Source organism: Phaseolus vulgaris, chromosome 7 (assembly GCF_051622355.1).
Source record: "Phaseolus vulgaris cultivar YP4 chromosome 7, ASM5162235v1, whole genome shotgun sequence".
In the NCBI taxonomy this organism is placed as follows: Eukaryota; Viridiplantae; Streptophyta; class Magnoliopsida; order Fabales; family Fabaceae; genus Phaseolus; species Phaseolus vulgaris.
In genome coordinates, this window is record NC_143504.1 from 22,060,432 (window position 1) to 22,132,520 (window position 72,089).

General features: G+C 46.4%; 1 protein-coding gene and 1 long non-coding RNA gene across 2 annotated transcripts; one reads left to right on the forward strand and one right to left on the reverse strand.

Annotated features, from left to right (window-relative positions):
- The first annotated feature begins 7,924 nt into the window (after window positions 1-7,924).
- LOC137828495 (uncharacterized) lies at window positions 7,925-9,386 on the forward strand. The gene is made up of 3 exons (XR_016514467.1): window positions 7,925-8,346; window positions 8,390-8,451; window positions 9,327-9,386. It is a non-coding gene; the product is annotated as an uncharacterized LOC137828495 (long non-coding RNA).
- A 25,655-nt stretch (window positions 9,387-35,041) lies between these two features.
- Window positions 35,042-35,437, reverse strand: LOC150025831 (uncharacterized). The gene has a single exon (XM_090304763.1). It carries the CDS (start codon window positions 35,435-35,437, stop codon window positions 35,042-35,044), a length of 396 nt encoding a protein of 131 aa, XP_090160889.1.
- Between the last annotated feature and the right edge of the window lie 36,652 nt (window positions 35,438-72,089).

Consider the following 72,089-nt stretch of genomic DNA (forward strand, 5'->3'; position numbering starts at 1 on the left):
TTTACTGTACCTGTTTTCAAATGCAAGTGGGTTGACAATAAGACTGGTGTCAAAGTTGATGAATCAGGAATGACTTTCGTTGACTTTCGAAAGATAGGTTATCATGACGAACCATTCATAATGGCACATTAAACTTCCCAAGTTTTCTATATCCAAGATCCTACGTCTGACCACTAGTTTGTTGTGCTACATGGAAAAAAACAACATAATGACCCAGAAGATACAAACAACGACATTTGGGATATTGAATCACTTACAAGAACGACCATAAATAAAGAGTACGAGGATGTTGCTGATGTTGTACATGCAACTCGAAATGATCATGACGAATGAGAATATATTTGTAGGTGCATGTTATTCATGTTTAGTTTTACAATATATAATTTTAATTATATTTCATATTCTTGATGCTTATCATATTCTTGATAACAGGAACATGGCAGATGATAAAGTTTCTCGTTCAAAAACTGGTAGAAGACCTACCAGATTAAAGAATATGTTTAAAAAGATAAATAAAGATGACAAAATATCTTTGTCTATTGATATCCACACTGGTGTGGCCACTGGGCAACATGCAAAGAAATATAGGAGTTATCTCAGAGTTACTGTCTCGTGAAAGGATCTCTATCTTAACTGAGTCCTGGGATCACGTGACTGACCACGAGAAAAACATGATTTGGCAAGATATTTTGGTATGTAATTGTTTTTACTTTGTTCAATCTAAAGTTCTTTTATATTTTGTTCTTGTTTATGAACTAATTCTTTCAAATAATGTAGACGCATTACAAGATCTCGAATGTGGAAACCTTGAAAGCAAAGGTTTTTTCTGATGTGGGTGTCAAATTTTGTCAGTTCAAATCAAAATTGACAACATATTATATATATGGTAAAAGGAATGAAGAAAATCCTTGTACAAAATATGCATCCCTTGATGAAGAAACTTGGCAGCATTTTGTGAAGATTCGGCAAACTGAAAAATGGCAAGTTAATATCACTTTTATATTTGAATATAGTTTATATTAACGTATTATTAAATTTTGAATGTTATGATAGGAGGTTCGGAACAAAGCAAAAGTCAGTCAGGCACATAATGATACCCCACACTTATTGTCCCGTGGTGGTTATAAGTTGTTAGAGCAAAAGATGCTTGAAGAAAATATTAAAGCACGTTCTACTTCCATTGAGGAAATGAATAGTGTAGATTCTTTGAGGCCTCCATCCCCACCACCCCGACATGAGATGTGGAAGGGTGCCCGTATAAACCCATTAGGGACATGGAGTTCTAAGTCTACAGAAGAAACAATTGAACGAATTGTAAGAAATATGTTTTCTATGTGTTATTTTAAATTCAATGTGTTGAAGTTTGACAATTTATTTTCATTTGTTTTAGGATTCTCTTGTTGAGCAATCAACACAGGGGACTTTTAATCAATGTGGTCGCAATGATATTCTTAATGTTGCTCTCGGGCGACCTGAGCACCCTGGACGTGTTCGTTTAGCTGGATATGGGGTTGGGATTCGCTCATACTTTGGACCTTCATCACATAGCAAGGAACAATCGTCCAATCAACCTAGCCAAGAGTATTTACTACAATTACGTGAGCAGTTAAAGGCTGAGGTAACTTAAGAGCTTAAAGAAAGCTTCATGGAGGAGTTTAATGTGCGAATGGAAATGGAGTTCAAAAAGCGGTGGGAGGGTTTAGGACTCTCTCAGCAACCACCTACTATGGTAGAAGATGAATCAGCCTCGCCTCCTATTAAGAAAGTCAGCACTAAAGGGAGTTGTTCGGCGGTTGATCTATCGGGGGATGACTTTGGCTCAACTAGCCAATGCGAGTTATATATTGAGTGTAATTCTTTGACCCGATTCGTTGCCTTGGGTAAGTGTTATGAAGGGGTGATTACACAATGTATCTCTTCCTTCTAATTTCATGAAGGTCACAGTGGAGAAGGTCCTTTATGGTGATCTTTCAGTTCCTGTGCTGACATTAGAGGTCACAATTGTAGCAGAGGCATTACATACTTTCGTTGCCTGGCCTAGACATCTCGTCAGACCTATAGACTCTATGGTATATCTTTGCACTAATACTAATAGAATTATATATTAGATATATTACATTCTAACTAATTTAAGTATTTGTTTGTTTGTAGATGAGTAGCAGGAACCTAAGACAAAATTGACTCTGCGAAAGAAGAAAATATTCTCCATTGATGATCCTTTGGCGGCTTTGGTGGAAGTTGCTACAGAATTAGATACAACTGTCTTAGAGGTTCCATAGGATGCCAATGTTTTTGGAAGGCATAGTAATCTACCATTGTATGTTCACATGTCTGATTTGTTGGACCTTGCAGCCAGAGATCAAGAGATTAACGTAACAATTCTGCAATTATGGATGATGTAAGTTCAAATATTAAAATCTTTATACTTTTGATTCATTAAATATATTAGTACTAACTTATTGAAATTTAGGTATCTTTTTGGATTATGCTTTGATGAGGGGAAACACAATATATATTTTTAGACCCTCAAATCACTCAATCAATTGGAAACTAGAAGTCGGAAACACAAACATACATCACCACTGCCTTAAAGAATGGTGGAAAACACATTTATTTTGCTCCGTACATCCATTAGTAAGTTCTTATTTATTAAATAAGTTTTAATAAATTATTGAAATAAGAGAAACTAATTAACTGATTTGTTATACAGGCGTCATTGGCAACTATTGATCATATCTGTTCAAGATCATACCGCTACATGATTTTGCTCCTTGCATAAAAAACCTCCTACCTATTTTAAAAACATTATAGATAGGTACGACAGTTTCATTTAACATTTATTATTACTTATATATTATATAATGTTATGTATTCTAACATGAAATCATATTATTTTAGTGCTTACTCTGGATATAATATGTTGTGTGGGAGGAGAACTTCAAACGCACAAAAACTCACTTGGATGTACCTTAAGGTATTTAAAGTATATTTGTTCACTTAATTTAATGTGTTTCACTCATTCATTTAATACATTTATTTTCACATGCAGTCCAACAGGCAACCTGGAAATTATGAGTGCGGTTATTATGTTATGCAGTGGATGTTGACTATTTTGCAAGCTGAAATTAAGAAAGGTTGGGATAAGGTAATATCTCAATACAATAAACACTTTAAAATTTGAGATTTATTATTCATGCACTAATTCAAAAAATTCCAAATGTCACAATTCTTCAACGACCAACACCCGCTAGATTTAGAAGCATTGGTGATGGATTTCCTATGAGCTCTTCTTGGATGTTTGTTGAAGATGGTGCGAAAGCTTAATGGAGGAGATGGACAAGGTCCTCCTAAGAGGTGTGGTGAACTTCAAGGTGCATGAAGAGTGTGAAAATAGGGAGGTTCGACCAGCCCCTTTGAAGGTGGTGAAATGAAGATTAAAACCTAGAAGCTAGGCAAGGAGTAATGTATGGCACTAAATTGGCAGCATAACAATACTCTATTCAATCTTCAAAATACAAGGTGTAGGCTCCTCCTTTTATAGACTAAGGAGGAGCATAATGCAACCCTAATGCTAATCAAAATGAAATGCAAATTACATCATATGGAGCACATCGCCATGTGGAGAATCCTTCTAGAAAGTGACCAAATCTTTAGGAAATATAGGTCAAGTCTCATGGAATCAAGTTTATGCTATTTCCTCCACAACTAATACTAAACTATCCTTAATGGGCCTTCATGTAGCATATACAAGTTGCTTCTTCTCCCATCCATAGCTTGGTCCAAGTCTCACATCCGTAGCTTGGTCATGGACCTAGTAATAGGTCTTAGACGGTCTACCCTTCCTTCTAGACGCTCTCCCTTTAGACGCTCTCCACCTTGTGCTAGACGCTCTTCACTTTGGCCTAGACGCTCTTGGTTTGGCTTTGGATGCTCACGTCTTGGCTCTTGTCTTTTTATATGAGGTTGTGCTTGGCCCTCTTCCATCATCCCCTCCCTCTTGAAAAGGATCTATCCTCAAATCCAACGCTTTTTTCTTCAACTAGGGGAATGAATGTGGCTGGATGGTGTCCATCATCTCCTCCTTCTTGAGAAGATCTATCCTCAGATTTACGGACTTGATCTCGAATAGCAGCCTCTTGTTTCGCCAAAGCTTGTCCTCCTGGATCAAACATCCATCTATAGAAATCATCAAATAAAGCATAGGTGTTAGTTTGAAAATCAATTTTACTATGTTGCCATTTTTGTTTTTCTTTTGGTTTTGGCAACTTTAGACAATGTTTCTCTTTTGATTGTTGTATGTGTTCTCTAATCATCTTATGCATTTTGAAATGTTAATTTGTGGTTACTTTCTCTTTAGACATAAATCCTATAAGATATGGTAACAACTTAAAAGGAGAAAGATGATTTAGCCCACATATAACCTCAAAAGTAGAAATACAAGTAGTTTTGTGAACTACTTTATGGTGTGTATGCTCATCTCTAGAGTTGTGTTTGTCCTTTATGATTATTCTAGGCATAGAAGAAAGAGCTAGATTTTCAAATGTATTTTGACCATGCCTTTGAGGATGATAAGAATTTAAAGTGTACAATTTAGTTGCAAGTTTTCCAAAGAGAATCTTCAAATCATGGTTTGCGAAATTTGGAGCTCTATCGAACACTATGCTTGAGGATAAACCATGAAGATGTAGCACTTCTCTAGAGAAGAGTTTATCCATGAAAATCGAATCAAAACCTTTTGTTGTCCTAGGAAGCTCTAATATGAAATTTGTGTCTTCCCAAGGATCATTTGCAAAAGGTGAAGGAGCATAGAGTTCTTGAGACATTGCCTTAGCTGTAGTTTGAAAACAAGAATTGTACCTAAGGTAATGTCTTTGAACCTCTTTTCTCATGGGGGACAAAAGTTTTCCTTTTAAAAGCTCTAGAGTTTTATCAACTCTAATTTGGCCCATGAGTTCTCCTTCATGAAGACTTTTTCTCCTATGTGTAAAGATAGTCTCGTTGTTACAACCATTGTTTATGAGAATTTGTACACTTTGCAATGGTTGTCTCAATAAGACATGACAAGTTACTCTAGGCATTACTTCACATAAAAATTTGTTTTTGTAGATGCTTATAGATAACTTACATTCACTTGGTGATATCCTAGCACATATGAGAAATAATCTACTTCATCTTTATCTATGCAAGCTTCTTTTAAAGACTCTTCTTTTTTGCTTATGCTTGCAAGTGTTCCTTTACAAGAGGTAAGGCTAGGTTGTTCAACAAGAAGCATATTTTCAAAGGTATTTTTAATTTGCTTGTCTTGTTGAATGACCTTGTGGGAAGGAACACTCTTCTCCTACGCCTTTTGTTTCCCAAAGGTTTTCTCTTGCTTTTCTATTTTTAATATGCTTGTAAGGGGTGTTATAAGATATTCCTCATTCTTTCTAGATTCACACCACCCCTCACTTGGCTTTTCTTTTTCTTTCTCTTTAGCTTCCCTTTCGTCTTCCTCTGTTTTCTTTTGTATCTTTCTTTGCTTCTTTTCTTTATGGGAAGCAAACAATTTTTCTACCCTCATTTTCCAATCTAAGCAAGCTTCTACATTTTCTTTTCCATGGAAATGGGATAGGTCTACCCTAGCCTCTCTTGGGCTTTCTTGTTCTCTTCTATCTCTTCTATATCTTCTAGGGGGTGCTTGATAATAATCTTTTATTCTAAGGCTTCCTTCCCCAAAAGAATCATGATCTTTAGAGATAGATGCATGAGAAGGTAATTTTTTTGAAATTTGAGACTTCTCATCCTTTGCTTTAGTCAATTCATTAGTTTTGGTCTCATTCTCCAATTATTTAGATGAAATTGATTGAATATCCTTGGAAAGTTGTTTTAAAAGGGATTTGATGGATTTCACATCACTTTCCATAGACTTTGAAGAATGAGAAGACATGACTAGAGTTTTGTGTCTAGAAATGTTTTACCTTGAGAAAAATGAGGGAAGTTAAAGAAGGTAGTTTAACAGGTAAGAGAGGTGAGTCACAATAGACTACTTAAATACCAAGTCTTGCCTTACACTACAAAAAATTATGTATAAAGTGACAATTTTAATGTGGCGGTTATTAATAACCGCCACAAATTTCTGCTTAATACGACATTTTAGTAACCGCCAAAATTATCCTGCAGAATGTGTCATTTTAAAGTGTCACAAATCTCCTTTGAAATATACACTCTCCGTGTTTTTCTTCCCTTTGTACCTTTTTCTCATTCTCAATTTATTTTTTGGAAACCTCATCAATTTTACTCTTAGGAATCCTCTTCACTCACAAACCCTAATCCTCTTCCTCTCCAAAAACCTCAAACCTTCACTCTTCATTCACGACACCCTCAAACTCTTCACTCTTCTCTGTAAACCCTTCCCTTCACTCTTTACTCTTTTCGTGAAACCCTTCACTCTCACCGCAAACACTCTCGCTCACTTTCACAGTCACTATTCTCGCCAAAGCCTCTCTCATGCCCTCTCACTCTCACGCAAACACTCGGTCTCCGCAAACCCTCTCACCGCAAAACCTAACACTCCTTCACAGAAAACCATTGTCGCCGTTTGTTCTGTCCGCCATCGCCGTTGGCAACCAAGTAGAGGATGCTCAAGCCCATGAAGCCCAAGCTCAACAAGGGGCCCAAGCCCAACAAGGGGCCCAAGCCCAACGAATCACTAGGAGCATGGCAAGAGCTTTGGAACAAGAGTATCAAAAGATGGCTCTTCTTATTTCTTTTGTAGAGTAGGGGTGCGGATGTAATAAATAGGTGTGTAAGTAGTAAGGGATGTTAGGGGGAGTGTAGATAGGAGTTAGGAGGTGCCAAACTAGGAAGGAAAGTCACACTTCCTTCATGCACTAGTTGGCGCCGAATTTGAGTCTCATTTGAGGCACATTTGGCTTTGCATTTCAGCACCTTATAGGCTATAAATAAAGGTGCTGCCCTTGTACAATTCAGATTTGGAATTTAGAAGTAGAGAGACTATACTCAAATTTAGAGAGAAATTGTGAGTCTTGAGTCTTCTTCTTCCTTTGCCTTATCTTGTGTGCAATGGTGAGCTTCAAGTGGCGGCAATCCTTCACTTATCTTGGAACAAGGCTCCAAGTGGCGTGAATTGCTTCTCCAAATCTCAACATCCAGCAAGTTTAACTCCATAAGTGTTTCTTCTTTCATTCCTTTCCATTCCATTCGGTAGTTTATCATTTCTTAGTGTTTCCTTTCATTTGCACCGATTAAAATTGTGTTTCCAGCTTTGTTTCCATTGTTCTGTTCGGTACAGTAGCTTAGTATTACTTTTCTGTCCAGCTTTCATTTCTTGTTCCTCATTCCTTGTTGTTTGATTCCATTTGACAATATATGGACTTCCATATGAGCTTTGGTTTGGTGCCAAGTTTTGGTGAGTTCTTGAATTAGAACATTGATCCAATTCTAAGTAAAGTGCCATTTCATGACCAACTCAAGTTGCTCTTAAGAATGTCAAACAATCATGTATTCTTGTTATTGCATTCACATCACTATTCTCGCCAAAGCCTCTCTCATGCCCTCTCACTCTCACGCAAAAACTCGGTCTCCGCAAACCCTCTCACCGCAAAACCTAACACTCCTTCACAGAAAACCATTGTCGCCGTTTGTTCTGTCCGCCATCACCGCCGGCTTGAAGGACGCCCTCCGCGCAACGATTTCAAAAGTTCATCATCGCAACAACTACGATTTTGATGATTCTTGGTTTGGTTTCTAAATTGGATTCCCAATTCGTTTATAATTTGATTGTCGTGCACTCTTCCTCCTTTACTGAAATGGTTTGCGGGACATTTGATATTCTCGTATCATTCATTTTTGTGCCAATGATGAAGTCAATAGGCTTGAGGTAGTTAGAGAGGGCGATGATGTTTTTGGTTAACAGAGTTGCAGATCTAACAATTATACTAAATATTTTCAGAACAGTAGGTACAAAATGAAGTCTCAAAGGGTGTATTGACTCGTGAGCAGGGGAGGGAGTCCTCTTTGTGAGCTTGATCTATGGTCTTATCAATTTTAGAGGTTGTGCGATTACGAACGAAGATGGGAAGCAACCTCATGTGGAGACAAATTCTTCAGCAAGAGACAAAGAGCACCTAAAGCTCCTCTTCGACAACCCTAGGTTTGAGCCCATTTTCCACAATAGCTTAAAGATTAAATGAAATCTTAGATTAAAATTATGATTGTAACATGTTTGACAGAATGTCCATCGATACAATTGTGGAGGTTGGTTGTATCACGTTAATACTCTTGAGAATTTCTCATACGAAGAGAAAAAATTGAACAAATAGAAGTGGGACACATGGTTGATTAAAGGTGCAAATCCATTTTACCTGCTTGTATTTCTAACTTGTTACAGGTCACTCAACTTTATCCTTTTATCCTTAAGTCTAACATATTAAGAAGGCTTATTATGTCAAGGTAATAAATAATGAAATGAATGTCGTTCACTTTTTCTGATTTGTACAACCAAAAACATATATTCGAAATGTTCTTGTACTGTTACCTAATCTGATGGAATGTTGAATTTGATTATACTATGTGTTTGTGTTATAGAATCGATTAGGTGGTTATATAAACATGGCTTTGGTTTTTTTGTTGTTTAATTTTGAATAAACCATCAATTTGTATTTGAAGTATCACCCCTCATCTAAATGGTCCTTAAACTAATGAAATTATATAAGTTGTCTCTATAGAGTATTGAATATCCATCAATATTTGATATATTTTACAGAAATTGAGGAACTGGTTTGAAGATTTTTTCAACACATGAGGGACTATGTAGCATGATTTGTAATACTTTAGTGGCTACATGTATGCTTTCATTAGTTTAAGGACAATTTAGCAGAGAGGGTGAGGCTTCATGGACTGAATTGATGGTTTAATTTTAATTTTTTATCCATTCTAAGACTAGTGCTATACAACAACTTCATATAACTAGACTGCCTTGGTTAATTTGGCATTTTCTATTTTGAATTGTGTCTGAAAGTTGGAGTTGAATAAGCCCAAAGGTTAAAGTTGTTTATTGATCTTGTTCTGCCTTGGTAGCTGTTAATTTCAAATGTGCTCTCCAGAAAACTCTTAATTAGTGACACAAAAAATATAGGGTGAATTTTGGGAGAGAGTAGAAGAAATGATGGCTCTCTTCTAGTTACTTTTACATTAAATTTTTAGAAAACTTCATTCATGCTTGTGTTTTACCTTTTTATATTGTTTTCTAACTAAATCTTAAACTTGACAATTCCTCCTTTTTTTCCAATTTAATAGATGTTAATCTCTCTCTCTTCCCTTTTCAGGCAAGAATTATTCACCCTGATAAAAATCCTGGGGATCCTAAGGCTGTAGAAAATTTTCAGGTAAGCAATAAGAAGCTTTGTTTTCTGTTTTGTCGGATTCTCAAAACGAAGATATATTTAATAGAGACCATTATTAACAAAGTTATGCCATCCTTCTTAGTTCTTACTGTTAGACGTTTTACAGTATAAAATATAGAAGTATTTATACATTTTGAATCTCTCCCTCTATTCAGTTTGGTTTATTTTCTCAATATACTTTTCTAAGTCTGGTATCTTTGTATATTTACCAGAAACTTGGTGAGGCTTACTAGGTTTTAAGTGACCCCAGGAAGGGTGAAGCATATGATAAAAATGGAAAGGAGGGATTACCGCAGTAAGTTTATATTATCTTCCATTACTCACAAGTAATTAGCTAATAATTGCTTGCAATTAATTAATGCTCCATCAAATAGTGAACTGTTGTTTTTGCAATTCAAAGATAACTTGTGAAGGTTTTTATCAAAAAGAAGTTTCTGGTATAATTGTCTGTATTCATTGAATTTTCCTTTTCTTGTTACTATATCCAGCTGTTGTCAAATTTAAATCGGAACCGAACATATGTAACTAAATATACTCTACGTGCATGTTGCTGAATCTCTTTAAATATTAATGTGATTCAAGTCTAGACAATGATTTAGAGTTACTGTAAAATGAAGTAAAAGAAACAAGTGAAAAGATAGAGATACAATAGGCACTTAAAGGGGCTTGCTTCCTCACTGTTGAAAACCACATAAATCTTTTTGTGCCCCTTTTACCTCCCCTCCTTCTCTCATGTACTCAACTTATCAGAATTTCACTCTCCAATATTCACAGACCTACCTTTTATGTCCTCTGATATATCATTCCCGCATGATTGAGCACTGAAAGGTGCCTAACATGGTGTTTGTTATGTCACTAACAGTATTTGCCATTGTTGACAACCTCATAGGTTATTTTTCTTTTTGTTGCAAGTTAGAAAGCAAGTCTAACCAAACTTAATGAAACTCATTGAAGATATTTTGTTGTATTTGCTCAAATGTACAAGAAAGGTTTTGAAAAAATATTCTCAATTAATCGAGTGTTGTTTATAGAAAATCTATAATTTGATCAAGTGTTGTTTATAGAAAATCTATAATTTGATCAAGTGTGCTAGTTCTGTGAGTATTTTCCACTACATGTTGAGGTATCAAAATTATAGTGGAGACCTATTATCTTTTTATTTGAAGGATGAGAGAATGAACTTCTCTGTTTTGTATTGCACTAGAATGACAATTATTTAAGAGTACAGTATCTTTATCTCACGATTTCAAGACTAAAATGTGATACCATAAAATCTAGATCGATTCTATATTATCTAAAAGGAAAGACAAACAATTCTAGCTAATTTGCAATAATACCAAACAGTAAAATAAAGTCCTAAAATTAGTTTATAACGTAACTCCCAAAATTAGTATTAATCTATATCAACCAATTAAGGCTTGTTTATTTATGAGGAATCCACTAAAATAATTATTTTAAATGTTTCAAGATGAATCTAATGTAACAAAATGTTTTCATGGATTGAGAAACCTGCTAAATACACTGATATTTTTTCAGAGATTCCATGATGGACCCTACAGTTGTATTTGGAATGATTTTTGGAAGTGAAGTTTTTGAAGAATATATTGGACAACTTGCATGGCTTCTTTAACATCTATAGAGATTGATGAAGACATATAGGATCCTGAAGTTCAGAGGCAAAAAATTCAAGAAAAGATGAAGGTATTTTTTTTTTCTAGTTCTTTATGATGGTTTTCCCAAATCCTTTGTACTGCTGCTGCTCCTCATATTTTAGTAGCTGAAATTGTTTCTTTGTTGTAACCATAGGCATGGCAAAAGAAAAGGGAGCAGAAGCTTTTAGCAATTCTGAAAGACCGGCTTCAACTGTTTGTTGTTGGTCAAGAAGAAGAATTCACTGCATGGGCAAAGTCAGAAGCTCGCAGGCTCTCTAAAGCTAGTAAATTCCTCTGTTTATGGTGTAATTTTAGTAATGTATTATTCAATAATTGAAACATTTTCATTTTCAAGAGTGTTAATTTATTGTTTATGCCACGTGCATTCTACACTTCTCTTTCAATTGGGACCTATCTTTAGCACTATTTGAGGTTGTAATATACAAGGGACTGAAATAAATTATAATGATTTATGGATGTAATATAAGTTTTCAGTTTTATTTCACAGAAATTTGTTTTAGAGGTGCAAATATTAAGTTTTTCTTTTCAGTTTTGAAATATAATTGGCATTCTTGAAATAAATTAAAACATATATTCATTTTGCATCCTATATAAATTACATTATCTTTTTAGTGAAAGGAGATGTCCAAATAATGTCTAATTTGTAAGGCTATTATGCTAGCAAATCAGGTCTACTGTAGTCCTTGATTTCTGTTGTTGAATTATTAGGATTCTTACTATGCTACAATGTTATTAAGTTGTGCCAAGCTTGTACTAGTTGTTGTGCCGCATTTCTTCTCGAGCTTAAGTACAATTTCAGGCATTTGAATGATGAATCTATCCCATGATTGTAAAATTTTATTCTAATACTGTTTTCATTTATTTTTTAAAAATTGTCAATTAACTGTGAACATATTTTAACTTATTTCAGGTACCGGATGTTGGAAGTAGTGCTTAATTGATGATGATGTATTAATCATGATGATATACTGGACTGCCTTGTACTTTTGAACAATTATGTGTTGTTATTTTAAACTTTATTAAGGATGCATGAATTTTTTATGTGTTTTCATTTTCAATTATATATAAACTTTTGAACATTATTATGTGTGCTTTAATTTTCAATGAAATAAATGAGTGATTATAACTTTATACATTATATTTTATTTTATTATGAAAAAGTGGTGGTTAAATTTTATAATTGTATAAAACAAATTATAAAATAGTGGTGGTTAAATTTGGGTTTATGTGTTTTAATTTTCAATTCCATACAAATTTTGAACATTATTATGCGTGCTTTAATTTTCAATGAAATGAATGGATGATTATAACTTTATACATTATTTTATTATATTATGAAAAAGTGGTGGTTAAATTTTATAATTCTATAAAACAAATTATAAAAAAGATTATAAAAAAGTGGTGGTTAAATTTAATAATTGTATAAAACAGATTATAAAAGAAATTACAAAAAAGTGGTGGTTAAATTTTATTTATTCAGAATTAGAATTACGTCAGTTAAAACCGCCACTACTTATGTATATTATGGTGTCAGAGTCTTCTTCAATGAATGTAAATTACGACGGTTATAACTGACAATACTTACATATAAAAACCGTCACTACTTACACTATTTTTAAAGTGGCGGGTGTTGCGGCGGGTAGCATAAAACCGCCACATAAAACTTTGTGGCGGCCAGTTCTATGGCGGTTTGGGAAACTGCCACAAGCGTATATTGCGGCGGTTATAAATGCCAGTTTATACGAAAATAACCGTCACAATATACACTTATTTTGTAGTGTTAGCCAAAAACTATCCCTCAATGTCTTCACACAAATCTTTCTCTTGGTAAACCACTTAAAACACAATTAAGTTGGAGAAATCAAATTTTTAATGCAAGAAAACAATGCAAACTATCTAATCAACCAAGGAAAATTAACAAAGCTTAAACAAGAAAAAACAATTTGATAAGCGTAGCTAATTAAGGCAAAAAAGATGCAATTAAAGCAATTAACAAAAACTAGGCTAGATAGTTCTAAACTAATCGGCCTTAGGTGAGTCTTCTTGGACACTTGGAGCCCTTGAAGACACACTCACCGTCTAATTACGTAATTAAACAAGTAATTAACAAAATTTAAGTTGCAAAGAAATTAGATGAAACTCCCTTTGTTGATTTTCTATTAGCACTTCCTTTGTTGTCTCCTCTGTGTTGGGCCCTCCAATGTATGTGGTGTATTTAGAAAGTGTTTGTTTCTGCCCCTTGCCTTTGTTCCTCTTGGAATTAGGTAATTAGACTCCCCTCAAGTCAATTACCACTCAATCAAGTACCAATTGATAATTAATCCACCACCAAGCTTAGAGGTCAAAAAATTAAAGCAAGAAACAAATTAATTTGAAAAATAGTACCACACAAATGGAATTAAATGTGACAACTAGAAAGAGTTTCAATGAAATATTAGACAAGCAAATAAAAAGATACTCAAAGAAAGGATGGCACACAAAATGGAACCTATGGAATAGCACTAGATTTGATTTCAAAATAAAAAAACAGCACCACTGAAACAAATTGTTGTGGTCCAGAAAGCGTGACTTTCACAGATTTATGCTGAGCTGGCCTTTTAATATTTGCTTCTGAAAATTGATATTTAAACAGATCAAGATCTCAACAAATTTTTGGCGTTGGTTTCACTCCAAACGCATGCACCATTTTTTGTTTAATAAATTTTCTAAAATCAGTGCTCAGATTCGCCAGTTGTAGCGTCAGGATTGCACACTGTTTTTGTAATATTTATCATTTTTTTTCTATTTGTTTTTTTGAACTGATTCTTTTTTTGTCCTCTTGCTAACACCTCAATCTTGAAAAATCCAGAGGCTCAGAAATTTCTTATGTGTATTTTAATTTTCATAAGCAAAATCAACCAAAATAGAATGGTGTAAAACAGAGGATTCTGTAAATCTGGAAATAAAAATAGAATGATATACCAAAGGAAACACAATGGAATTAGTGAAAGGAATTTGTGTGGATCTAACACACAAATATGAACTCAAACTAAAAAATAAAAAGCACCAAAGGATAAAAAACACATCAGATTCAGATCAAGCATTTATACCAAAAACAAGAAACAAATAAGCCAAAAAAGTACTACTAGGATTTGATGACATTTTTGGAAGAAACATGACTAGACAAAACACATATAGATTCAGAAATTAAAAGACTCGAATCAACACAATATGAACCAATTAAAATTGCAAATAAGGACTCAAATACCTAAAATAAAAACAACAACACAAACTATATGGAATCCTACCAAAAATTGCACAAAGATTGCTCAAGAACAATTGAACAAGATGCACCGATTGAAAGTTCCAAACAACACACCACTTCAAAACGAAAATTAAAAATAGCAAGACAATATGGAATCAAGATGAACAACTAGGAAATAAGAAGAACTCAAAAGAAAAGACACAAAGAGATACTCATCTTTGAAGAACCATAGCTCATGATACCAAATGATGGATTTCCTATGAGCTCTTCTTGGATGTTTGTTGAAGATGGTGCGAAAGCTTAATGGAGGAGATGGACAAGGTCCTCCTAAGAGGTGTGGTGACCTTGAAGGTGCATGAAGAGTGTGAAAATAGGGAGGTTCGACCAGCCTCTTTGAAGGTGGTGAAATGAAGATTAAAACCTAGAAGCTAGGTAAGGAGTAATGTATGACACTAAATTGGCAGCATAACAATACTCTATTCAATCTTCAAAATACAAGGTGTAGGCTCCTCCTTTTATAGGCTAAGGAGGACCATAATGCAATCCTAATGCTAATCAAAATGAAATGCAAATTACATCATATGGAGCACATTGCCATGTGGAGAATCCTTCTAGAAAGTGACCAAATCTTTAGCAAATATAGGTCAAGTCTCATGGAATCAAGTTTATGCTATTTCCTCCACAACTAATACTAAACTATCCTTAATGGGCCTTCATGTAGCATATACAAGTTGCTTCTTCTCCCATCCATAGCTTGGTCCAAGTCTCACATCCGTAGCTTGGTCATGGACCTAGTAATAGGTCCTAGACGGTCTACCCTTCCTTCTAGACGCTCTCCCTTTAAACGCTCTCCACCTTTTGCTAGACGCTCTTCACTTTGGCCTAAACGCTCCTTCCTTTGGCCTAGACGCTATTGGTTTGGCTTTGGATGCTCACATCTTGGCTCTTGTCTTTTTATATGAGGTTGTGCTTGGCCCTCTTCCATCAATTGGAGTATGTTTGAACAACATGGTCAAAGTATTTTGTAATCATATATAACACTCTAGTATAGATAAATCATTACAATGACAAATTTTTTCATATATTAGCAAAACTTTTTTGTATAATGTTATAATTTGTTGTATGTAATTTTTATATTTAAATTATGATTTTAAATGTTTTTATTTTCTAGAATTGAAAATTTTATATAGGTTTGAGATTTTATACACACCAGTTATCAGTTAGGGAGAAGCCTAGATCACGAGGGGTCCATGCCTGTGGGGTGGATGGCGCGTTCAGGCGTAACACAAGTAAAGAGCCACTAGGAGAGATACGACTTGTGAGGGTCACGTTCCAGGGGTAAACCGCATGCATGGCACGTGAACAGCTAGGGGACTCCCAGGACGGATGGCCCCAGAGATTAGGTGCACAAGTTGGTACCCAAGTGGTCATCCCGTCAGAGGTTGCATTCAGTAAGGGAGCCTTATGCACTAGATTGCCCTAAGAGTGGGTGATAGCGGCGCTAAGGCACACCCTCAGTAACCCTAATTGCGGTTAGCAGAAACAGTGGAAACCATAGAGTATATAAAGGGTAGTATTAAACCTAATAAGGTACGCAAGTTTTACACATCTTTTACGCTAATACACTCACAAAGATTACACAGAGAGCTTTCTACAGCTAAGTTTCGGTGTTTCCTAGCCCTATACTGACTTGAGCGTCGGAGTGCAAACGGCCTCTAGGGCGTCCTTTGTCTCTATGTCTTTGCATTTTCAGGTGTTTGATCGAAGAAAGGAACGAAAGAAAGCAGGGATAACTGGGCGTGTGATCGTCGTAGACGCGCGAGGATAATCAAGTCAACCGGCAGGAACATTTGGCACCCACCGTGGGGCCCGATTTAAAACATTATCCCATTCGCAAGAACAAGAAAGATCAGCCAAGATGAGAAACACGAGGCAAGGATCCATTGCATCGAATGGAGGCGAAAGCCTCACCCTGCAACAGATCATGGAAAAGATGCAGGCTTTCCAAGAAACGGTGGCTGCATCAAGAGCGGATCAAGAACGCATCCAGATTAATCTGGCTGCGTCGCTAGCAAGAAATGAAGAATTGCAAAGGGCCAACGAGGAATTTCGCAATCAGGCAGGGGAACGTGAGGTGGAAGACCGAGAACCTGCGACACCACCTAGGGATTTTGCCATGCTATTCTCGCAAGCGATCATGGACGTCGTGATACCAGCCACGTTCGTGGGGCCCAAAGCCACCTTCACCGGTGTAGAGGACCCAGAGGCTCATCTCACGTCCTTCCATACGCAAATGATGTTGGTTAGGGGCTCTGATGCGGTGCGTTGCAAGTTGTTCATGAGCACACTGGTGGGAACGACGATGGATTGGTTCATCAGCCTCCCTGATGGCCACGTTACGTCGTTCGCTCAGCTTTCTAAGTTGTTCAGAGAGCAGTACATTGCAAATCGGGCTCCCCCACCCATTTCTTACGACCTTTTTGACGTAAGACAATATCAGTGAGAGTCCCTGAAGGAATTCCTCAACCGTTTTAGGGCACAGGTGGTGAAGTTGAACACCAAAGACGAGACCAAGATGGTACACGCGTTCAGGAAGGGCATCGTACCGGGACCCTTCTGTTCCCGCCGGTTAACCTAACGTCTTCGTGCTTTTCTGTTGGCTTCACTTCCAAGAACCCTTCGCTCCTACGTTCCCTTCCTCCGTTTGAATCACCTGAAAATAGAGAAACAAAGGGCGCCCTCGCGGCCGTTTGCACTCTAATGGTCAAGTCATTCTATGGGCAATGAGCACCAAACTCAAACTCTGTGATTACTGTGCATTCTCTCTCACTCTGTTTCTCTCTCAGAAATGCGTAACTTGCACTAATGAAAGCGTAGAGTGTTTTGTAGGAATGTCAAAACGTACCTTCGTTATGTCTGTTGTCAACCTTATATACCTTTGGTGTTATTGCCCTTCTGTTTAGCTGTGACTTAAACATTTTGTAGGCGCGTCTTAGCGACACCAACACCCAAACTTAGGGTCATCTAGTGTGTAAGACTGCCCTGTCGAAGCGCAACTGGAGCAGGGTGACTGCTTGGATGCCAACACATGCACCCAACCTCTGAGTCATCTGCCCTGGGAGTTTCCCGCCTTACTCACGTGCCATGCATGCAGATCTCCCTCTGGGACATGACCCTCGGGTCGTCTCTGTCCCAGTGGTTCTTTAACGGTGGTGTGTCCTGCCGCGTCCTTACACCCCATGCACGGATCCCTCGCGAGTTGGGCCTCTCCCTATTGGTAACTGGGGTGTGGCTTAAAAACCACCTTTCTTTGTCTATCTTCACTGTTGAGGTGCCGAGGCACGAGGCCTCCATGCCCTGCCTCTGTGCTGCCCCCTTCACGGTCACCCCTACTCGTGAGCATAAGGAGACACTTTCCTGTCTTGCTGTGCTTCCAGGGATTCCACCTTCGGGGTCCCATCATGTTGACTTTGGTCAACGCCCAAGGCCAGTCAACGCTTGAGGATCGAATGGTACACAAGCCCCCCAGTCTCGAGCTATCAACTTGTTCGGCAAAGAGACTATGGCCTCGCCCTACCAACCTACGTGGCCTCCCGTGATAGGACGTGCACAGTGCATTGAAGTGACGCCTTCATGTTCATGCTGTAATCATCGCACACGTGGCTTAATCATGTGGTTGGGACTTAACGTCGCTTGCGCTTCTCAAGTTTATGTTAAGCCTTTCAAAAACACGTGCTTCATGCACTGTTCCATCACTTGAAACCTTTCTTACACTCTTCATCTTCTTCCCCGAGCTCTCTGAGTTCTTCCTACAAAAAACCGAAACTTTCGCTCTTCAACCATCAAAGGTATGGTTTTTCTCCATTGATTGCTCTTCATTTCTGATTTCGCGCATTAAAAACTGCCTGGGTCTGTTTATATTTCCATGTTTCGAATCTTCCTCTGCATCTTCTTCGTTCCCCTATTTCTGGGTTTTTCACGAGAATAGGGTTTTATGAGCTTTTTAGTTTCACACCATAGATTTCCCCTTGCTGAACCTTTGTTTCTTCCTTTCCTTGTTTTTCTTAGCTTTCTTTCATCATGGCGTGAACAAAAGTCACTGCCAACCCTCCTCCTCCTAGCATCAACTATAAGCCCCTGTTCCCGTGGGCTTCTAACGACCTCCTCGCTGAAACCTCCTCCCTTACCTCCCTTGCTGACTGGAGGGCACACTTGGATAGTGAACCCGACTTTAAAGGTAGAGCATTCGGGAGGGAATGTGACGCCTACATCTCTGTTCGCCCTTGTGTAGAGGGTGAACCTGTTTGTATAGATAACCACGCCAACAACGGGGAGCCATTCTTCTTCTTCTACCAAACAGTCTTTAAGCACATTAGGCAGTGCCTCCCTTTCAATAGCTTTGAGAAGGAGCTTTTAACTGAGATCAACGTTGCCCCGGCTTAGCTGCATCCCAACAGCTGGCCTTCATCAGGGCCTTTTCCATCCTCTGAAACTTCTTCGGCCACGCCCTCTCAGTAGATGTCTTCCTACACTTCTTCGAAGCCAAAAACCCGGGGAAGAACCTCTGGGTTAGCTTCAGTGGGATAACTGGGAGAGTCATCCTCACTCTATTCCAACAATCCTATAAAGGATTTAAAGGGAAATTTTTTAGGGTGTGCTGTTCTGAGCACGACCGCACTGCCCTTGATGGGTTTCCACTATACTGGGTGGAGAAACTCAAACTCAAGAAGGCCAAGACCTTGGATGCCATGTTCTGGCCAGTCTGGGGTGATCTTCAACACTACAGAACTTATCAAGAACGAATATAACCCCACTGGGCTTGATAGTTACATTGGTATAGGAATCTTCTCTTGATCTTCCTCATACTCCACTCTGTTTATGGCCCTTTTGTATCTGTTAACCTATACTTGTACTGATTTTCTGATTTCCTTGTTTACTTGACTCTTATCTTTTCTTCTTTGGTGCAGGCATGGTTCTAAACGCAGAGAAGCGGGCGAGACTGGCTGAGGTCTTGTATGTTCGTGACAATGCAACAACTGGCAATGCAGGTGCCTCGGCACGTCCTGCCTCACCTGCCTCCCCAGGTACCTGGGCCTTTGCTCCTGCCAACTCTTCTTCCCACGAGGCTGAGTTGAAAACCAAGAAGCAACAGGCCCTGGCAGATGAACTGGCGCGAGTAAAAGAGCAACTGGCCAACCAAGCCCAAAGCTTCTTCATTCGAGAAACTGCACTGACCCAGGAGCTGGGCGTTCTTCGAAAGGCTGAGCTGGAGGCCAATAAGAGGCTTCATGAAGAAGGCCAGAAGTACACCATCTTACTCAACAAAGTGGTGCCACTACATGCTGAGGTGGTGGGACTCAAAGAAGAAGTTGCGGCCAACAAAGCTAAGATGGCAAGCCTCGAGGAGCGCTTTGTTACTCGGGAGGTGCATCTGGGTAAGGTTGAAGCTGAGCTCTCTGAGAAAACTAAGGCCCTTGAGAAAATCAAGGGAGAACTTACTGAGCAAGCTAAAACCCTTGAGAAGACCAAGGAGGAGTTTGCAAAGAAAACTGAGGCGCTCGTGAAAGCCAAAGAGGAGATGACTGCACAAGCTGAGGACTTCGAGAAGGCCAAGGCAGAACTCCTCGATGATGCTACTGATGCCTATGTTGTTGTATCGTCCCGTCTCCGGGCGTTGACCAAAGTCAAAGTCAAAGCCAAAGTCAATGTATGGTGGGACCCCTCAAGGGGGCCCAAGGGAAGAAAGTCAACAAGTTGACCGCTTAAGGCGTCGCCAAGATAAGGCGTCGCCAGGTGCAGGCGTCGCCAAGATGAGGCGTCGCCAGGTGTAGGCGTCGCCAGGATGAGGTCGCCAAGATGAGGCGTCGCCAGGATGAGGCATCACCAAGTTAAGGCATCGACGATGTCACCCCCCGATACCCATGGGTAGGAAAGACCGTGGAGGGGGTGACACCGCGAGAGGCCTCAGTATCTCAGGACAGTAATAAAGAGAAGAGAAAGGTGGCTTCAAGGCCATAGTTCTAGTACCAGTAGGGGGTAACCTGACTCGTGAAGTACCCACGCCACCGTTGGGAGACCCCTGGGACAAATATGACCAATGAGAGGGCCACGCCCAGGGGAGAACCACGTGCATGGTACGAGAGAAAGGTAGATACTCTCCCAGGGCGAGTGACTAGAGCTTGGGGCGCATGAGTTGGCACCCAGAAAGTCACCCCTTGCGCAGATGCACTCCAAGAAGGACTTACACGATGGATTATTCCTAAGTTGGGTTACGATGTTGTAAGGCCTTCCACGAAGAGTAGCGATCAAGTTAGAAGAACACGTGGAAGTAAGCATTGAAACATCAAGGTATATCAGTTTCCCTGAAAGTTTGCTAAGGTACGCATTAATTTAGTTTACGTTTCAAACGCTTTAAAGCACTTTAAATGCTTTAAACGTTTTAAACGCGTTGAACGTTTTTATACGCTTTAAATGCGCTTTAAGACGCTTTAAATGCTGCAGACGTTTAAAAGGGGCCTTAGACGTTTGAAACGGGGATCCGAGTTTTGACATAATTCTCGTAGTTTTACACAGAGAAACCCTAGTTGTCTTGTTTGCGCACCCACTGTACGCACAGGCAGTTAGGGCAGAAAGCACTAGCTACTAATTTATTTTGACCACCTTCAGAGCATCCATTCACGGTGTTCCGATACGGAGGTGTGTCCCCTTTGATGTTTCTCGCTTGCTGACTTGATCGTTGGAGTGCAAACGGCCGCGAAGGCGCCCCTTTGTCCACTTCTTTTCAGGTACTCACAGACGGAGTAGAACGAAGGTGCCCTAGCTCGCGAGGACAAGCCACGCACAAAGACGAACCTGCTCAACCGGCAAGAACAACTGCCGGGTTTGAAGATGCCCTGGCTCAGGTTGTTCGCAAAAATCTTGAGATGAACACTTTGCCTTTTGCTACGGCAAACCACGTCGTCGATGGACAAGTTGTGCCAAGGCGTCCTCAGAAGGACACTACTTAGACCTTAGGCTTCAAAATTTTTCTCTTAAGAACATTTATAATTCTGAATGTAAATTGCACCTTAATTTAAATGCTTTACTCATCTCTGCTTGTGCCTTTACCTGCTGTTCCTGCCGGTTGACCAGAACGTGCTTCGTGCGTAGCTGTGACTCGCGTACGAAGGACACCTTCGTCTTGGTTCCAGATCTTCACCTTACACCGCCGTGAGTACCTGAAACAGAGAGAACAAAGGGCGCCCTCACGGTCGTTTGCACTCCGACGATCAAGTCAGCAAGCAGAAAACACCAAGCACCTCCGTATCGGAACACCGTAACTGCAATGTTCTGAAGGCGCGTAACTATATCGTAACTAACTTCTCTCTGGTGCTCAAATCACTCGTGCGTACAGTGTGTAAGCATGCAAATGATTAGAGCTTGTGTAAAAACGTACCTCACTAAGCTTTCAGAAAAGCTTATATACCTTGGGTTTCAGTGCTTACTGCCACGTGGCCTTTCTGACTTAAGCGTAACTCCACGTGGAAGGCCTTACGACGTTGTACCCAACTTAGGGAAATCGCAGCGTGTAAGTCTTCCTTCCTCGAAGTGCATCCAGTGCAAGGGGTGACTACCTGGGTGCCAACTCATGCGCCCCAGCCTCTAGTCACTCGCCTTGGGAGTGTATCAGCCTTCCTCTCATACCATGCACATGGATTACCCCTGGGCGTGGCCCTCTCCCGGGTCGTATCTATCCTAGGGATTCTGCAGAGGTGGCGTGGATACTTCATGAGTCAGGTTACTCCCTACTAGTACTGGGAATATGGCCTTGAAGCCACCTCTCTCTTCTCTTTATTACTGCTCTGAGGTACCGGGGCCCGAGGCCTCCTCGCCCGTACCGTGGTGATGAGAATCAATTAAAGGAGGCTTTTATTCATAAAGGAAGAGGAAATTCGCCTTCACATTTGAAGTTCTTCCTTCTAGTCTTCTCAAAATTAAAAGAAGACATAAAATAAAGATGTGGCCCAAGCCCAAAGCCCAAGCCCAAGAAGGCCAAAGCCCAAAAAGCCCAAGACCATCCCATGAGGGGCAAGGCCAAGCATTAAATAAAAGAGCATCTTTTGATTTACTCTTGTAGGAGGTGTGGATATTAAATAAAGGAGTTTGACTATGTAAAATAAAGTCACATTGTCCATGTGACTTAGGAGAGTAGGTGTAAGTGTAGTTTTTAGGAGGTGTCATAGTAGAAAAAGGTCACACCTCCCATCTGACTTGTTTTTTGTGGGAATTTCAAATGAGTTTTATTTGAATTTTCCCACCTATTTTCCAGCACCCTCACACTATAAATAGAGGTGTGGGCTCTTGTAAAATTTAGAATTGAAATTGGTAATAGAGAAACTCTACTCAATTTGAGAGAGAATTGTGAGAACTTTGTCTTCTCCTTCACCTTGTCTTATCTTGAGTGCATTTGGTTCTCTCAAGTGGCGGCACTAGCTCACTTATCTTGGAGCCTTCACCATCCAAGTGGCGTGATCACCAAACCAAGTCCTTCATCTCCATAAGTTCTTCTTTCTTTCATCTCCATGTTCATATGAAGCTAAAACATGTCTTAGTTTCCTTTTCTAGCATTTTCATTCGGTATTTTAGCTTGTTTTTTAATATGCTTCGGTTCATCTTCTCCTTGGCTGTTTCTATTTGATTCTTCTTCATTTCTTATTGTTTTGTTCGGTTCAATTTCAGTATTATAGCTTTCTTTTCGGTCCTTTTGCTTTTATACACAATTTAATCGGTTCAATTGGCAATAAATGGATCTTCCATATGAGTTTGGTGTTTGGTGCAAGTTTTGGTGAGTTCTTGAAACATAGAACATTGATCCAATTCTATTAAAAGTGCCTAAGCTATCTCCAACTCAAGTTGATTCCATAGAATGTCAAAGAATCATCTCTACTTTGCTAGTGGAATCATATCACGTGGCCTCTCACTGTGCCGCCCCCTCCACGGTCTTCCCTACCCGTGGGTATCGGGGGGTGGCACCATCAGGGCCAAAACGCGCTCTTAGGCCAACGAGTCGCCTTTGAGGTGGGAGACGTTTAAATCTGTCGATGCCTACACCTGGCGACGCCCACACCTGTCGACGCCCACACCTGGCGACGTCCAAAGCGGTCAACGCTGACTCTCCTCCTTGGAGCCCCCTTTGGTGGGTCCCACCATATGTTTTGACTTTGACTTTGGTCAATGCCCGAGGACGGGTCGATACACAAGCCCCCCAGTCTTGAGCTGATAACTGTTTTCAGCGAAAAGACTAAGGCCTCGCCCTACCGTCCACGTGGCGTCTGATGACGTGACACTCTCTGCGCTGGTGACGTGACACTTTAAGTCACGCTTTAATCGCACGGCCACCACTTAACGTCTCTTGCGCTCCTCAAGTTTACGTTAAGTCTTTCAAAAATCGCGCGCTTCAGTTACTGTTTCATCACTTTTCCCATTCCTTTATACTATTCACCTTCTTCTTCGAAACTTTCTCTGCATTCTCTCTTCGCACCCTAACCTTCATCAATCTGATCACTCAAAGGTATGGTTTTTCTTCCTCGATGACTCTTTTTCTCAACTTTTGTACTGATATAATTGCCTGGGTCTGTTTATTTTTCTCGTACTCGCGCTTTTCCTTCTCATTTCTTCGTTCCCCCATTTTCTGAACTTCTCGCGTGGGTAGGGTTTTTCTGGGGTTTCTTCCTTTTCCTCATCTTGACCCTCATTTGCTGAACGTTTACTCTTCTTCATTCTTCAGTTTTCTTCATGGCGCGTAGTAAAACGACTACCAACCCTCCACCTCCCAGGGTCAACTACAAAGCCCTATATCCTTGGGCCCCCGATGAGTTGCTCGATGAGTGCTCAAGCCTAACCTCCCTAAAAGATTGGAAGGACCATGTAGGCGACCCAAGTGTTTATCAATTCAGCGCTTTTGCTAGGAGGCATGACCCGGACATATCCGTTCGCCCCTGTACCCCAGTGAACTTGTCTACGTGGACGATAGGTCAAACGACGGCGTGCCCTTTTTCTTTTTCTATCAAATGGTGTTCAAGCACATAGGAATGTGTTTGCCCTTCTCTGGGTTCGAGAGGGAACTCCTAACAGAGATCAACGTCGCCCCTGCCCAGCTACACCCCAATAGCTGGGCATTTGTCAAGGCGTTCAGGATCCTATGCGGGTACTTCGGCCAACCCCCCTTCGTGGATATCTTCCTCCATTTCTTTGAGTTCGAGAAACAGGGGAAGAGCCTCTGGGTGAGCTTCATTGGCATCGCCGGGAGGATCCTCCTATCTCTGTTCCAACAATCTTACAAGGGATGGAGGGGAAAATTCTTCAGGGTGTATTGCACTGAACACGACCCCACCGCGCTGGATGGCTTCCCTTTATACTGGGTGAAGGACGTGAAGTTGACCAAGCCTTAAGACCTTGGACGAACAGCCCTCAACAGATTGAGAGGTGTGTCTGATCTTGCCCAGCGTGGGGATCTTATATACCGCGGGGTTGATAGCATGAGAGTTTGACCCTGAAGCCCTCACCCAATACATTAGTATGGGAACTATTCCCCCCTTATCTTCTTTAATTTCTGCTTCTGCTGGCTTTTACCTTCGTTCATACATGTATTGCTGTGTACTTTGGATCTTCTCAGTATGTCTGATTGTACTTTCATGCTTCGACCTAGCCTGTGCCTAACCTCTATTGTTTTTGCTTCCTTGGTGCAGATTCGAAAATGGACATGAAATAGAGGTTGAGGCTTGCCAAAGCTTTGACAGCCCAGGGCAAAGCTACCTCCAAGGGAGCTGAGGCTGGGCCCATTCATCCAACCTCTCCAACATCCCGCCCTCAGACTCTCCCTACCACAACACCTAACCAACCCCCTTCTTCACCACATGCTGCTGCCAACCCTAACTCTCCACCCCCTATTGAAGCCATGCCCCTTACCATGGCTGGAACTGCCACCACACCAGCCCCCTTAGACAAAGGAAAGGGGGTGGTGGTGGTTCCTTCTGAAGATGATGAGGATACTGAAGACGGGCAGGTCTTCAAAAGGAGGAGGACCAACAAGGTTGTCGCCTCCCCTTCCTCCTCCAGTCATGATGCCGAGTCCCTAAGGGAGCACCCTCCAAAAGCTACCTCACCGCCCCATCAACTAGCCTTGGGGGTGGGGTTGAATCTGAGTCCATGCCTACCCCTGCGCCGGGCCCAGAACTTCCCCAACCGGTTTAAGAATTACTGAAGGGCTACTTGCACAGGGCGTCACTAGGGGGTCCATCTGAAGGGGCCATGAAGGAGAGCATGGCCTACTATCTTGGGGCCTTCCTTGCTTGCGCCACCTCTTGGCGTGACCAGGCTAGGGCCAAGGCCAGCGAGCTCTCAACCCTCTAGGCTCTTGAAAAAGAGGTGGCTTCGCTGAAGGAAGAAAAGCAAACTCTGGAGCGTCACTGGCTCCGCCAAGAGCAAACCTACAAGGACTCTTTGAAGGAGGCTCAGAAGGCGAAAGACCCCGTCAGCAAGAGACTGCACGAAGTTGGACAGGCTCATGCCGAACTTCTGGGGCAGGTCGTGCCTCTTCGTGTGCAGATTGCGGATCTTAAAGACGTCGTCGAAACTTCCAAGGCCCAATAGAAGAAACTCGAAGACCAATGTGTTGATCGAGAAGTAAAATTGGGCGAAGTGGAAGCGACTCTCAATGCTAAAGCCGAAGCCTTCGACCGGCTGAAAACAGAAAAGGACGAAGCTCTAGCAGCTAAAGACAAAGAGCTGGCCTCCCAAGCCGAGCGCTCCAAGGAGATGCAGAAGGAGCTAACCAACGATGCTGCGAACGCCTTTGCCGATGGGTTTGCAGAAGCTCTAGCTCAGGCGGCCTGTGCAAACCCAAGGATCGACACTTCCTGTTGCGACCCTCTCAACCACATAGTTGACGGCAAAGTTGTTCCCCTAGAGATCCCTGAGGATTAGCCTCCTTTCCATCCTTGTAATCTTATGAACAATCATCTTGTATCTGCTACTTCATTGAATATAACTACTTCGTATTCTTGTTTGTTTCCCTTTCTACTTGGTCAACACGTATTTACTTTCTCTTTGCATCGACCACTGACTTTACTTTCTTTCTCTTGCTTTGCAACTTCTTATGCTTCTTTAACTCGTGACCAACTTTTAACTTGATCTTTACTTATCCCTCGTGACCCTGAGGCGTCCGCTTCGGAAGGTGTTATCGGCCTCGTCGTCGCTTAAAGATGAGGGAGGGTGCATCTCTTTTACGGCCTCGACATCGCTCGAGCGCGTAGGAGGGCTTAACTCTTCTGGCCTCATCATCGCTCGAAGGCAAAGGAGGACTTATCTGGGCCGAAGCCTTCTTACCTGCACTGGGTGCCCACACTCAAGGAGAGACCTGCTGAAAGCAAGGTCATTTCGTCCTTAGTGTGTCTAGACACTTGGGACAAAGTTGCGCATTGGTGCCCACGCCTGAGGAGAGGCTTGCTCGAAGCAGCACCGTATCCTCCACGGGGTGTCTAAACACCAAGGCAACTGGCCCTTATCTCTGCGCGCTTGGTGCCCATGCTTGAGGAGAGGCCTGCCCGGGGGCAGCACCGTTTCGTCCTCAGGGTGTCTAAAAACACCAAGGCGATTAGTGTTCTTGGTGCCCACGCCTGAGGAGAGGCATGCTAAAGCAGTGCCGTATCGTCCCCGGTGTGTCTAAACACCAAGATGACCAGAGACTTTGGTGATTACGCCCAAGGAGAAGGTTTCCCGAAGGATGGCGCTTCTCCTACATGGCGTGTATCTGCACCAAGTCACCTGGCTCTCCACTGCTCCAAACTTCCTCACTGCTGGATGCCCACACTCGAAGGAGGCGCCCCTCGTCACTTCCTTGCAAGGTGTCTAAACATCCGACACCGGGGTTAGCCGTTCTCACCTGAGGAGGGGGCATTCCGAAGGAATCTGTTAACCCCTGCCCGGGACTAAACACCCGGATTTTAACTATGCTATGCGTACCTTTCAATCTTGACGTCCAGGCCCAAAGAGTGCGCTCCCGCCACTCCCTTTGGGGTGTCTGCACGTCCAAGTCGATACACGCACTTGGTGTCCACGCCCAGAGGAGACATCCGCGTCCCTCCTGCTGAGGTGTCTACACACCATGGTGGCAGGTTCGCTCTTGATGAACCGCGCCTTTGTTTTTTAATCTTTCCTTTACATTGCGAAAAAAGGAAATTGAGACAATGTATACTTGAACTCATTCTTTTACTTGGGTGACCTCATTAAAAAACCCTCAAAAGGGAAAAAGAGTGTCCCCTTTAAAACTGTGTACTACATAATGTTCTTTAACTAAAGTAAAACTTTAAATTGGCTGCGTTCCAGGTTCGTGGAATGGGGCCTCCCTCCAGAGTTTCGAGACTGTAAGACCCGTTCCCTTTAGCCTCGGTCACTCTAAAGGGCCCGGTCCATTTGGGCGACAACTTGTTCTCCAACTCATATGGATGAGCCTTGCGCATGACGAGATCCACCACCTGGAACTGGCGAGGCCTCACTTTGGAGCTGTACTGGCGCTCCACCCTTCTCTTCACTGCCTCAGCCTTTATCCTCGCCTCCTCCCTGGCCTCGTCCAACAAGTCCAAATTCACCCTCCTTTCCTTGTTGGACTCTTCTGCCACAAAGTTCTGGAAACGTGGTGAGCTCTCGTGAATCTCCACTGGGATCATCGCATCCGATCCGTACATGAGGCTGAAAGGCGTCTCCATGGTGGAGGTCTAAAGTGTGGTGTGATAAGACCACACTATCCTTGGTACTTCCTCTGCCCAGACTCCCTTGGCTTTCTCAAGCCTCCTCTTCAATCCTCTCAATAAGATTCTATTTGTGGAGTCCACCTGTCCGTTCGTCTGGGGGTGCTCGACTGGTACGAACACCTGTTTGATGCCTAACTCTGCACATAACTTCCTCAGTTGCTGGCTCGCGAACTGAGTACCGTTATCCGAGACCAGACGCCTCGGCACCCCAAACCGACACACAATGTTCTTCCAAACAAAGTGTTGTACCTTATGCGCAGTAATCTGTGCCACTAGTTCTGCTTCTATCCACTTTGTGAAGTACTCGATGGCTACTATCAAGTACTTCATCTGCCTTATCGCCAGTGGGAAAGGCCCCAGAATTTCAATTCCCCATGTGTAGAAAGGCCACGAGCTATAAATTGACCTCAGCTCTTCTTGGGGCACCTTGTGCCAGTCAGTGTGCATTTGGCACTGCTTGCATCGCTGGGCGTGCCCTACACAATCTTGCCTCACAGTTGGCCAATAAAAGCCTGCACGTACCACCTTGGATGCTAACGATCTCCCCCCACGTGGCTTCCACAAATTCCTTCATGGAGTTCAGCCATTATCCTAGTGCATTCATCTCCACTTACGCACGTCAAGATTTGGTGTGTAAACCCATGCCTGAACAACGTCCCGTCCACCAGGGTATACCTTACGACATTTCTTTTCACCTTCTTGCCCTCTTCTGGCTCCGCTGGGAGGATCCCATCTGTGAGGTAGCGTCTGTAGGGAGTCATCCACGTGTCTCCTTCTTCCAGGGCACACACCTACATGAAGTCCCCCTTCTGAGGGCGAGGCCGGATAAACACTTACGCTAGGAACTCTCGCTGTCTCCTGAGTCAAAGACCGATGCCTCTCTGGCCTTCCCTTGGACGCACTGACCTGGAGTGTTGAACTAAGTGGTGTTCAAGCTTTGAAGAATCCAAACCCTTTGAAGGATGTTGAAGGCTTGGCTGTGCTTGTTGTTGCTGAGCTGTCTTAGTTAGGATCTGGGGTAGTTTGAGTTTTGTAATCCACTCTAGATTGAATCCAAAGCATAGGCATTCTCAATCTTTTAAAAGAAAAAGTGTTTTTCAAACTAAGTGAAAAACAACCGAGTGTTTTGTCGAAACAACCGATTGTTTTATACTTAGATGTTTTGAGAAAAGATTGAAAATTGTTGTTCAAATGGTTGAGTTGTTAAAACCAAAACAACCGATTGATTCGAGGAAACAACCGATTGTTTTTTTGGTACCACAACAGAAAAACTGTTTTAGCTTTGATTGAGCTTTAAATGCTTTAACTGTTTACGCTCCAGTCTTTAAATGCTTTGACCAATCATTAAATGCAATGAATAAGTTTGTTAAGATTTGATAACAAATAATATCTTTGAATAAATTCAGAAAAACAGATTTGAGTAACAATCTTTTGAATACAAGTTTTTGAGTTTTTCAAAGAGTTGAGATTGCTTAGAGTTTGTGATTGATCAAAGAGTGCGAGATAGGATTTTTGCTTGTATTGATTTCAGATTTGCTTCTTGATCTTGCAGGGGATTCGAACGTCGAAGGATTCGCCACGCCAAACTCTGTCTTCCGCAAGAACGCTCCAAGCACTCCACAAGAACTCCAAGCAAACCTGCAAAACACACCAAACGGCGCCTCTAGCGGCCGATTGCACTTTGACGCTCAAGTCAGCCTCTCAAAACCACCAAAGAACTAAGAACTAAGAATCTCAACGAGACTCGTGTGCACTCTGTGATTCTTTCTCTCTGTGTGTGCAAACTAGTAACTTGCAAGAATGAATCTTACCTCCCCCTGCATGAGCGCGGAATGCCTTTATATACTTTGTTGCGCGCCTAAGTTATCCGTGTATGAAGTAACTTAGCATGTTTCTTTCACTAGGTGTCTCGTGCAACCTCGGGGTGAATACCAAGTGTGGCTTGGCTAAGCGCACGTACTAGGCATCACCTACCGTGTGAACGACCACCTCTGCTTTGCACCATGCACGTTATGGGTTAAGAGAGCACCAATAACCGACTGGCTTACTAGCTCTCTTAGGCCACTCTCGCGCACGACACTACTAAACACTTAACTTTTCCTTTCTCTGATATTCTGCCACACAAGGCTCATATGCAACGCTCTCGCTGGGAAACGTCCTTCGTTTCCAGCTTAACTGTGTGCAACACAAAAACCCGATGACCATCGCTCACACCGGATGACCGATCGGTGCACCATAGCGCCACACCCTCTTCTTCCAGGCGCTTATCTAGGCGCTGATCGCGCATCCTCTCTGACCGCCATCCCCTGACGATCGATCACCCCCCTGGGTGACTTTCTCAATGACTCATCTGCTTCCCTGGCCCAAGTGTTCCACTAAGAACGGTCCATGTGGCTATCCTTTGCTGACGTCACCGACTACCGATGACCGATCGGATCACAAGTCCCCCAGCCTCGAGCTGTAAACTTGTTTTCAGTGAAGAGGCTAAGTGATCGTCCTCAGTAGCCACGTGGCAAGTGATGCCACGTCACGTGCCACATCACGTGCTGTGTTTTAAGTGGTGTTACGCCTTCCCTCCTCAATCTTGCGACATGTGTACGCATCAACGACTAGCATGAAACGTCATTTGCGCTTTCTCATATTCAAAAACATACGTGCCTTCACTGTTCCATCACCTTCTCCAGCACTCTTCTCTGAAACTCTCGAACTCCCTCTCTGCGATTCGTCTTCCCCAACTTCAAGCTTCCATAAACCACTTGCGATCATCAAAAGGTACCCCTTTTCTTTATCTATGGCATATTTGAATACTTTCTACCGATTGCATCATCCAATAACTGCATTGTGCATGCGTCGTGGGCTTTTTTTTTTCCCTTTCCCTGCACTGTACCAGGGTTTCTTTTGGTTTTTCTGTATTTTTACTTCTTCTTCTTCGTCACTTTCGCTTCTCCACACCTTTCAAACCATAGCATTTTTGTTCTCCTCACCTTCCTCTTGTTATTGCTGAACCATGTTTTCATTGGTCCCTCACTCCTTCTTTTCTTCCTCCATTGTAGTTACTGAGCGATGGCTCGCACAAAAACCACCGCGCGTCTCGCTTCCTCCTTCGGTGCACAGCCTTCCGCAAGTGCACCACCACCGCCCTTGACGAGTGCGCCCCCCTCAACGAGTGTGCACCCCCAAGCGGCGCCTCCTCAGCATAACTATGCGTGGGTGTACCAGTGGGCTCCCCTCCACCTGCTCGCCGAGACGTCTACACAACTCCCCAACGACCATCTCACCAACCTACTGAGCAGCGACACCGACAAATCCACCTACGCCCTTGACAGGGAGGATTACTCACACTTGAACGTGTGCATCCCCCCTCGAGGCATGCCAATATGCGTGGATGATAGGGCCAACAACGAAGTGCCCTTCACCTTCATCTACTCCACCATCTTCAAGAGATTGCGGCTCCGCCTCCCCTTCACCTTCTTTGAGAAGGATCTATTCACCGAGCTGAACGTGGCTCCCTGCAAACTCCATCCAAACGCTTGGGCCTTCATCCGAGCGTTTGAGATTCTCTGCAATCACTTTGGACACCCTCCTTCAACCGACGTCTTCCCCCATTTCTTTGAAGCCAAGAACCCAGGCGATAGGTCATGGGTGAGCCTGAACGGCGTGACCGGGAGAGTGATCTTGGGCCGATACCAGCAATCCTTCAAGGATTGGAAGGGTAGGTTCTACATGATCACCTCCAACGAGCATAGCCCGACTCTATTTGAGGGCTTCCCACTCTACTGGGTTCCCAAGGTAGAGTTCAAAAAACCCCGAGGCTTGGAGGCTATGGCACCCTACGAGCGCGAACTGTGCAGCTTACTCTCGAGCTTGGGCGCCAAGTTCGGCTCCTCCACCCTCATCAAGCACGAGTTCGACGCGGAGATGCTCAAAAAATACATTGGTTTGCACCCTCTTCCTTCTCTTCGACTTGTCATACTTGCACATGTTAGCCCCTTTTCTGCATGCTACCACCGAGCTGATTAGTTTAATTCACTCTTTTGAACCTTGTTTGCTTTCTTTGGCTCTTTGTGTACTAACCCTTTGCAATCTTTAACTGGTGCAGATATGACTTCTAACAAAGAACGACGACAGAAGCTGATCGTGCTAGCCAAGAGCCGACGAGCTGTCGGGTCGCACACAGGGACTGAGGCAACCTCCGAGCCTATCTCTGCCTCCCCCATCTCGGTCGCGCCAGCTGAAGGCCCCGAGACCAGGGGTGATAAGAAAAGGAAACGGTTGGTGAAGGCTCCCACCACCGTCATATCCATCGAGGAGGAGAGTTCGAGGTCTCCTTTTGTTCAGCGTAGAAGAAGGGGAGCCGAGGGCGATGAGGGAGATGCTTCTCCAATCCCCACAACACAGGTTTCGCCTCCACGCCCTCCTTCTCCGGCCCCTCTTCCTTCTCCTGCATCACTTCCTTCCCCGCCCCCAGCCAGCCAACCTCTCTCCCTGCCATCTCAAACTGTTGGGAGCGGGGCCGCTCGCTCAGAGGGAACCTCTCACCCCTCGAGCTCACCACGTCCTCAAGCCTCTGCCGCAACGACTGAGGGTGGTGGTGAGAGTTCCCACCGAGCCTCGGGTTCCAGCACCAAGGGGTTCACCAGGGTCATCCAGCTGACCAGGCAACTACTCTAGAACCGCGAGCTGGTCAAATGGAGCGGGAGCAAGGTGGACCTTCACCTGGCCCGTGAACTAGTGCTCTCTCTGGAGTTCTCCACCCAGCATCGCCGCATCGAGAAACTGGAGGGAAAGATGGGCGAGCTGATCAACGAAAAGGAGTCGCTACAAAGCGACTACGAGGCCCTGCAGAGCACCAATGAGATGCTAAGGGACATGGTGGAGGAAGCCAAGAGAGGGCGCGCCCTGCAAGTCCAAGAAACCATCAAGACGGAGATGTTGATGGGGGACGCCGTCGTCGCTCTTGACGCCGAGCTGGTCGAGACCACAGGTAGGGCCATCCAGCTTGAAGCCGAGAATGCCTTCCTGCGCCTACAAATCGCAAATCTGGCGGAGACTCTCGCAGCGAACGAGAGCCGTGCCAATGATCAAGGGTCCAAGCTTAAGGAAGCCGAGTCCACCATCGCCACCCTTGTCACTGAGAAGGTCGTGCTCGCGACCGACAAAGCTGAGCTCGAGGCTGAGAAGACCAAGCTTTGGGAAGAGGCTGCTAATACCTTTGCTGAGGGATTTGACTTGGCCCTCGAGCAAGTTAAGTGCGTCTTCCCAGAGGCTGACTGCTCTCAGTTCGCCATCGAATTCGAGGTGATGGATGGCCGGATCGTTCGCCCTTGATCATTGTTGTTTTGTCTTTACCTTCTTGTACATAAACTCTGAATGTAAAAACTCTTATTGCATATATAAAATGCCACTTTCCTCTTACTGCTTTTTCTGCTGTGTATCTCTTAGTTTTCATCTCTTGCCATGCACGATTAACTGTTAACCTGCTCGAACTTGGTACGAACCTTCGTTGTACCTTGAATTCTCTACTTCTGACTTTTATCACGACTAACAACACTTGATAACTGTTATGGCGTGGCCCTGCTTGCTCAGGCCTATCGCGTAAGAACTTGTCTAAAACTTCTTAAACAACGCTTTAACCATCGATAACCGATCAGAATGCTACAGCCACCCACTCATCAGTCATCGCGCCTCTGCTTCTACCTTATATCTCCCCAGATTGCTTGTCGCTCCAGCGCTAAGTGCGTAGAGGACTCTTACGCCGATCGGTCAAGGATGATGCCTCGTTTTGGGGATGAAGAGTGTTTCTCGATGACCCCTCTTGCTTGCCCCAAGGTCACCAACCTTTAACACATCGGGTCGTACTTCCACCTTCTCACTCCTGGGGTGAGAAGGATTTTGACTAAGAGTTCTACTGCGCCAATATTGATGCTATGCCACTTGGGTAAAGGCGTTTCTCGAAATCCTTCCTTTCCCTTCTTGGGCTTACTAGCACCCCTGGCTTTTTGAACCTTAGCTGCCTGCACTCACACCTGGGGTGAGGAGGACTTTCAACCGGTTGCCATGCTCGCGCCTGGGGCGAGGAGGATTTTAACTTTAAAACTTTGCGACTCTTATACTGATAACTTCTTTTTTATTGGGTGGCCTCATTAAAACCCTCTTCTGGGAAAAAGAGTGCCCCTGAACTGTTCAAACTGTTTATACTAGCGCGAAAGCGCGACTACTTTACATTTTCAACTAAAATAGAACTTCAAGTGCATGGAGGACGTCCACTCTGTTATCTGCTACATACTTTCGTGGCGCCTTGAGGGTTTCTTGGATGACCGTCCTCTGCCTTCCCCCCTTGGCTGAGCTGGCCAGCTTGGCGAGCAAGTCAGCACAGGCATTTTGCTCTCTCGGGACGTGCACAAACTCGAACGCCGGGAAAGCCCCCTTTAGCACTTGAACGTACCTTAAATACGCAGCCATCTGCAGGTCTTTCGCTTGATATTCCCCTGTCACATGCCCTGTAACCAACAACGAGTCACTCTTCGCCAAGAGGCTTCGCGCTCCCATCTCCTTGGCCAAAAGCATTCCTGCGATCAAGGCCTCGTACTCTGCTTGGTTGTTGCTTGCCTTGAAGGCGAACCGTAGGGCTTGGTCAATCAACAACCCATTGGCCCCTCCAAGACTATTCTGGCACCACTTCCCTGCTGATTGGAGGATCCGTCTACTGGTAACAACAATTGGGAATCAAGCTCCACTTCCTGTTGGGCGCCTCCTGGTGAGAGCTCTACAACAAAATCTGCATAAATCTGCCCCTTGATGGATCCCCTGGGCTCGTACACTATATCAAACTTTGACAGCTCCACCGCCCAACGAACCATCTTTCCAGCGACATCTGGCTTCTGCAACACCTTCTGGATGGGGAGATCCGTCATCACTACCACCGTAAAACTATGGAAATAGTGGCGAAGCCTCCTGGCAGAGAATACCACTGCCAGGGCTGCTTTTCCCAAAAGACTGATACCTTGTCTCCGGGCCCTGCAAGGCCTTGCTCACGAAGTATATAGGCTTCTGCACCTGATCCTTCTCTTGAACCAGCACAGAGTTGATGGTCCACTCCGTTACTTCAAAGTACAAACGAAGGGGTACGCCTGCCCGTGGCTTACACAACACAGGAGGCGTCGCCATATACTCCTTCAGCACGAGAAAGGCTGCCTCACATTCTGCTATCCACACAAAGCGGTTGTTCCTCTTCAGGCATTGGAAATATGGGTGGCCCTTATCTCCACCAGTTGATACGAACCTTGACAAGGCTGCTATGCGCCCTGTCAACTGCTGCACTTCCATTACTAAGGCTGGGCTCCGCATGGCGATGATTGTCGCACACTTATCGGGGTTCGCCTCTATTCCCCGCTCAGTGAGCATGAATCCCAGAAACTTTCCCGCCTCCACCCAAAGACACATTTTTCTGGGTTCAGCTTGAGGCGGTACTTAGCTATCGTGGCGAACAGCTCTTCCAAATCAGTCGTGTGTCGCCCTCTTTCCTGAGAGGTCACCACCATGTCATCAACGTAGGCTTGCACGTTTCTTCCTAGCATAGGTGCAAGGATCCTATCCATTAACCTCTGGTAGGTGGCGCCTGCATTCTTCAGCCCAAACGGCATGACCTTGTAGCATCGGTCATGAACGCCGTTTTGCTCTCATCGCGTGGATGCATCTTAATCTAGTTGTACCCCGAGAATGCATCCAAGAAGCTCAGTATCTTGCAGCCCGAGGCGTTATCCACCAGCGTGTCGATGTTGGGCAGTGGATATGAGTCTTTGGGGCACGCTTTCTTAAGGTCTGTAAAGTCAATGCACATTCTCCACTTCCCATTCGCCTTCTTCACTAAGACCACATTAGCCAGCCACTCAGGGTATTGAATTTCCCTGATGTGTCCAGCACTCAGCAGCTTCTTTGTTTCTTCCTGCAGGACGAGGCGCCTCTCCTCGTTGAACTTCCTCCTCCTCTGTCGTACAGGACGGACCTTGGGGTCCATGGTGAGATGGTGGCACAGAAAATCTGGGTCGATGCCTGGCATGTCCGAGGCGGACCATGCAAATGCGTCCAGGTACTGCCGCCACCTCATCCTGCTCCTCCTGGCTCAGCAGTCGCCCCAACTTGAAGATTTTGCCCCCAATCTGCCTCTCCACCACGTTTTCTATTGGCTCGGGTCGCCTGTCCCGAGCGCTCTCAGCGCGAGACTCACTTCCCCGGCCTTCTCTTCTAGGCGTCGCCTCTGCGGGCGAGGCATCCTCGGATACTTCTTCCGTTGGTGAGGCGTCCCCGGATACTTCTTCCATGAGCGAGGCCTCACCAGGTACTCCTTCCAAGGGTGCAGCCCCCCTAGGCGCTTCCTCCGCGGGCACGGCCTCGGCAGGCGTCGCCTCCACGGGTTCTGCCTCCTGCAAAGGCTCCACCTCCATGGGCATCTCTGTAGTGGGTGGGCGTTCCATCACCATAAACACTCCCTTTTTTGTTTTTAGGCTGTTCTCGTAGCATCTCCGGACCTTCTCCTAATCTGACTTGATCACGATCACCCGTCCACTAAGATCTAGCAACTTCATCTTCATGTGGCGAGTGGAAGCCACTGCCCTTAGCCTATTCAACGCAAGCCTTCCTAACAAAATGTTGTAGGCTGAGTTGGCATTCACCACTAGGTATCGGATGCTCTCGATACGTGACGCCGTTCCATCTGTAAACGTCGTCCTCAGCTCCAGGTAGCCACGTACCTCCACTTGGTCCCCTGCGAACCCATACAGACATCTTGTGTATGGCCTCAGCAGGTCAGGGGACAACTGTAGCTTGTTGAATATGGACCAGAACATGACGTCGGCGAAGTTGCCCGGTCCATGAGGACTCGGTGTATCCTTCTCCCAGCGGTGACAACAGAGATGACCACGGGGTCATTATCATGGGGGACGATGTCGCGCAGGTCAGCCTTTGTAAACATAAGGTCTGACTCCCACGGGTCATCCAGTCCTTCCTCAGCTACTGAATTCATTGATCGCACGTACCTCTTGCACTGAGAGGCAGTGCATCCTCCTCCTAAGAAGCCACCAGAGATGGTGTGCACTTCCCCATGGATCGGCATCTCGTGTGCCTGATCCTCTTCTAGTATCGCCAGGGCCGCGGCCGTAGAAGACCCAGCCGGGTAGTCCTTGAAGAACCCACTTTTTACCAACTCATCAAACCGATGGCCCAGCGCCAAGCAGTTGTTGATGTGATGCCCGAACGCTTGGTGGAACTCGCACCACGCGTCCTTGTGAGGTCCCAACACTTTGTCAGTCTTCACTGGGGGCCTCAGTCTGTCTGCTATGTTAGACACGACGATTAGATCCTTCAACTCTACTACAAAATTATGCCTCAATGGCCTATTCCCCTCCCTTGCCGGCCTATTCCCCTCTGTTCGCCCCCTCGTTTGGGGCCTCCTGGTCTCGTATGGGCGCTTCCTCTCTTGACCTTTCCTTCCGGTCGCGACCTCGTTCACCCTAGCAGGTTGTGCACGCGACGATGCTCTCGGGCGTGCGGGTGCAACGCTCGTGCGCTTCTCGCACACCTCGCCCTATGTGGCGATGTGCTCAACTGCGCGTCGCCTTATTTCTGCAAAGGTTCGGGGGCGGCTTCGGGTGATTGACTCACAAAAAGGTTCAGGGCACATCCCGTTCCTGAACGCGTAGACGATCATTGGCTCCTCCATGGTGCCAACCTTCACCACATGCGCCCCGAAGCGATTGATGTATTCTTTCAAGGTTTCGCCTTGATACTGCTTTACGTCAAATAAATCATACGATACCGGTGGCGGAGCCCGGTTCGCTATGTACTGTTCGCGAAACAGTTGTGAGAGCTATGCGAAGGAAGTGATGTGGCCTTCTGAAAGGCTGATAAACCAGTCCATGGCCATTCCAGTCAATGTGCTCATGAAGAGCTTGCACCTTACGGCGTCGGAGCCGCCTACCTGCATCATCTGCGTGTGGAACGCAGTGAGATGTGCCTCGGGATCCTCCATTCCCGTGAACGTCACCTTAACACCTACGAACGTGTGAGGGATCACCGCCTCCATGATCGACTGCGAGAACAGTGTGGAGAACTCCCTCGGTGGTGTGAAACATTCACGATCATCTGCTTCACGTAGCCCTGAGTGGTTGCGCAACCCGCGGCGCAACTCCTTATTCATACAGCATAACTCTTCATTCCTCGCCTGTAACGTCGCGAGGTCTGCCTGCATGCGCTCTTGCTCAACCTTTGATGCCGCCATCGCTTCATGTAGGCCTTGCATCATATCCATGACCTGCTGCATGGTCATGTCATCGCTCTCAGCGTGCGTCGAACTTTGCCTAGTTATCCTAATTTCTTGCGGTTTCTTGGAAATCTTCGAGTTGTAACAGCGGTTCTTGACAAATCTTTCGGTGAAAAATGAACAGAATGAAGAACGAACGGTAGAAACTGATCAAGACCGAAAGAGAACGGTGGAAAATGAACTGAACTGAAGAACAATCGGTGAAAATTGAGCTGAACTGGAAAACAACTGGTGAAAGCCAAGCAAACCATGAACAAACAATGAGCAATGATGGAACTGAGCAAACATCCACGATGAATCGGTGAACTGAACTAAACTTCAACAACGAACAACGAAAACTTGAATTGGACCGAAAGCAATTGGTGAAACCGCGTAAACTTCACGATGAACGGTGGATCTTGCAAGATTCTTGGAAAACTCTCTCGAAAACTGCTACTGAACTCCTGAACACTTGCGGTGGGACTGATGTTTTAGATTGGCCCCACGATAGGCGCCAAATGTTCTTGCCGGTTGACCAGAACGTGCTTCGTGCGTAGCTGTGACTCGCGTACCAAGGACACCTTCGTCTTGGTTCCAGATCTTCACCCTACACCGTTGTGAGTACCTGAAACAGAGAGAACAAAGGGCGCCCTCGACAATCAAGTCAGCAAGCAGAAAACACCAAGCACCTCCGTATCGGAACACCGTAACTGCGATGTTCTTAAGGCGCGTAACTATATTGTAACTAACTTCTCTCTGGTGCTCAAATCACTCGTGCGTACAGTGTGTAAGCGTGCAAATGATTAGAGCGTGTGTAAAAACGTACCTCACTAAGCTTTCAGAAAAGCTTATATACCTTGGGTTTCAGTGCTTACTGCCACGTGGCCTTTCTGACTTAAGCGTAACTCCACGTGGAAGGCCCTTACGACGCTGTACCCAACTTAGGGAAATCCCAACATGTAAGTCTTCCTTCCTCAAAGTGCATCCGGTGCAAGGGGTGACTACCTGGGTGCCAACTCATGCGCCCCAGCCTCTAGCTGGGAGTGTATCAGCATTCCTCTCATAGCACGCACATGGATTACCCCTGGGTGTGGCCCTCTCTCGGGTCGTATCTGTCCCAGGGATTCTCCAGAGGTGGCGTGGGTACTTCACGAGTCAAGTTACTCCCTACTGGTACTGGGAATATGGCCTTGAAGCCACCTCTCTCTTCTCTTTATTACTGCTCTGAGGTACCGGGGCTCGAGGCCTCCTCGCCCGTACCGTGGCCTCTCACCGTGCCGCCCCCTCCACCGCTTCCTTACCCGTGGGTATCGGGGGGTGACACCATCGGGGCCAAAACGCGCTCTTAGGCCAACGAGTCGCCGTTGAGGTGGGAGACGTTTAAATCTGTCGACGCCCACACCTGTCGACGCCCACACCTGACGACGCCCACACCTAGCGACGCCCACACCTGGCGACGCCCATATCTGACGGCGCCCAAAGCGGTCAACGCTGACTCTCCTCCTTGGAGCCCCCCTTGATGGGTCCCACCATATGTTTTGACTTTGACTTTGGTCAACGCCCGAGGACGGGTCGGTACACATGCTGCTTTTACTAACAATGCTTTAATGCTAACTTCATACGATGTTCTTAAGATTCTCTAAAACTTTGAACTTTAGGTAGCACGCCTTCTCACCCTCTTTCTTTAACTTGCTTAACTACTTCTGAAGGCAACGAGCATGCGTGAACCTTCGACTGCCCTTGTCTTCACCTCTTGCTTTGGACAAGGAACTTCTTTGCTTGACACTTCCTTGCACTTTGCGGTCTTGAGGTGTCTACCCTCAAGGCGCGTTTCTGGCCTCATCTTCGCTCAGGGGCAAATGAGGACTTAACTGGTCGAAGCCTACTGTCCGTACTTGGTGCCCACGCTCAAGGAGGAGGCGTCCCGAAGGAGGCTGCCGCTTCCCCTCGAGGTGTCTAAACACCTAGACGGCCGGTGCACTTGGTGCCCACGCTCAAGGAGGAGGTGTCCCGAAGGATACTGCCACTCCCTCTCGAAGTGTCTAAACACCAAGACGACAGGTGAACTTGGTGCCCACGCTCAAGGAGGAGGCATCCCGAAGGATACTGCCACTCCCTCTCGAGGTGTCTAAACACCAAGGTGACCAGTTCATCACCAGTCGAATTTTGCTAGTCACGTTTGATGCCCACACTCGAGGAGAGGCGTACCATAAGGCACTGCCATTCTTCCTCGAGGTGTCTAAACATCAAGGCAATGGGTTCGTTTCTTACTGAACCGTGCTGTCCGCGCTTGGCGCCCACGCTCGAGGAGGAGGTGCCCCGAAGGAGGCTGACACTCCCTCTCGAGGTGTCTAAACACCAGAGCGACAGCGTTCTCCCCCCTGCATTGTACAAAAAACTCAGGAATACATGAAAATGTAATTTTTATTGGGTGACCTCATTAAAAAACCCTTGTAAGGGAAAAAGAGTGTCCCCTTAAACTGTATACAATGCAAGAGTTTTTAACTGAAATAAAACTTGAGGATGGCTGCATTCCAGGTACGGGGAATGGGGCCTCCCCCCAAGGTCTCAAGCCTGTACACCCCATTTCCCAGGACTTGCGTCACTCGAAAGGGGCCGGTCCACTTGAGGGACAGCTTGTTCTCCAGCTGGAATGGGTGAGCCTTCCGCATTACCAGGTCAGCGACTTGGAACTGTTGGGGCTTTAACTTGGAACTATGATTATGCTCCACCCTTCTCTTTACTGCCTCAGCTTTGATCCTTGCCTATTCTCTTACTTCGTCCAACAAGTCCAGGTTCACCCTTTTTTCTTCATTAGACTCTTCAGCCACGAAGCTCTGAAAGCGTGGCGAGCTCTCCTGAATCTCTCTACTGGGATCATTGCGTCTGACCCGTGCACCAAGCTGAAAGGTGTCTCTCCAGTGGTGGACTAAGGCGTGGTGTGGTAAGCCCACACTATCCTAGGAACCTCTTCCGCCCAGATCCCTTTAGCTTTCTCAAGCCTTCTCTTCAGACCCCTGAGCAGGACCCTGTTGGCGGACTCCACCTGCCTATTTGTTTGAGGGTGCTCAACCGATGCAAACACCTGCTGATGGAAGAGGGCCAAGCACAACCTCATTTAAAAAGACAAGAGCTAAGACGTGAGCATCCAAAGCCAAACCAAGAGCGTCTAGGCCAAAGGAAGGAGCGTCTAGGCCGAAGGGAAGACCGTCTAGCACAAGGTGGAGAGCGTCTAAAGGGAGAGCGTCTAGAAGGAAGGGTAGACCGTCTAGGACCTATTATTAGGTCCATGACCAAGCTACGGATGTGAGACTTGGGCCAAGCTATGGATGGGAGAAGAAGCAACTTGTATATGCTACATGAAAGCCCATTAAGGATAACTTAGTATTAGTTGTGGTGTAAATAGCATAAACTTGATTCCATGAGACTTGACCTAGATTTGCTAAAGATTTGGTCACTTTCTAGAAGGATTCTCCACATGGCCATGTGCTCCATGTGATGTAAATTTTCATTTCATTTTGATTAGCATTAGGGTTGCATTATGGTCCTCCTTAGCCTATAAAAGGAGGAGCCTACACCTTGTATTTTGAAGATTGAATAGAGTATTGTTATGCTGCCAATTTAGTGCCATACATTACTCCTTGCCTAGCTTCTAGGTTTTAATCTTCATTTCACCACCTTCAAAGGGGCTGGCCGAACCTCCCCATTTCCACACTCTTCATGCACCTTCAAGGTCACCACACCTCCTAGGAGGACCTTGTTCATCTCTTCCATTAAGCTTCCGTACCATCTTCCACAAACATCCAAGAAGAGCTCATAGGAAATCCATCATTTGGTATCATGAGCTATGGTTCTTCAAAGATGAGTATCTCTTTGTCATTTTCTTTTTGAGTTATTCTTATTTCCTAGTTGTTCATCTTGATTCCATATTGTCTTGCTGTTTTAATTTTCGTTTTGAATTGGTGTGCTGTTTGGAATTTCCAATCGGTGCATCTTGTTCAATTGTTCTTGAGCAATCTTTGTGCAATTTTTGGTAGGATTCCATATAGTTTGTGTTGCTGTTTTTATTTTAGGTATTTGAGTCCTTATTGCAATTTTAATTGGTTCATATTGTGTTCATTTGAGTCTTTTAATTTCTGAATCTATATGTGTTTTGTCTAGTCATGTTCTTCCAAAAATGTCATCAAATCCTAGTAGTACTTTTTTTTGGCTTATTTGTCATGTTTTTGGTATAAATGCTTGATCTGAATCTGCTGTGTTTTTGATCCTTTGGTGCTTTTTATTTTTAGTTTGAGTTCATATTTGTGTGTTAGATCCACACAAATTCCTTTCACTAATTCCATTGTGTTTCCTGTGGTATATCATTTTGTTTTTATTTCCAGATTTACAGAATCCTCCGTTTTACACCATTCTGTTTTGGCTGATTTTGCTTATGAAAATTAAAATACACATAAGAAATTTCTGAGCCTCTGGATTTTGCAAGATTGAGGTGTTAGCAAGAGGACAAAAAAAGAATCAGTTCAAAAAAACAAATAGAAAAAAATGATAAATATTACAAAAACAGTGTGCAATCCTGACGCTACAACTGGCGAATCTGAGCACTGATTTTAGAAAATTTATTAAAAAACAATGGTGCATGCGTTTGGAGTGAAACCAACGCCAAAAATTTGTTGAGATCTTGATATGTTTGAATATCAATATTCAGAAGGAAATATTAAAATGCCAGCTGAGCATAAATCTGTGAAAATCAGGCTTTCTGGACCACAACAACTTGTTTCAGTGGTGCTGTTTTTGATTTTGAAATCAAATCTAGTGCTATTCCTTAGGTTCCATTTTGTGTGCCATCCTTTCTTTGAGTACCTTTAATTTGCTTGTCTAATATTTCATTGAAACTCTTTCTAGTTGTCACATTTAATTCCATTTGTGTGGTACTGTTTTTCAAATTAATTTGTTTCTTGCTTTAATTCTTTGGCCTCTAAGCTTGGTGGTGGATTAATTATCAATTGGTACTTGATTGAGTGGGAATTGACTTGAGGAGAGTCTAGTTTGCTTAATAGGTGCTGGATTGAAGAATTAATTACCTAATTCCAAGAGGAACAAAGGCAAGGGACAGAAACAAACACTTTCTAAATACACCACATACATTGGAGGGCCCAACAAAGAGGAGACAACAAAGGAAGTGCTAATAGAAAATCAACAAAGGGAGTTTCCTCTAATTTCTTTGTGATCCTGCCGACAACTCGAGCGTGGAGGAATCGCTTCGTAGCACTCTCTGCCCCGTCTACGCGACTGTGTTATCTGCAAAATCACCCTCAGAACCTTCTCTAGGATCTCCAAACGCGACCTGCAAAACACATAGACGGCGCCTCTAGCGACCATTTGCACTCCGACGATCAAGTTAGATCACAGAACCACCAATGAGAAAAACTAGTAGTGTGTGTGTGAACTCTTCCTCTCTCTCTTTTTCTCTCTTCCTGATTCTCTTTTATGCCTCTCTCTGTATCTAGGCCTAACAGAATTCTGTTATGCCCCTCTGGCATGTGTCAGAACCCTGTTATGCTTTCTGAGACAACGTACCTCCAGAATCAGTAGAGTGTGAGTGTCTGTGCGTGTCCGCGCGTCTCTGCGCTTGGCTGCGCTTGTCTATACCTTTAGCGGTACGGAGTGCACCTTTATCTGGACCGCGCCCTTCTTAGATGATGACACGTGGAGGCATGCGACTCACATCTGACCATACACGTGTCACTACTTGAAGAGCTCTAGCGCTTCTCTTTGTGTGCTAAGTTATTCCCTTGCGGAGTAACTTAGCATATTTCTTCCCTCTGGGTAAATCGCGTACTCTCAGGAGAACGCCAGGTGTGGCTGGTCTAGGCACACTCACCAAGCGTTGCTCTCTGCGTAAACGGCTTACCCTTCACGGTGTCACGCACGTAATGGGTTGAGGGAATAACCAATCACTGACCGGTTTGCTAGCTCCCTCAGGCCACTCTTGTGCCCGATTCCCTGAGATGTGCTCATGCGAGGTCCATGCGTAACGCTCTCGCTGGGAGCCTCAGTCCCAGTTTAACTGCGTGTAACACAGGACCCCGATGACCATGCACCCGATGACTGATCAGTGCTCTATTGCTTCTCGCGTTCTGCCCCCAGGCGTTCATCTGGGAACTGGTCTGTTGGTGGCCACTTCGTTACTGACCACCGATCACCGTTCTGGGTGATCTGTCCCCTGACCTCTCTGCCGCCTGATCTGTCGGTGGTCACTTGGTTAGTGACAACCGATCACTTTCACCCCGATCTATCTGTCACCTGGTCCACGTGTCACCCTGCGAGTAGTCCACGTGGTTATCTTCTGCTGACGTCATCGACTACCGATGACCGACCAGATCACAAGCCCCCTAGTCTCGAGTTGTGAACTCGTTCTCAGCGAAGAGACTGAGTGGTCGTGCCCTCGGTCCACGTGGCACGTGGGCCACATCTCGTGCCACCTCACGTGCGGCCCCTTTAACGTTACAACTTCCTCCCTTAATCTTGCGACGCGTGGACGCATCAACGGTCAGCGTGGAGTGTCGTTAGCGCTTCCCTTTTTCACATAGGCGCGCGCCTTCACTGTTTCTTCATCTTCTTCAATCAACTCTTAGACTTTCTGCGAACTCTCTCTCTGCGCTTCCATCCTTCTTCCAGCTTTCTACCTTCAAGACTTGTACCGTCCCGTATCAGGGCGTTGACTAAGTCAAGGTCAAAGTCAACAACAGGAAAGTCAAAGTCAGCTCGAGGTGTCGCCCAGATGTAGAGACGCCAAGAGGAAGCGTCGCCAAGGCAGGACGAGGCGTCGCCTAAGCGAAGGCGTTGCCTAGCTGAAGGCGTCGCCTAGGTGAAGGCGTCGCCTAGGTGAAGGCGTCGCCCTGGTGAGGGCGTCGCCAGATTAAACAGTGTAAAAGCAAGGCAATTACGGTGTGGTTCCCCGATACCCATGGGTAGGAAAGACCATGGAGGGAGCGACGTCGTGGGAAAGCCTCAGGTCCCGATATCGCGGGAAAGTAATAAAGAGAAAGAAAAGGTGGCTCCAAGGACATAGTAATAGTACCAGTGAAGGGCAGCCTGACTCGCGAAGTACCCCTGCCGCCCCAGAGACGCCTTCGGGACAGATACGACCCAAGAGGAAGGTCACGCACAGGATAACCGGGTGCAGGGTGTGAGAGGAAGGCAGATACGCTCTCAGAGTAAGTGGCTAGATACTTGGGGGCATGAGTTGGCACCCAAAAAGCCACCCCTAGCGCAGTAGCACTCCCAAGCAGGAGGACCCACACGTAGAAACGTCCCCAGATGGGCAGAAACGCCCCCGGATGGGGTCAAAGCGTCGTGAGGCCCTCCACGTGTAGGACAGCAATGCCGGAATAGAAACACCCTCTAGTCAGGTGCCAGGTAATTAAAGATATTCAATACAGTTTCCCTTTTTGGCATTCAGGTACTATTATGGCTCCCGAGCGTTTCAACGTCTTAAATGCGCTACGTTTCATAATTAAGCGCTTTAATGAGTGCGTTACGTTTGAGTTTAAAAGCGCTTTAAGGCGCTTTAAATGCTGGGGCAGTTTAAATAGCGCGGAGGATGTCGGAAAAAGGGTTGGGACCTTTGGCAAATTTAGGAGAAACTCTCCGGTTGCTTGCCCGTGCTTTAGGATTACGTACAAGTGACTGGAGAATATTTTTGCCTGAAGGAGACAACACACACACATATACACAGTTCCTTTACCACCTTTCAGAGTGCCACACGCGGTGCTCAGATACGTGGGTGGACAGTTTTTTGGTGTTTCTTGCTGGCTGACTTGAGCGTCGGAGTGCAAACGGCCGCTAGGGCGCCTCTTTGTCCTCTTTTTTGCAGGAAATTTGCAGGCGTTCAGTGGGAAGGAGTCCTTAGCTGACGACTGAGGCCACGCACGAAGACGTCCTGGTCAACCGGACGGAACATTTGGCGCCCACCAGAGATGCCTGTGCTGGAGGTTTTTCCGGCGGAGGACCCACCGCCTCCCAGCAGAAGAAATACGCGAGGGGGGTAAATTCAATCGAAGAGAGGCTCTCGGGGGAGCCCTGGGAGTCAGATATTGTGTTCACAAGAAGGGATCTCCGAGATGTGGTGCCCCATGACAATGATCCCGTTGTCATCTCGGTCGTCACGGCTGGAAGAAAGGTCCACCGAGTGCTTGTTGATCAAGGAAGCTCGGCAGACGTCATGTTTCTGTCGACTTTTAATAAGTTACGGCTGTCCCCCGACCTGCTGAGTCCCTATACGGGATGTTTGTATGGGTTCGGGGATAACCAGATAGAGGTCCGGGGGTACCTGGAGTTGAGGACTACGTTCACAGACGGAGAGGCCTCCCGAACAGAGAGCATTCGGTACCTCGTCGTGAACGCCAATTCTGCCTATAATATTTTGCTGGGCAGACCGGCGTTAAACCGTCTAAGTGCAATATCCTCCACCCGACACATGAAGATGAAGCTACCTGACCTCAGTGGCCGGGTGATAGTCATCAGATCAGACCAAGAGGAGGCAAGAAAATGCTACGAAAACAGCCTGAAGATGAAGAGAGGCGTTTTCATGGTGTACGAACGTTCGCCGAGCGCGGACGCAACGATGATCGAGGCGACGCCCGCTGGGCAGACCCTCGAAGAGGCCATAGCAGAAAGGGCGACGCCCGAAGCAGATGTGCCAATGAAGGAAGCACACGTGGAGGAGGCGGCGCCCGTAGAAGAAGCGGCGCCCGCCGATGATGATAATAGGGAGCAACCCGCGACCAACATCCTAGAAAGGGAGATCGGTGGCAAAGCTTTCAAGTTAGGAAGCTCGCTAAATCCAGAAGAACGGGAAGGGGTGGCGGAAGTGATTTCGCGCCACCTGGATGCCTTCGCGTGGTCCGCCTCGGACATGCCGGGCATCGACCCCGATTTTCTGTGCCACCACCTCAGCATGGACGCCACGGTTCGCCCCGTGCGTCAGAGAAGGAGGAAATTCAATGAGGAGCGACAACAGGTGGTGAAAGACGAAACGCAGAAGCTGCTGAGTGCTGGCCACATTAGGGAGATTCAGTACCCTGAGTGGCTCGTCAATGTCGTTTTGGTGAAGAAAGCAAACGGGAAATGGAGAATGTGCGTTGACTTCACGGACCTGAATAAGGCGTGCCCAAAGGATTCCTACCCGCTGCCCAGCATTGACGCCCTAGTGGACAGCGCGTCTGGCAGCAAAGTGTTAAGCTTCCTGGACGCCTTCTCAGGTTATAACCAAATCAAGATGCACCCCAGGGACGAGAGCAAAACTGCGTTCATGACTGAAACATGCAGTTATTGCTATGAGGTGATGCCTTTCGGACTCAAAAATGCGGGCGCCACGTACCAGAGGTTAATGGATAAGGTCCTGGCGCCAATGCTCGGGAGGAATGTATACGCCTACGTGGACGACATGGTGGTGGCGTCGCAGAACAGGATGCAGCACATGGCAGACTTGGAGGAATTGTTCAACACAATATCCAAATACCGCCTCAAGTTGAACCCCGAGAAGTGTGTTTTTGGGGTAGAGGCCGGTAAATTCTTGGGTTTTCTGCTCACCGAGAGGGGTATAGAGGCGAACCCCGACAAATGTGCGGCCATTATTGCCATGCGGAGTCCAACGTCGGTAAAGGAGGTTCAACAGTTGACAGGGCGGATGGCGGCGCTCTCGAGGTTTGTTTCCGCTGGAGGAGAAAAGGGGCACCCGTACTTCCAGTGCCTCAAGAGAAACAGTCGCTTTGCATGGACTGAGGAATGCGAAGCGGCTTTCGTTAAACTGAAGGAGTACCTGGCAACGCCTCCGGTTCTCTGCAAACCGGTAACGGGCGTGCCCCTCCGTTTATATTTTACTGTAACAGATAGGGCCATCAGTTCTGTGTTGGTACAAGAGCAGGACCAGAGTCAGAAGCCCATCTACTTTGTAAGCAAAGCCTTACAGGGAGCCGAGACAAGGTACCAGGCGCTGGAGAAGGCGGCGCTGGCGGTAGTGTTCTCGGCTAGGAGGCTCCGTCATTACTTTCACAGTTTCACGGTGGTGGTAATGACCAACCTCCCCATACAGAAGGTGCTGCAGAAGCCCTATGTGGCAGGAAGAATGGTACGCTGGGTTGTGGAACTGTCGGAATTCGACATACAGTATGAGCCTAGAGGATCCATTAAGGGGCAGGTGTACGCGGATTTTGTAGCAGAACTTTCGCCCGGAGGTGAGCAAGAAGTGGAAGCGGGTTCACAGTGGCTGCTCTCGGTTGATGGTTCCTCAAACCAGCAAGGGAGTGGTGCGGGAATAGTGCTGGAAGGACCCGACGGCATACTAATCGAGCAGGCCTTGCGTTTTGCCTTCAAGGCAAGTAACAACCAAGCAGAATACGAAGCCTTGATTGCAGGAATGCTCTTGGCCAAGGAGATGGGCGCACAGAACCTCCTGGTGAAGAGCGACTCCCAGTTGGTCACGGGGCAGGTGTCGGGTGGGTTCCAGGCGAAGGACCCACAGATGGCAGCGTATCTCAAATACGTCCAGTTGTTGAGAGGGGCGTTCAACGCTCTTGAGTTGATACACGTCCCGAGGGAGCAGAATGCCAGAGCTGACCTGCTCGCAAAGCTGGCCAGCTCAGGCAAGGGGTTAGACAGAGGACAGTGATCCAGGAGACCCTCAAAGCTCCGCGTCGATTCGTGGAAGACAACAGGGTGGATGTCCTCCAGATTTATGCATCAAGGGGAAGGCCGAGGAGTCATTCCTCATTAACCCAAGATACGCAGAGGGCGCCCCGCATCAGTATATACGCGGGTGTGTCTAAGGAAGAGCAGATGCAAGTTTGTGTCCTGTCCACGGGAGACACCTGGATGACGCCCTATAAACGATACTTGGCGGATGGGGCCCTTCCAATGGACCCTGAAGAGGGTAAGAAAATCAAAAGGAACGCCGTAAGATATACCTTGGTGGATGGGGTGTTGTTCAGGCACGGCTTCACTCACCCTATCCTAACATGCATCAGTGGCGATGAGTGCACCAGGATAATGGCGGAGCTACACGAAGGCATCTGCGGAAGCCATGTAGGAGGAAGATCCTTAGCCTCCAAGGTAATACGCACAGGTTTCTTCTGGCCAACAGTGAAAGAGGATTACGCACGGCACGCCCAGCGGTGCAGGCAATGCCAAAAGCATGCCGACTGGCACAAGGCGCCGCCTGAAGAGTTGCGGTCCATATACAGCCCGTGGCCTTTCCACACATGGGGTATTGACATCCTAGGCCCTTTCCCACTGGCAATCAGGCAGATGAAGTATCTGATTGTCGCCATCGAATACTTCACCAAGTGGATAGAGGCAAAGCCCGTGGCACAAATCACCGCGCATAAGGTACAGCATTTTGTGTGGAGAAACATCGTGTGTCGCTTTGGCGTACCTAGGCGCCTGATATCTGACAATGGGACCCAGTTCGCCAGTCAGCAGTTAAGAAATCTGTGCGCTGAAGTGGGAATCAAGCAAGTGTTCGCGTCGGTTGAACACCCCCAGACCAATGGACAAGTAGAGTCAGCAAACAGAGTTCTGCTGAGGGGGTTAAAAAGAAGGTTAGAGAAGGCCAAAGGGGCGTGGGCGGAAGAGGTGCCAAGGATTGTATGGGCATACCACACCACGCCCCAATCCTCTACTATGGAGACGCCTTTCAGTTTGGCGTACGGGTCGGACGCGATGATTCCAGTAGAAATACACGAAAGCTCACCGCGTTTTCAAAACTTTGTGGTGGAGGAATCTAATGAGGAGAGGCGGGTAAACCTGGATCTGCTAGAAGAGGCCAGGGAAGAGGCTAGAATAAAAGCTGAAGCGATGAAGAGAAGAGTGGAGCGGCAATATAGCTCTAAAGTAAAGCCACGACAGTTTCAGGTGGGCGACCTGGTGATGAGGAAAGCTCACCCTTGTGAGCTGGAGAATAAGCTGTCTCCCAAGTGGACCGGGCCCTTCAGAGTTACTGAGGCTAAGGGCAACGGTTCGTATAACCTGGAGACTTTAGATGGAGGCCCTATCTTGCGCAGTTGGAATGCAGCCAACTTAAAATTTTATTTCAGTTGATTTATGTAAGCAGCATGTAACAGTTTAGTTGAAGGGGACGCTCTTTTTCCCTTTCAGGGGTTTTTTAATGAGGTCACCCTAATAAATGGAAAAACCAGTTGAGAAAAAGAAGTGCTTTGGTTTTCAGCCATTATTTTCCCTTGTTAGGAGTAATGTGATGCGCCGCCTAGGCCATGGCGTCGCCAAGGAAGAAGGCGTCGCCTAGGTCTTGGCCTCGCCCAGAAAGAAGGCGTCGCCAAGTGAAAGCATGCATCGTTGGCAGAACGAGACGAAAGGAAGTCGCGCGGTATATGAGGCATATGAAAAGTAAAGTGGCGTTGTAAAGAATTATGATATTGGAAAATTGTTGTTACAAGCAATGTTCAGTACAAAATGCAAAAACACAAACAGGCCGCTTCTCAGCGCTCATCAGAGTCATCACTGGAGGAAGGCGAAGCCCCTTTCCCAGCCCGCAGCGCTCGAGTAAGTCGTGTCCTCTTTTCTTGGCTTATTTTCGAACCTGCACAAGGGGAAAAGATGTGTTAGAGACACCATGAAGAAAGACAGGCACAGTTAGAAAGTAACGAAGGTCGAAGTTGCTTAAGGCAGTGGTCCTTACTTATGTACTTCTCAAGAGTCCTAGCGTTGAACTCCAAGCTGATCACCGTAGCGGAGTCAAAACCTCCCGCCTTAGCAAGAATCCGGCAAGCTATTTGATCACTTGGAGCCAGATTCTTGAGGGGTTTAGCTTTGAGGGCCTTTTCCTCTCTCACCCAGTGCAGCGGAAACCCATCGAGGGCGTCGGGAACAAGATCAGTACAGCAGATCTTGAAGAACCGGCCTTTCCACCCCGTGAACGAGCTTTGGAAGGGTGTGAAGAGAACTCTCCCGGGGACATTGCTGAGAGTTACCCAGAGGTTGTGTCTCTGTCTCTTCACCTCAAAAAAGTGAAGAAAGAGGTCAACCGAGGGTGCACAACCCAGAAACCCAAAGAGGATATCGAAGGCTTTGACAAAGGCCCAGCTGTTGGGATATAACTGGGCTGGAGCCACGTTGATCTCCGTCAGCAGTTCCTTCTCGAACCGGGAGAAGGGTAAGCGCACCCCGATGGTCTTGAACACCACCTGGTAAAAGTAAAAGAAAGGGACCCCGTCGTTCGCTCGTCCGTCTCCACACACTGGCTCCCCCAGAGTGCAAGGGAGCACAGCGATGTCGTCATCGTGCCTCCTTGCGAAGGCCCGATGGTCGTAAGAACACAACTCCCCTTTGTGTTCCCGTACGGCCCTAGTGGAGAGCAAACATGAACACTCATCAAGAAGTTCACTCGAGGCCCAAGGGTACAAGTCTTTGGGACGGACCCTGGAGGAAGCATCGTGAGAAGACATTCTTTAACAAGATCAAGATGGCTGGAAATGCAAGGGTTGAGCGAGGGGAGCGAAGGTTAGAACAGCCCTTCGACAGAGAAGAAAGGGTGCAAGATGAAAGGGTGCAAGAAGAAAGAGCGCAAGTAGGTTATGAAGAGTGAGAAAACGATGAAGATAGTTCCAGAGCTTGAAGAGTTAAATAAAGCGGTTAGAGCGCCAAACGACGTGAATGGATGCACCGCACGATTGATACACGTGGCAGAAGATGAAAGGATGACGCTGGCACCACTGTTTTAAATCAGAAAATGTCCCGTCAACAGAATGTCCAGTGGTACGATGCGCCGTCGAGAATGAGCCAGGGGTGCAGCAGGAGTCAGAAAATGAAATGACTAGATACCCCACGGACCATTTAAGCAGCGCCACGTGGATCAAGTCGAATGACAGAAGGTCCCATCAGCTGTACAAGAAGCGCCACGTGGATGGCACAGGCAAAGCCTTGGGCTCTTCGCTGTTATCAGGCGTTGGCCAAGGCAAGAATTAAAGTCAATGTCGAAGTAAAGGTAATGCCCGAGGCGTTGCCAAGAAAGACGTAAAGGGCGACGACAGACGAGAAGTCGCGGGCGTCGCCAACCCAAATACCGACTGGCGTTACCTCCCCGATACCCACAGGCAGGAAAGACTGAGGAGGGAGAAGAAATCAGGGAAAGGCAAAGTTAGTTGCAGGCGTCGCCTCCCCGATACCCACAGGTAGGAAAGACTGTGGAGGGAGACGAGACCGGCAAACGCCAGCGAGTCACTGGCAGGGTGTTCCCCGATACCTATGGGCAGGAAAGACCATGGAGGGAACAAAAACCCCACAGCACTCAGCGTTTTAGACACCCGGGGACGATACGGTGCTGCTTTGGCAGGCCTCTCCTTAGGCGTGGGCGCCGAGTGCTAAAAGATCAAAGAAAGAGCCTTTCGGTATCAGAGTCGTCCCGTGGACAATACGGCGCCACTTAGTGAGCCTCTCCATGGGCGTAAGGGTTGGCGAGCGACCTTACCCCATCATACCAAACCGCCCAACGAAGTGTGAGAAACGAGCAGGATACAGATAAAATAAGTAAAGCGTATGAAGGGAAAAGATGAGAACGAGATCGCATAGGCGGAGTCGTATGTGAAAAAGAAATAAGGACAACCATGCGAGTGTCCCGTATCAATAACAAGAGTGTGGACAGTTCAAAGAATTACAAGTTTTTGGCAGATGAAATTAAAAAGCGAAGGTAAAGAATGAAGAGTTAAGCTTGAAGAGGAAGGTGGCGGATGAGGGGCAGCAGTTCAGTCGTTCAAATCCATGGGCACGACCTTCCCGTCGACTACGTGGTGTGTGGGGTCGCAGTTTGAAAGGTTGACGCCGGGATTCTCGCAGGACGCCTGGGACAGGGCTTCTTGGAACCCCTCCTCGAAGGTGCCCGCCATCTCCTGGATAAGGGACTTTTTCTCCTTCTCCAGCTCCTCAATGGCGGCGTCTCCGGAGGCCACCTGTTTCTCCAGAGCCTCTTTCTCCACACGAAGCCGGCTAACCTCGACCTGCAGCTCGTCGTAGTCAACTCGGAGAAGGTCCATAGCTTTGGCCTGCGTGGCCATTTCCTCCTCTATCCGTTCCACCTTGGCAGTTTGTTCACAGCAGCGGTCCTTCAGGTCCTTTTGGGTTTCCGCGTCTGCTTTGACCAATTCCTGAAGACCCGCTACCTGTACTTGGAGAGCAACTTCACGAGCGTAGAAGTCAGCCTGGAGCTCCAAGGCCTCTGCCAATTTCCTCTCAGCTTCTGCCCTAGACTCTTGTGCTTGTTTCAGAGAGGAACAATAAGCCTCGTTCTGGCGTCCCAGGGCCTTCATCTCCTCCTCCAGGGTGGTTGCTTTCGTTTCCAAGGCCTGGAGGGTTTGGGTTTGCAAGACAGCGTTTCTGGCCTGGAAGCCCCATTCAAGAGCCACCGCCAAGAAGGCCCCCAAATAGAAAGGCATACCTTCCCTCCTGTCGGTACCTTCCGGCATAGTCCCGCCACTGAAACCCCTCATCAGATGCATGATTGGAGGGGGGATGGCAATGAAGTCGGGGGCGGCAGCATCGGGAGCCGGGGAGGCAGTGGTTTCTGGCGGCAAAAGAGGCGGCGCAGATTCAGCGCCTTCGCCCCTTTCCTCTTGGAGAATCATAGGAGGGAGTGAGGTTGCGCTTGGAGGGTTGTCCATAAAGGGGTTCCCTCCCTGCGGCGGCGTCTCTACCAAAAGAGGAACCCGCGCGGATTTTCTCCTCTTGAAGGGTGCCACGCCTTCTGATTCCTCATCATCTGACAGAATCTCCAAAACCCTTTTTCCTTTGTCAAGGGGGGTTGGAGCCGGTGATGAGGCCGCAGCTAGGGGCACAGCGGCGATAGGCGAAGGAGAGTTGGGAGTTGGAAGCACGTCAGAGCCAGGTGGAGACGTCGGAGATGGGCTAGAAGCACCTTCAGCAGTGACTGGAGGCGGCGGTGTCGGAGCCGGCGGGAGAATCGGATTGGCAGCAGGGCTGGAGGAGACGCCTGCCTTGGCGGCACGAGCCTCCTTCAGTGCTTTCGCCAACATCATTCTTTTGGAAACGCCCATCACCGATCCTACACCAAGGCAGACCAAACAACAAGGATTAGTACTAAAACAGCTATGCGAATTCACGATACGCGAAGAGACGTGAAATGCAAGTAACATGGTACAAGTGTAAAACAAGCATAATAGTATGGGGAAACAAATGCTCGATAGCAGGCTGTTCATAGCAAGAAAGATGAGGAGAGAGCCCCTTACCAAAATAGGTGGTCAGGGCGTGGGCATTGTACTCGCTAGCGACCAGCTTCAAGGTATCAAAGACGATCCCCAACCCCGCCAAGGCTTTGCTTACCTCCCTATCGGCGGGGGATAGCTCTTCCAGGGTTTTGGCCCTGAGCAATTTGGGGCGTTCCGTCCAGTAAAGGGGGAAGCCATCCAAAGCTGTGGGATCATGCTTGGCGCAGCACACCCTGAAGAACTTCCCTTTCCAGTTCTTGTAAGAACTCTGGAAGAGGGAGAGGAGGATCCTGCCAGCGATCCCGGAAAAGCTTACCCAGAAGATTTTCCCCTGTTTTTTCACCTCAAAAAAATGCAGGAAGACATCTACGGAAGGAGGAATGCCCAGGTATCCACAAAGAATTTGAAAGCCCCTCACAAATGCCCAGCTGTTGGGATGAAGCTGGGCGGGGGCAGTGTTGATTTCAGTAAGAAGCTCCCGTTCGAAGGGAGTGAACGGGAGACGCACTCCTACGCGCTTGAACACGGTCTGGTACATGAAGAAGAAGGGTTTCCCCTTTCTAGGTCTGTCGTCCAAACAAACAGGTTCCCCAGGCCTGCCGGGACGGACGGATATGTGGGCGTCGTGTGCGGCAGAAGGCGTTAAAGTTGTACAAATGGGGATCCCCCCGGTGAGCTTCCAGGTCCTGGAAGGAAGTCAGGCTGGTGCACTCACTCAGGAGCTCATCGGAGGCCCAGGGGTAGAAGGCTCTGTAGTTGGACTTGGGGGTCGTAGGGGAAGAATCAGGCTCCGCGTTCGCGCGCGTCATGGTGAAAATAGATAGCTGGAGAAAGAAGAGAGGAAAAAGGGTTTAGCAAGTTTAGCCATGGCAAGAAGGGGAAAGAACCCCAGGAAGCGTCACCCACGCGAGAAAAATCAGAGGAGGAAGAAGAAGCGGAGAAATGCAGTAATACGTGAATAACAACAGTCCCAGGCAGTTCAATAAATCAATCTAATGCGACGAAGGGAAAAGGTCGTGAGTATCCGAGATCATACCTTTGCTATTGGAATGGAGGCAGCAGAAGGGCATAGGAAGGAGAGAATCGCAGTTGCAGAGAAAAAAGGTTTTCGAAGGCGATGAACAGTGCGGAGTTGCAGAGCGAATGAATGTAACAGTAGGGTGAGCGCGGGGTTTGGAGTAACTTAAACGTTACATTTCGCAACTCAAGAGGCGCTAACCTAGGGCCGTGGGATCGTGCCACGCGTCAGAGGATCAATTGCTCAAGAGAAGCGCGAAGGTCTCTAAAGGAGGTCCACGCGATGGGCCACGTGGCGCGCGATAAAGGGTAGCCCAAAAGGTGTAATCATCCCCATCGCAGGGAATGTCCAATCGGTCATTAAGAATACCCCTGTGGTTCAGATAATGTCGCGTCAGTAATTCGAAAATTTGCTGAGTCAACAGAGAATGACACGCCATCAAGAAAGCACGTGGATGGCGGGGGCAAGGCTTTAGTCTTTGCGCTGAAGACAAGTCTTCGGCTTAAGACTGGGGGGCTTGTGTACCGTCCCGTATCAGGGCGTTGACTAAGTCAAGGTCAAAGTCAACAATAGGAAAGTCAAAGTCAGCTCGAGGTGTCGCCCAGATGTAGAGACGCCAAGAGGAAGCGTCGCCAAGGCAGGACGAGGCGTCGCCTAAGCGAAGGCGTCGCCTAGCTGAAGGCGTCGCCTAGGTGAAGGCGTCGCCTAGGTGAAGGCGTCGCCTAGGTGAAGGCGTCGCCCTGGTGAGGGCGTCGCCTAGGTGAAGGCGTCGCCCTGGTGAGGGCGTCGCCAGATTAAACAGTGTAAAAGCAAGGCAATTACGGTGTGGTTCCCCGATACCCATGGGTAGGAAAGACCATGGAGGGAGCGACGTCGTGGGAAAGCCTCAGGTCCCGATATCGCGGGAAAGTAATAAAGAGAAAGAAAAGGTGGCTCCAAGGCCATAGTAATAGTACCAGTGAAGGGCAGCCTGACTCGCGAAGTACCCCTGCCGCCCCAAAGACGCCTTCGGGACAGATACGACCCAAGAGGAAGGTCACGCCCAGGATAACCGGGTGCAGGGTGTGAGAGGAAGGCAGATACGCTCTCAGAGTAAGTGGCTAGATACTTGGGGGCATGAGTTGGCACCCAAAAAGCCACCCCTAGCGCAGTAGCACTCCCAAGCAGGAGGACCCACACGTAGAAACGTCCCCAGATGGGCAGAAACGCCCCCGGATGGGGTCAAAGCGTCGTGAGGCCCTCCACGTGTAGGACAGCAATGCCGGAATAGAAACACCCTCTAGTCAGGTGCCAGGTAATTAAAGATATTCAATACAGTTTCCCTTTTTGGCATTCAGGTACTATTATGGCTCCCGAGCGTTTCAACGTCTTAAATGCGCTACGTTTCATAATTAAGCGCTTTAATGAGTGCGTTACGTTTGAGTTTAAAAGCGCTTTAAGGCGCTTTAAATGCTGGGGCAGTTTAAATAGCGCGCAGGATGTCGGAAAAAGGGTTGGGACCTTTGGCAAATTTAGGAGAAACTCTCCGGTTGCTTGCCCGTGCTTTAGGATTACGTACAAGTGACTGGAGAATATTTTTGCCTGAAGGAGACAACACACACACATATACACAGTTCCTTTACCACCCTTCAGAGTGCCACACGCGGTGCTCAGATACGTGGGTGGACAGTTTTTTGGTGTTTCTTGCTGGCTGACTTGAGCGTCGGAGTGCAAACGGCCGCTAGGGCGCCTCTTTGTCCTCTTTTTTGCAGGAAATTTGCAGGCGTTCAGTGGGAAGGAGTCCTTAGCTGACGACTGAGGCCACGCACGAAGACGTCCCGGTCAACCGGACGGAACAAGACTCTTGCGATCATTCAAAGGTATGGTTTTTCTTCTTCTTTGGTCCACTTAGGTTACTTTTACCGATTGCATTCATCTTTCTCGTTATCATGCATTCATCTTCTCTGTTTTCCCTCTCTCGACCCGCGCTAGGGTTTTTCGCGTTTTTGCTCTGATTTCTGCTTCTCCTTCTTCCTCTTTTCACCTGGGCATTTCTTTCTCCTTCCCCTTCTCTGTTTTCACCGAACCATTCATCATTCCCTCTTCTTCCATTCATTCTGACTTTTTGTTTTTCCTCCATTGCAGCTATCTCGCGATGGCTCGCTTGAAACAAACCGCTCGCATTATTGCCTCGTCTTCTGGTGCACAGCCTTCCGCAAGTGCGCCAGCTCCACCACCACCCGTTGCAACCTCCTACCATGACAACACCAGGGTCTACGACTGGGCCCCCCTGGCGTTGCTTGTCGAAACCTCCACTCTACTACCCTAGGGCCACCTCACATCCCTGCTGAGCAACAATCCCGATGAGCCCTCCTGTGCCATCGACAGGGAAAACGACTTTAACATCCAAATCCGCATTCCTCCTCGAGGGATGCCCATCTGCGCGGACGATAGGGCCACCAATGGGGTGCCCTTCGTCTTCGTCTACTCTGCCATCTTCAAAAGGTTGAAGCTACGCCTGCCATTCACCTTTTTTGAGAAGGAGCTGATGATGGAGTTGAACGTCGCGCCCTGCCAACTCCATCCAAATGCCTGGGCTTTCATCCGGGCATTTGAAATTCTCTGCAACTACTTCGGACATAACGCCTCTGTGGACGTGTTCCTCTATTTCTTCGAGGCGAAGAACCCTGGGGACAGGTCTTGGGTTAGTCTGAACGGGGTTGCTGGACGGGTGCTCTTGGGCCTGTATCAGCAATCCTTCAAGGATTGGAAGGGCAGGTTCTACATGATATCTGCCACCCCACAAAGTCCAACGTTGCTCGAGGGGTACCCCCTCTACTGGGTTCCTGCGGTTGAGTTCAAGAAACCCCGGGACCTTGAAGCCGTGGCCCCCTACGAGCGCGAGCTATGTGGGCTGTTCTTGGGGGCCAAGTACAACTCTGCACGCTTCATCAAACATGAGTTCGATGTGTTGGCCCTGAAAAAATACATAGGTAGCTCTTCTTCTTCCACCTCTTAGGATACTTGCACATTCTCATGCATGATTGCGTGCATTTTGACTTACTTGCATAACTAGGCCATCTAACTCTTCTTTTTCCTTTCAATGTAGATTCCATGTCAGCGAAGGATAGGAGGAAAGCTTTGCTGGAGCTCGCCAAACTCCGGGGGGCCAAAGGGACTGGCTCCTCTTCTTCCACCACCGAGCCTATTGCAGCCCCTCCTCTCTCGGTCGCGCCAGCTGATGGCCCCGAGCAAGGAAGGAAAAGAAGGAAGCTGGTGAAGGCCTTTCCTTCATCTGCTGCTGCTGCTCCCTCAACAGAAGAGGAGAGTTCTGGCTCTCCTCTTGTACACCGCAAGAGGAAATTGCCAGTGGTTGAGGGGGCCTCATCTCTTCAACCTGGGGAGATCGAGGTGGTGGAGGTAGAGGAAGGTTCACCCACTCCTCCCTTTACTCAACCTGCCCCAGTGCCTTCGTGCCTTCCCTCTCCCCGTCAACAACCCTCTCCAGCTCCTTGACCACCATTGATGAGAATCAAATAAAGGAGGCTTTTTATTAATGGAGGAAGAGGACATCCACCCTCACATTTGAAGTTCTTCCTTCTAGTCTTCTCAAAATTAAAAGAAGACATAAAATAAAGATGAAGCCCAAGCCCAAAGCCCAAGCCCAAGCCCAAGAAGGCCAAAGCCCAAAGAGCCCAAGTCCATCCCATGAGGGGCAAGGCCAAGCTTTGAAATACTCTTGTATTGTTTTAGGAGGTGTGGTTATTAAATAAAGGTGTGTGAAAATGTAAAATAAAGTCACATTGTCCATGTGACTTAGGAGAGTGGTGTAGGTGTAGTTTTTAGGAGGTGTCATAGTAGAAAAAGGTCACACCTCCCATGTGACTTGTTTTTGGTGGGAATTTCAAATGAGTTTTATTTGAAATTTCCCACCTATTTTTCAGCACCTCTAGGCTATAAATAAAGGTGCTTAGCTTGTACAATGGAGAATTGAAATTAGAGAAAAGAAACTATACTCAATTTTTGAGTGAGCATTGGAGAGCTTTTGAGCCTTCTTCTCTAGTCTTATCTTGAAGGATCCATGGTGTCCTCAAGTGGCGGCAGCACACTCATCTAGGAGCAACCATCCTTCTAGTGGCGTGATCACTCACCTTCTCTTCCATCTCCATAAGCTTTTCTCTTCTCCTTCCTTCCTACTCTTTCAATTGTTCATGTTTAGCTTGTGTTCTTGAGTTTTGGTTTGGTTATCTTTCATTTTCCAGCAGCTGTTCGTATTCTTTTCTGTTTTGGTTCGGTGCATTTTAATTTCCAGCACTTCTATTTCAGTTTGCTTATCTTTTGTTCCATTTTGTTCGGTTCAATTTGACTATAATTGGAACTTCCATATGAGTTTGGAATTGGTGCTAGTTTTTGGAGAGTTCTTGACTTAGAACAATGATCCAGTTCTAAGAAAAAGTGCCTAACTATTGTCCAACTCAAGTTGATTCCTAAGAAGGTTAAGAACCTTTCTCTATGTGGCTATTGGAATGGAGCGGAGATGAGGTGGACATGCACCTGGCTAGGCAGATGGTGCTCTCTTTGGAGTTTTCCACCCAACAACGCAAGCAACTAGCCCTGGAGAAGAGGGTAAAGGAGCTTGAGCATGACCAGGAGTCACTGCAAAGTTACTTCGAAGCTGCCCAAGGGTCCGTAGATCTGATGCGGGGCATGGTGGAAAAAGCTAGGAGGGAGTACCTAGCGCAGGTCCAAGAGACCATCAAGACTGATATCTTGATGGGGCAAGCCGTCAACTCACTGGACTGCGAGGTGGTGCAGCTGCGGGCCGAGACTTCCTCCCTACGCCAATTGAACTCTCAATTAGTGGGGGAGCTCGAGTCCACCAAGGAAGCGACCGCTACTGGGGAGAAGAAACTTGAGGAGGTGGTGGGCAAACTGTCTGAAGCCAAGGGCCAATTGGAAGAAGCTGCCTCTTCCCTTGTTGCCCTTACCACCGAGAAAAATGCTGCGGAGGCCTCAAAGCAAAAACTGGAGGCTGAGAAAGCCGATCTTATGAACGTGGGTGCTGATGCCCTTACTGACGGGTTCGAGCTGGCGCTCGAGCAGTTCCAATGCGTTCTCCCAAATTTGGACCTCTCGCAATTCAGCATTTATCACGAAGTGGTAGATGGAAAGCTCACCCCTCCTCCTTGAGCTCTTCTCTTTTTTGTAAATTTATACTTCTGCACAACTTTTTTAGTACTTGGAATTTGTATAAAACTTGGTGTGAATACATACTCGTTTCAGCTATAAGCTCCTTCTCTTGTACTTTCTTGAACTTCACCTTTCTTTATGCACACGGCTAACTGTTAGCTAGCTTAGGTTTAGCGCGATCTTGTACTCTTTGATCTTGGCCTCTACTTTGATCGCGACTAACGTCTTCCTGAGCTTTGTCTTTAACAGCTCTTGTGCACTGCTTTGTACCACTAGCCAATCACAGACGACTCGTCAGTCGTCGTTCTTCGGTCTTCACTTAGCTTCTCTGTCGCTCTAGCGATGAGTGCATAAAGGACTTTGACATCGATCGCTCGAGGTGATGCCTCGTTTTGGGGAAAGAAAAGTGTTTCTCGCTAACCCCTCTTACCTTCCCCAAGGTCATCACCCTCTGGCGGATTGGGTCGTTCATTCCCTGCCTCACTCCTGGGGTGAGAAGGGTTTCAAACTAAGAGCCTTACTGGGCCAACATTGGTGTATGCCAAGTGGGTAAGGACATTTGTCAAAATCTTTCCTTTCCCTCTCTTGGTCTTACTAGCACCCCTGGCTTTTCAAACCCTAGTCGCCTGCACTCACACCTGGGGTGAGGAAGACTTAGATCAGTGCCAGTACTCGCGCCTAGGGCGAGTAAGGCCTAACCGATCACCTGCACTTGCGCCTGGGGCAAGGAGGATTTTAACTTTAATACTTGCGTACACTTGATATGCTGGAAATCTTTTCATTGGGTGGCCTCGTCAAAAACCCTCCTTAGGGAAAAGAGTGCCCCCTTGTCTGTTCAACTGTTTCCACTATATACAAAGCATGTATCTTTAGCGCGAGAACGCAACTACTTTTACAAATTAACTGAAGTAAAATTTTAAGTGGGTGGCGTTCCAAGTTCTGGGGATTGCTCCTCCCTCCAGAGTCTCTAGCCGATAAGCTCCGTTCTCCAACGTCTCGACCACTCTGTACGGGCCTGTCCACTTTGGAGACAACTTGTTCTCCATCTCATTCTGATGCGCCTTTCTCATCACCAGGTCACCTTCCTGGAAGCGCCTGAGCCTCACCTTAGAGTTGTGCTCTCTTGGCACATGCACCAATTCAAACTCGGTGAAGGACGTCTTCAGGAGCTGTACATATTCCAGGTAGGCTGCCATCTGGGATCTTTTGCCTGGAACTCTCCTGTAACCTGCCCGGTGACTAGCAAAGAGTCGCTTTTAGCCAGCAGGTTTCTTGCTCCCATTTCTCTTGCTAGCAACATTCCTGCGATCAGGGCTTCATACTCCGCCTGATTGTTGCTAGCCTTGAAGGCAAAGCGGAGGGACTGCTCGATCAGTATCCCGTTTGGGCCATCCAAAATGACTCCAGCGCCGCTCCCCTGTTGATTAGAGGAGCCGTCCACCGATAACACCCATCGGAAATCTAAACCTTCTGCAGGTGTCGCGATCGACGACAGCTCGACCACAAAGTCCGCGAACACCTGCCCCTTGATCCGTCATCGGGGCTCGTACTGAATGTCAAATTCTGACAATTCCACCGCCCACTTGACCATTCTTCCTGCTACGTCAGGTTTCTTCAGCACGTTTTGGATGGGCAGATCTGTCATTACCACCACTGTGAAGCTGTGGAAGTAATGCCTGAGTCTTCTTGCTGAAAATACCACCGCCAGGGCAGCCTTCTCGATGGCCTGGTACCTTGTTTCAGGGCCTTGCAGTACCTTACTCACGAAGTACACAGGCCTCTGGGCTTGATCTTGCTCTTGCACCAGGACTGAGCTGACTGCTCTCTCCGTCACAGCGAAGTATAGACGAAGAGGGGTGCCTACCTGTGGTTTACACAAGACTGGTGGGCTTGCCAGATACTCCTTCAGCTTGATGAAGGCCTCCTCGCACTCCTGTGTCCAAAGGAATCTGCTGTTGCGCTTAAGACACTGGAAGTACGGATGACCTTTCTCCCCTCCAGCAGACATAAACTGGGATAAGGCTGCCAAGCGACTGGTGAGTTGTTGCACCTCCTTCACCGTCGTCGGGCTCCTCATTGCCACGATCGCTGCGCACTTCTCTGGGTTAGCTTCGATTCCCCGCTCTATTAAGAGGAAACCCAAGAACTTCCCAGCCTCCACGCCAAAAATACACTTCTCAGGGTTGAGCTTCAGCCTGTACTTGGCGATGGTGGTGAATAGTTCCTCCAGATCGACTGCATGGTGCTTCTTCTCTTGGGACGTGACCACCATGTCGTCTACATATGCATGTACATTCCTTCCCAGCATGGGCGAGAGCACCCTATCCATGAGTCGCTGGTAGGTAGCCCCTGCGTTCTTTAGTCCGAATGGCATGACCTTGTAACAATAGCAAGACCGTTCAGTCATGAACGTGGTCTTGTGTTCATCCATCGGGTGCATTTTGATCTGGTTGTATCCTGAAAACGCATCCAAGAAGCTGAGCAGCTTCCCCCCTGACGCGCTATCCACTAGAGCATCTATACTGGGTAAGGGGTAAGAGTCTTTGGGGCATGCCTTGTTGAGGTCAGTGAAATCCACACACATCCTCCATTTGCCATTTCACTTCTGCACCAGCACCATGTTCGCTAGCCACTCTGGGTACTAGATCTCCCTGTGCCCTGCAGCAAGGAGCTTTTGCGCTTCGTCGTGGATCACCTTCCTCTTTTCCTCGTTGAATTTCCTTCTCCTCTGTCGCACAGGTCGAACCTTAGGATCCATTGACAGACGATGGCAAAGGAAATCGGGGTCGATTCCTGGCATGTCGGACGCTGACCATGCAAAGGCACCCATGTGCTTCTCGATAACACCAACAATCAGCTTTCGCTCTTCTTCAACGAGGGATTCCCCCAACTTGAACTTTTTTCCCCTTATGTCCACTTCAACCCATCCTTCAGCTGGGTGAGGCCTTCTCTCACTGGCGATGACCGCCCTTGCGATCCCTGACTCACGAGGAGCGATCGCGCCTTCCTCTTCTTCTTCAACCTGAGCTACCTGGGAGCCCCCCACCATAGCGTTCTCCTTCCTCTTCGCGCACACCAGGCGGTGGTGTTGTGGTGACGTGACATACGCTTCTCTTCTGCTTGAGGCTGTTCTCATAACAGCGTCTAGCCTCAGCCTGATTCGACTTGATGGTTATTACGGTCCCCTCCATCGACGGCAGCTTCAGCTTCATGTGCCTCGTTGATGGTATTGCGCCCAACCTATTGAGTGTTGGCCTCCCCAACAAAATGTTGTACGCAGAAGGGGCGTTCACCACCAAGTACTTTATCCTTTCGGTGCGGGATGTCGTTCCATCAGTGAACGTTGTCCTCAGCTCCATGTACCCCCGCACCTCTACCTGATCCCCTGCGAAGCCGTAGAGACACCCGGTATACGGCCTTAGTTGATCAGGGGACAACTGCAACTTGTTAAACGTCGGCCAGAACATGACGTCTGCCGAGCTTCCTTGATCTACGAGCACTCTGTGCACTCGTCTTCCTGCCGTGATGAGGGAAATGACCACAGGGTCGTTATCGTGCGGGACAACGTCCCGTAGGTCAGCTTTCCTGAAGACGATATCTACTTCAGGGTAATGGCTCTCGTCTACCGAGTCTACCGCCATAACCGATCGAGCGTACCTCCTTCTCTGTGACGCGGCGCATCCCCCACCAGAGAAGCCTCCCGCGATTGTTTGCACTTCCCCGTGCACAGGGACTTCATGCTGCTGTTCTCCAGCCAGGGATCCCGATGCGCGATCATGCTGCGGCTCGCGCAGATAATCTGCCAGGAATCTGGATTTCACCAGCTCTGCCAGTTGATGTTCCAACGCCAAACAAGAGTGGAGTGTGTGGCCAAAGGCCTGGTGAAACTCACACCACTCATTCTTCTTCCTTCCAAGTACCTTATCTGTCTTCTCCAGCACTCGTAGTCTCGCTGCTACAGCAGGAAGGGCGATGAGATCCGCCAATCCTACCATGAAGTTGTATCTTGGGGGTGCATTATTCTCCCTTGCACGCCCCCTGCTCTGGTCCTTGCCTGGCGGATAGGGACGAGGTTTTCCCTGCACCCTCTTCCCCTCCTTGGCCTCATGCAACCTTGCTTGCTGCTGCGGCTTCCCTTGCCCTCCACGCGGTCTTGGTGGCGCAGCACTTCCTCTTTTCTCATAAACCTCTGTTTCTGCCACTATGTGCGCCACCGCGCATCGTCGAATCTCTGCAAAGGTGCTGGGATGGCTCCTGATGAGGGACTCACTGAAGGGACCAGGCAGCACTCCCTTCTTAAACGCGTGCACCAGCATGTCCTCATCCTTGCTGGGCAGTCTAACCACTTGTGCTCCAAAGCGGTTGAGGTAGTCCTTCAGCGACTCGCCTTGGTACTGTCGTACATCGAACAAATCGTATGACACCACTGCGGGTGCTTTGTTAACGATGTACTGCTCAGTGAAAAGCTTTGAAAACTGAGGGAAAGAAGTGATATGTCCTTCTGGTAGGCTCACGAACCATTCCATGGCGATTCCGCTTAGCGTGCTCATGAACATTTTGCAGTACACAGCGTCTGAGCCCCCAGACAACATCATCTGGGTGTGGAACGCCGTCAGATGCGCCTCCGGATCTTCTACCCCTGTGAACGACACCTTCACTCCCACCAGGTTGGGAGGCACCATGGTTCCCATGACTTCAGGGGAGAATGGCATGGGGAACGCTCTTGGAGGCGACGGTGGCCTCGACACCCTTTCCTCAACCGCACGTTCCTTCTGTGCCTGCAACGTCTTCCTTAGCTCTTCATTGACGCGATTCAGTTTGTCATTCCTACTTTGCGACGCAGCCAACTCCGTCTGCATCCTCTCTTGTTCAACTCTCGACGCCGCGGTGTTGTCCTGCAACGTGCGCACCATCTCCAGGACATGCGCCATTGTCACAGCTCCTTCGTCAGCAGATGGCGCAGGTGATGGTTGTCTGTTTCTTGGCATCTTTCCCTAGCAAAGAACTTGGCAAAACTTTGGTAAGCTTCAAAAACTGTGGTGTATATGGGACCACGATTCACTCGTGCCCCACGGTGGGCGCCAAATGATCCTGCCGACAACTCGAGAGTGGAGGAATCGCTTCGTAGCACTCTCTACCCCGTCTACGCGACTGTGTTATCTGCAAAATCACCCTCAGAACCTTCTCTAGGATCTCCAAACGCGACCTGCAAAACACACAGACGGCGCCTCTAGCGGCCGTTTGCACTCCGACGATCAAGTTAGATCACGGAACCACCAATGAGAAAAACTAGTAGTGTGTGTATGAACTCTTCCTCTCTCTCTTTTTCTCTCTTCCTGATTCTCTTTTATGCCTCTCTCTGTATCTGGGCCTAACAGAATTCTGTTATGCCCCTCTGGCATGTGTCAGAACCCTGTTATGCTTTCTGAGACAACGTACCTCCAGAATCAGTAGAGTGTGAGTGTCTGTGCGTGTCCGCGCGTCTCTGCGCTTGGCTGCGCTTGTCTGTACCGTTAGCGGTACGGAGTGCACCTTTATCTGGACCGCGCCCTTCTCAGATGATGACACGTGGAGGCATGCGACTCACATCTGACCATACACGTGTCACTACTTGAAAGGCTCTAGCGCTTCTCTTTGTGTGCTAAGTTATTCCCTTGCGGAGTAACTTAGCATATTTCTTCCCTCTGGGTAAATCGCGTACTCTTAGGAGAACGCCAGGTGTGGCTGGTCTAGGCACACTCACCAAGCGTTGCTCTCTGCGTAAACGGCTTACCCTTCACGGTGTCACGCACGTAATGGGTTGAGGGAATAACCAATCACTGACCGGTTTGCTAGCTCCCTCAAGCCACTCTTGTGCCCGATTCCCTGAGATGTGCTCATGCGAGGTCCATGCGTAACGCTCTCGCTGGGAGCCTCAGTCCCAGTTTAACTGCGTGTAACACGGGACCCCGATGACCATGCACCCGATGACTGATCAGTGCTCTATTGCTTCTCGAGTTCTGCCCCCAGGCGTTCATCTGGGAACTGGTCTGTTGGTGGCTACTTGGTTACTGACCATCGATCACCGTTCTGGGTGATCTGTCCCCTGACCTCTCTGCCGCTTGATCTGTCGGTGGTCACTTGGTTAGTGACAACCGATCACGTTCACCCCGATCTATCTGTTACCTGGTCCACGTGTCACCCTGCGAGTGGTCCACGTGGTTATCTTCTGCTGACGTCATCGACTACCGATGACCGAGCGGATCACTTTGCAACTTAAATTTTGTTAATTACTTCTTTAATTACGTAATTAGACGGTGAGTGTGTCTTCAAGGGCTCCAAGTGTCCAAGAAGCCTCACCTAGGGTCGACTAGTTTAAGAACTATCTAGCCTAGTTTTTTGTTAATTGCTTTAATTGGATCTTTTTGCCTTAATTAGCTACGCTTATCAAACTGTTTTGTATTGTTTAAAGTTTTGTTAATTTTGCTTGGTTGATTAGATAGTTTGCATTGTTTTCTTGCATTAAAAATTTGATTTCTCCAACTTAATTGTGTTTTAAGTGGTTTAGCAAGAGAAAGATTTGGGTGAAGACATTGAGGGATAGTTTTTGGCTAAGGCAAGACTTGGTATTTAAGTAGTCCATTGTGACTCACCTCTCTTACCTGGAAAACTGCCTTCTTTAACTTCCCTAATTTTTCTCAAAGTAAAACATTTCTAGACACAAAGCTCTAGTCATGTCTTCTCATTCTTCAAAGTCTATGGAAAGTGATATGAAATCCATCAAATCCCTTTTGAAACAACTTTCCAAAGATATTCAATCAATTTCATCTAAACAATTGGAGAATGAGGCCAAAACTAATAAATTGACTAAAGCAAAGGATGAGAAGTCTCAAATTTCAAAAAAATTACATTCTCATGCATATAGCTCTCAAGTTTATGATTCTTTTGGGAAGAAAGTCTTGGGATAAATGAACCACCCCCTAGGAGAGCTAGAAAAGAGAGACAATAAGACCTTAAGGAGGTTAAGGTAGAGCTACCTCATTTATATGGAAAAGAAGATGTAGAAACATATCTATATTGGGAGATGAGGGTAGAGCAATTGTTTGCTTACAACCATGTGAGTGAAGAAAAGAAAGTACCCTTAGCTACCTTAAGTTTTCAATGTGATGCTATGTATTGGTGGAATGCCCTAAAAAGAGAGAGACATCTCCACAAGGACCCTCCCATTACATCTTGGAATGACTTTAGGGGAGCCTTGAGATGTCGCCATATTCCCTCACATTACAATAGGAAGTTGATGGACAAACTCCAAAGACTTGATCAAAAAGATACGAGTGTAGAAGAATATTGGCAAAAGATGATATCATATATTGAGAGGGCAAGGATTAACGAGGACAACTGTACCGTCCCGTACCCGGACGTTGACAAAGTCAAGGTCAAAGTCAGCGTCAAGGTCAAAGTCAACATAAGGCGTCACCTAGGTGAGGCGACGCCAAGTGCAGGCATCACCAAGGCGAGGCGTCGCCAAGAGGAAGCGTCGCCCAGATAAGACGTTGCCTAGAGAAGGCATCGCCAAGTCAAGGCGTCGCCAAGGTAGGGCGTCGCCAAGGTAAAATGTCACCAGAGCAAGGCATCCACAGTGTCGCTCCCCGATACCCATGGGTAGGAAAGACCATGGAGGGAGTGACGCCCTGGGAAGGCCTCAAACCCCGATAACCCGGGGTAGCAATAAAGGGAAGAGAAAGGTGGCTTCAAGGCCATAGTACTAGCGCCAGTGGAGAGCAATCTGACTCGCGAAGTGCCCAGGTCACCCCAGAGAGGCCCTTGGGATAGATACGACTCATGAGGAGGGTCACGCCCAGGGTAGCCAGGTGCGGGGTACGAGAGGAAGGTAGATACGCTCTCAAAGCGAGTGACTAGATGTTTGGGGGCATGAGCTGGCACCCAAAAAAGTCACCCGTCGCGCCAGATGCACTCCAAGGAAGGAGGACTCACACGACGAAATACCCCCAAGTTGGGTCGCGGTGCTGTGAGGCCCTCCACGTGTAATAGCAGCCAAGTCAGAACAGCAACATCCATTTGTCAGGTATAAGGTAATTAAAGCTATTTGAAGGTAATTAAAGTTTACGTTTCGAGTGTTTTAAGGTACTTTAAATGCTTCAGGCAGTTTAAACGTCTTAAAGGTGCTGAACGTTTCATAATTAAATGCCCTTTAAGACGCTTTAAATGCTAGAGGCGTTTAAATAGAACCTTGGATGCTGGAAACGGGGTTGGTTCGAACTTTTGGCAAATTTTCCCAGAATACACTCTAGTTGCTTGCTCGAGTCTTGAGGCTACGCACAAGGGACTAGAGAAAGGTTGTTTGCCAGAAGGAGAAAAGATACACAATACACAGTTTCGTTTACCACCTTCAGAGTGCCATTCACGGTGCTCCGATACGGAGGTGCAGAGTTTTTGGTGTTTCTTGCTAGCTGACTTGAGCTTCGGAGTGCAAACGGCCGCTAAGGCGCTCTTTTGTCCTTCTTTGCAGGTATCCACAGGTAGCCAAAGGAAAGGTGTCCCTAGCTGACGGGAAAGGTTGCGCACAAAGACGTCCCAGGTCAATCGGCCGGAACAACAACCATACCACCATAGCTAGGTTTCTAAGTGGTCTCAAACTTGAGATAAGAAACAAAGTTGAACTTTTACCTTATAGAGATTTAAATGACTTGATTATACTTAGCATTAAAGTTGAAAAACAAATTTTGATAAAACAATCAAGTCAAAACTAAAGTTCATACTATGTATCTTATGACAAGGATGAGTTCCATAGAGGGGAAGAACATATACAAGAACCATCTCTAGAACTTTCCCAAAACCTAACAAAGCATATCTCTCACACTCAAGCTAGAGAAATTCCATGTTTAGAATACCTTGGCAATGATCAATTAGCATCTCAATGCTCCAATGAAAGATCTATGTTCTTAAGGGACAAAGATGAGAATAGTAGCCAAGAAAAAGAAGTTAGTGAGAGTGATGAAAATGTAAAAATAGAAAAGAAAGAGAACCTTGTGAAACAAAAGGCGTGGGAGAAGAATGTTCCTTCCCACAAGGTCATTCAACTAGGCAAGCACATTGAAAATACCCTAGAAAACATGTTTCTTGTTGAACAACCTAGCTTTACCTCTTGTAAAGGAACACTTGCAAGCATGAGCAAAAATGATGAGAATCAAAAAGATGTTATCAATAGAAGAAATGGACAAGGGACAAATCATTTAAAGTTCTTCTTATTAGTCTTTGCAAAAGATGAGGCCCAAGCCCAAAGCCCAAGAAGGCCCAAGCCCAAGAAGCCCAAGTCCAAACCATGAGGGGCAAGGCCAAGCATTAAATAAAAGAGCATCATTTGAATGACTCTTGTAGGAGGTGTGGATATTAAATAAATAGGTGTGAATGTATTAGAGAGAGTCACTTTGTCCATGTGACTTAGTAGGGGGGTGTAGGTGTAGTTTTTAGGAGGTGTCATAGTAGAAAAAGGTCACACCTCCCATGTGACTTGTTTTTTGTGGGAATTTCAAATGAGTTTTATTTGAAATTTCCCACCTATTTTTCAGCACCTCTAGGCTATAAATAAAGGTGCTTAGCTTGTACAATTCAGATTGGAATTTTATAGTAGAGAGACTATACTCAATTTTGGAGAGAATTTGTGAGTTTTGAGTCTTCCTCTTCTTTGCCTTATCTTGTGAGCTATGGTGAGCTTCAAGTGGTGGCACTCCATCACTTATCTTGGTTCAAGGTTCCAAGTGGCGTGAATGGCTTCTTCCAATTCTCAAAATCCAGCAAGCATCTTATTCTATAAGTGTTCTTCTTCCCTTTTCTTCAATTTTCCATTCGGTAGTTTTGATTCCTAGAGTTTACTTCTTTTTCTACCATTTATTTTTGTGTTTCCAGCATTGTGTTCTTAATTCTGTTTTGGTTCAGTAGCTATCATTTAAATTCTGTCCAGTTTTAATTCTAGTTCTTCTTTCCTTTTGTTTTGATTCAATTTGACAATACATGGACTTCAATATGAGTCTTGGTTGGTGCTTAGTTTTGGTGAGTTCTTGAATTTAGAACATTGATCCAATTCTAAAGTAAAGTGCCTTTCAAATCCAGCTCAAGTTGTTCCTAAGAATGTCAAGAATCATGTGTTCTTGTAGTTACATTCACATCAAAGAGTCTTTAAAAGAAGCTTCCATAGATACAGATAAAGTAGATTATTTCTCAAATGTGCTAGGATATCACCAAGTGAATGTCAAGTTATCTATAAGCATCTACAAAAACAAATTTTTATGTGAAGTAGTGCCTAAAGAAAGTTGTCATGTCTTATTGAGACAACCATTGCAAAGTGTACAAATTCTCATAAACAATGGTTGTAACAACGAGACTATCTTTACACATAAGAGAAAAAGTCTTCATGAAGGAGAACTCATGGGCCAAATTAGAGTTGATAAAACTCTAGAGCTTTTAAAAGGAAACTTTTGTCACCCATGAGAAAAGAGGTTCAAAGACATTACCTTAGGTACAATTCTTGTTTTCAAACTACACCTAAGGCAATGTCTCAAGAACTCTATACTCCTTCACCTTTTGTAAATGATCATTGGGAAGACACAAACTTCATATTAGAGCTTCCTAGGACAACAAAAGGTTTTGATTCGATTTTCAAGGATAAACTCTTCTCTAGAGAAGTGCTACATCTTCATGGTTTATCCTCAAGCATAGTGTTGGATAGAGCTCCAAATTTCGCAAACCATGATTTGAGGATTCTCTTTGGAAAACTTGCAACTAAGTTGTACACTTTAAATTCTTATCATCCTCAAAGGCATGGTCAAAATACATTTGAAAATCTAGCTCTTTCTACTATGCCTAGAATAATCATAAAGAACAAACACAACTCTAGAGATGAGCATACATACCTAAAGTAGTTCACAAAACTACTTGTATTTCTACTTTTGAGGTCATATGTGGGCTAAATCATCTTTCTCCTTTTAAGTTGTTACCATCTCATTTATGCCTAAAGAGAAAGTAACCACAAATGAACATTTCAAAATGCATAAGATGATTAGAGAACACGTACAACAATCAAAAGAGAAACATTGTCCAAAGTTGCCAAAACCAAAAGAAAAACAAAAATGGCAACATAGTAAAATTGATTTTCAAACTAACACCTATGCTTTATTTGATGATTTCTATAGGTGGACGTTTGATCCAGGAGGACAAGCTTTGGCGAAACAAGAGGCTGCTATTCGAGATCAAGTCTGTAGA

Coding starts and splice junctions, on each gene's coding strand:
- LOC150025831 (XM_090304763.1), bottom strand. CDS start 35,437: ATGGAAGTGCAGCAGTTGACAGGGCGCATAGCAGCCTTGTCAAGGTTC.